The sequence below is a fragment of the Coregonus lavaretus genome, assembly GCF_964263955.1.
Source record: "Coregonus lavaretus genome assembly, contig: HAP1_SCAFFOLD_775, whole genome shotgun sequence".
Classification (NCBI taxonomy): Eukaryota; Metazoa; Chordata; class Actinopteri; order Salmoniformes; family Salmonidae; genus Coregonus; species Coregonus lavaretus.
In genome coordinates this window covers 149,377-221,465 of record NW_028159865.1, presented here as the reverse complement: position 1 = coordinate 221,465, position 72,089 = coordinate 149,377, and the positions used below count along the sequence as shown (strand labels likewise).

At 45.0% G+C, this 72,089-nt stretch overlaps 1 pseudogene across 1 annotated transcript; it reads right to left on the bottom strand.

The window, feature by feature from the left end:
* Window positions 1-14,239: 14,239 nt before the first annotated feature.
* On the bottom strand, window positions 14,240-41,232 carry LOC311122365 (protein NLRC3-like; annotated as a pseudogene). Its single transcript has 8 exons — window positions 41,090-41,232; window positions 33,565-33,800; window positions 31,599-33,399; window positions 31,091-31,264; window positions 24,724-24,897; window positions 21,536-21,709; window positions 18,357-18,541; window positions 14,240-14,889 (listed from the first exon to the last, which is right to left on the bottom strand). The product of its transcript is annotated as a protein NLRC3-like (transcript).
* Between the last annotated feature and the right edge of the window lie 30,857 nt (window positions 41,233-72,089).

Below are 72,089 nucleotides of genomic sequence, written 5' to 3'. Positions count from 1 at the left end.
ACTAAACAGACAGGCATTAAAATAGTCTTAAAATATTGTTGGCCAACCAAAACGTTAACCCGTAAGCGGATAGGGTGGAATTGTACTGTGAGCTGGCTCAGTCTAAACACATGGCTCTGGGTGGAACCACCTTTTGGCTTTCCACTGGAAAGGGGGTAGCTGCATCCAAATATGGCGAACGGAGTATGGCCGAGTGGGTGTGTGGAAAGGAAAGTAGTGGGATGGAAAAAGGAGTGGGTGTGTTGAAAGGAAAGTAGTGGGCGTGTGGAAAAGGAGTGGGCGTGTCGAAAGGAAAGTAGTGGGCGTGTGGAAAAGGAGTGGGTGTGTCGAAAGGAAAGTAGTGGGCGTGTGGAAAAGGAGTGGGTGTGTCGAAAGGAAAGTAGTGGGCGTGTGGAAAAGGAGTGGGTGTGTCGAAAGGAAAGTAGTGGGCGTGTGAAAAGGAGTGGGTGTGTCGAAAGGAAAGTAGTGGGCGTGTGGAAAAGGAGTGGGTGTGTCGAAAGGAAAGTAGTGGGCGTGTGGAAAATGAGTGGGTGTGTCGAAAGGAAAGTAGTGGGCGTGTGGAAAAGGAGTGGGTGTGTCAAAGTGCTCTGCTACAGGTTAGATGGTTTTGATTGAGCAGTGTTGTGTCTTCCCAGGAAACTACCGTACATTGAGCTACCGTACCACCAGAGTTTGGACTTCTGTTTTTAAGCCAGAGGATGAGTCTGAGTCGTATTTCACTGTTAGTTTTACACAAATAATGGTACATTGTCAGTTCTAAAACTGATGATTGTTTATTTGTGATTAAAAGTATTGATGATGGGTGTAGTTCATGCGTAGAATGCGTGTGCAGCTGTCACCCAGCTACTAGGTAGCTACTTCCCATTGAGTCTGAGTTAGTTTTAGTAGCTACTTCCCGTTGAGTCTGAGTTAGTTTTAGTAGCTACTTCCCATTGAGTCTGAGTTAGTTTTAGTAGCTACTTCCCATTGAGTCTGAGTTAGTTTTTAGTAGCTACTTCCCATTGAGTCTGAGTTAGTTTTAGTAGCTACTTCCCGTTGAGTCTGAGTTAGTTTTAGTAGCTACTTCCCATTGAGTCTGAGTTAGTTTTAGTAGCTACTTCCCATTGAGTCTGAGTTAGTTTTTAGTAGCTACTTCCCATTGAGTCTGAGTTAGTTTTAGTAGCTACTTCCCATTGAGTCTGAGTTAGTTTTAGTAGCTACTTCCCATTGAGTCTGAGTTAGTTTTAGTAGCTACTTCCCATTGAGTCTGAGTTAGTTTTAGTAGCTACTTCCCATTGAGTCTGAGTTAGTTTTAGTAGCTACTTCCCATTGAGTCTGAGTTAGTTTTAGTAGCTACTTCCCATTGAGTCTGAGTTAGTTTTAGTAGCTACTTCCCATTGAGTCTGAGTTAGTTTTAGAAACTACTTCCCATTGAGTCTGAGTTAGTTTTAGTAGCTACTTCCCATTGAGTCTGAGTTAGTTTTAGTAGCTACTTCCCATTGAGTCTGAGTTAGTTTTAGTAGCTACTTCCCATTGAGTCTGAGTTAGTTTTAGTAGCTACTTCCCATTGAGTCTGAGTTAGTTTTAGTAGCTACTTCCCATTGAGTCTGAGTTAGTTTAGTAGCTACTTCCCATTGAGTCTGAGTTAGTTTTAGTAGCTACCCCCGCATAACTAATATATCAACATTGTATCAACCACCCCCTCATAACTAATATATCAACGTTGTATCAACCACCCCCTCATATCTAATATATCAACATTGTATCAACCACCCTCTCATAACTAATATATCAACATTGTATGAACCACCCCCTCATAACTAATATATCAACATTGTATCAACCACCCCCTCATAACTAATATATCAACATTGAATCACCCACCCCCTCATAACTAATATATCAACATTGTATCAACCACCCTCTCATAACTAATATATCAACATTGTATCAACCACCCCTCATAACTAATATATCAACATTGTATCAACCAACCCCTCATAACTAATATATCAACATTGAATCACCCACCCCCTCATAACTAATATATCAACATTGTATCAACCACCCTCTCATAACTAATATATCAACATTGTATCAACCACCCCTCATAACTAATATATCAACATTGTATCAACCACCCCCTGATATCTAATATATCAACATTATATCAACCACCCCCTCATAACTAATATATCAACATTGTATCAACCACCCCCTCATATCTAATATATCAATATTGTATCAACCACCCCCTCATAACTAATATACCAACATTGTATCAACCACCCCGTCATAACTAATATATAAACATTGTATCAACCACCCCCTTATAACTAATATATCAACATTGTATCAACCACCCCCTCATAACTAATATATCAACATTGAATCACCCACCCCCTCATAACTAATATATCAACATTGTATCAACCACCCTCTCATAACTAATATATCAACATTGTATCAACCACCCCTCATAACTAATATATCAACATTGTATCAACCACCCCCTGATATCTAATATATCAACATTATATCAACCACCCCCTCATAACTAATATATCAACATTGTATCAACCACCCCCTCATATCTAATATATCAATATTGTATCAACCACCCCCTCATAACTAATATACCAACATTGTATCAACCACCCCGTCATAACTAATATATAAACATTGTATCAACCACCCCCTTATAACTAATATATCAACATTGTATCAACCACCCCCTCATAACTAATATATCAACATTGTATCAACCACCCCCTCATATCTAATATATCAACATTGTATCAACCACCCCCTCATAACTAATATATCAACATTGTATCAACCACCCCTCATATCTAATATATCAACATTGTATCAACCCCCCCCCCCCCTCATATCTAATATATCAACATTGTATCAACCACCCCCTCATATCTAATATATCAACATTGTATCAACCACCCCCTCATAACTAATATATCAACATTGTATCAACCACCCCCTCATATCTAATATATCAACATTGTATCAACCACCCCCTCATATCTAATATATCAACATTGTATCAACCCCCCCCCTCATATCTAATATATCAACATTGTATCAACCACCCCCTCATAACTAATATATCAACATTGTATCAACCCCCCCCTCATATCTAATATATCAACATTGTATCAACCACCCCCTCATATCTAATATATCAACATTGTATCAACCACCCCTCATATCTAATATATCAACATTGTATCAACCCCCCCTCATATCTAATATATCAACATTGTATCAACCACCCCCTCATATCTAATATATCAACATTGTATCAACCACCCCCTCATATCTAATATATCAACATTGTATCAACCACCCCCTCATATCTAATATATCAACATTGTATCAACCACCCCTCATATCTAATATATCAACATTGTATCAACCCCCCCCCTCATATCTAATATATCAACATTGTATCAACCACCCCTCATAACTAATATATCAACATTGTATCAACCACCTCTCATAACTAATATATCAACATTGTATCAACCACCTCTCATAACTAATATATCAACATTGTATCAACCACCCCCTCATAACTAATATATCAACATTGTATCAACCACCCCCTCATAACTAATATATCAACACTGTATCAACCACCCCCTCATATCTAATATATCAACATTGTATCAACCACCCCCTCATAACTAATATATCAACATTGTATCAACCACCCCTCATATCTAATATATCAACATTGTATCAACCACCCCCTCATATCTAATATATCAACATTGTATCAACCACCCCTCATATCTAATATATCAACATTGTATCAACCACCCCTCATATCAAATATATAAACATTGTATCAACCACCCCTCATATCTAATACAGTAATCCCTCGTTTATCGCGGGGGTTACGTTCCGAAAATGACCCGCGATAAGTGAAATCCGCGAAATAGAAAACTTTTTTTTTTTTACAATTAGCAACTATTACATGTATACAAATACAGTGACTCACGTGTAGGCCGTTTCGTCGACATTATGGGTTTAGAAGATGTTCGAAATTACAAGATAATTTGGCCAACTTAATGTAAATTTGCCAAGCTGTTTTATGTACGTACACATAACTGCACGAGACGACAAAATGATAGCACAATTCGTAGCATGTTTTGATACAAGAAGCGGGAGTGAGTTTTTAGCGAATCAGAATGCAGAGCACAATGCACCAAAAAAAAAAAATAAATGCATTATGAAAATCCGCGAAATAGCGAATCCGCGATAAGTGAACCGCGAAGTGGCGAGGGATCACTGTATATCAACATTGTATCAACCACCTCCTCATATCTAATATATCAACATTGTATCAAACCCCCCTCCCCTCATAACTAATACATCAACACTGTATCAACCACCCCTCATATCAAATATATAAACATTGTATCAACCACCCCTCATATCTAATATATCAACATTGTATCAACCCCCCCCCCCCCCATAACTAATATATCAACATTGTATCAACCACCCCCTCATATCTAATATATCAACATTGTATCAACCACCCCCTCATATCTAATATATCAACATTGTATCAACCACCCATCATAACTAATATATCAACATTGTATCAACCACCCCCTCATATCTAATATATCAACATTGTATCAACCACTCCCTCATATATATCTATCATATAAGATCAGCCGATCCAGGCAGTGGCAGTACAGGTAGAGGAGGAAAAGGAGGAGGCCGGCAGCAGCGCGTCGAGACGCACATTAGTTGAGATGAAGATGACAGCTAGCAGCAATCAACCAAACAGCAGACAGACAGACAGACAGACAGACAGACAGACAGACAGACAGACAGACAGACAGACAGACAGCCAGCCAACAGTGGCTTTTTTTCCACATGTCACAAAGAAACCAACGTGTACATGATTTGATTTGCCCTAAGTGTCTAAACACTGGACTGAAAATCACCATAGACCCCCACCAACCAGGGATTCTGTAATTCTGTCATGATAGAATGTGCACCCTGAGAAGGTGACCGTGATGCATTTAGGAGGAGTGTTGACACTTCCTCCAGGCTGCAGGAGGGCTCCAGGGGAGATGTGGCATTTTATATAAATGTGAGGATGGTTCTTCTAGCACACGAACTTGGACTTGGTTATGCAGCTCTAAAGAAAATAAACAAAGTCCTAGGGATTCCTTCCCTGAGTCTCAGCTCATATCAGAGACATGACAGGAGAGTGACAGGTCAATAAAAAGGGAGAGTAGCCCATTATTGTCAGGTGACTTGCTGTGTATAAATAATATTTAGTAGCCAACTGTGATTACTGAGAAATTAGCTTTACATAAAGTAAATGCATGCTGATATGCTAATATGTACATAGGGTAACATGCTGATATGCTAATATGTACATAGGGTAACATGCTGATATGCTAATATATACATAGGGTAACATGCTGATATGCTAATATGTACATAGGGTAACATGCTGATATGCTAATATGTACATAGGGTAACATGCTGATATGCTAATATGTACATAGGGTAACATGCTGATATTTAGACCTGCAGTTATGACTGTAATGTCGATAGACATCATAATAAGTACTTCCCCCCCCCACTTTAGTAGCAGAGATTCAGAGAGGGCAACAGCCAATGGGGAGTGCTGCAAAGCTAATTAGAATACGCAGATATAGACCCAGACACGGCAGAGTTGCTGAAGGAGGATGAGGATGCCATCATAGACATTCATGGATCCTTTGATGGCTCTTGGCACAAGAGAGGATTCACTTCCAACTACGGGATAGGTGTGTTCATTGGTGCTGGTACCAGCCAGCCCTAGAAAATGGTGAAGATCCACCCAGTCGCAAAAAAAATGGAGGCCATACATTCTTTAATTGAGAGGATGCACAGAAAATGGTACCTGTATATCACAGGATGTCAAATGATAACATCCTCAAAAGAATGTAGCACGGAGGAACCCAGAATGCAAATGAACGTCTGAACTCTAATATGGTCGCGACGCCCCAAAACTGTCTTCTTGGGCAAAAGCCTCATTGCCAGTATGGCAGTAGCCACGTCCAATGAGGGAGCCACTGCTATATCAGATGGGATGGACTAATTGTGTATTGGCAGCACTTTGGTGACACTGGAAGCAATCAGAGAGGAGTTGGGAGAGCTGATGCTGCTTCAATGGAGTGTGACAAGGGGAGGCGCAGGTCACATGACACAGTCAAGAAAGTAAAGCAGCACCAGCAACAACTCAAAGAGGGCCGTACATATGGGGCAGGCATAGCTGATTACTGTTCTGCACATTTCAACAGCCATACAAAAGCCTTGTATGTGACAAATTGAGCAAAGTGATATGAGAATTTGCCCAAAACTGCATATTTGCCCTACAGACCAGTATTCAAAGCATATGCTCTATTGCTTGAAACGTATTGAACATGCTGATGTATTTGTAAAAGGTATATTTGATGTTTATTTGTCAGTTTAGAAGTGATATATGAAAAATAGATTAATTTAATGTGACGTAAATGGTCATATTTATGGAAAGTACATTTTAATTGTAGTCTGTGGTGTTTGGCATTACAGTTTTTCTCAATTGCTAAAACACAATTTCTGAAACCTTGCTCCATTTCCTGAAAACATTAAAAACGCAAAACCTGATCTTCAAGCACTATTTACAAAACCTCTGACTCCTCTCGCAAAATGAAACATTCACCCTCAAAACAGTTTTTACCTGTGTTCAAAATCAAACACTGCTCTCAAATCATAAACAAAGTGATCAAAATGATAAACACTCTCAAGCAGTCAGTAAACAATACACCGAAAAATAGAAAACACATTGTTCAAAACATACAGTTCTCAGGGAGAAGTACATTTTAAATCTCAAAACAAATTTCATATTTTTCCGTCATTGTCTTTTGATGAACGAAAACATGTTCTATCATAGTAGCTCAAAATTGATCAGAAATTACTACTCTGCTTTGCTCTTTGCAATTTAGTTTTTTGTTCTTCCTCCTCCTTGTACCCCTATTTTTACAGTACTGTACCCTGCATCTCACAAACTTGTCCTTTGTCTCTGCGATACTGTAATTCTTGTTCTTTGTTGATATGAACCTGCAACCAGTCCAAATCTATTGAGCAGTCAGTACTGTTAACAAATGGAAAGCCCAATGTTCAGGGCCATACAATTTGTCCATTGTCCAGTATACAGCCTACAATACACTGTACTACAGTATACAATACTAAAAGGGACAAACATCAAAGGAGTAAACATGTGATCAATGTGCTTCTTCTTGTCTTTGGGCTGGGTCAGGCCAGAGCACTTCGTCCACATCACAAGCAATATTGTCCCTCCTGAGGCAACGGGGGAAGAAGCCTCTTGTGTGCCGTATCCAGCCCTGACATGATTCCTCACCTATATCACCACAGGCTAAATCCATGGCTTGCAGCAGATTTACTCTGGTGTAGGGTTGTCTATCATACACTTTCCATCTCCAAAAGGAGAAAAACTCCTCAATCGGATTCAGGAAAGGCGAGTATGGAGGGAGGTACAAGGTCATAAACTGCCCGTTGATGTTAAACCATTCCCTTACCTGAGCAGCTCGGTGGAAACTGACATTGTCCCACACTATCACATAGGTGGGAATGGGATTCTCATTTAGCTCTTGACCCTGCTGCTCTTGAACCTGCTGCTCAAATAAAATATCTCTTAGATTGGCAATAGATCTTAGAAGGTGCTGGGTGTTATATGGCCCGAGTGTAACATGGTGATGTGGAATGCCATGGTTGCCGATAGCAACACAGATTGTGACATCGCCACCTCGTTGACCAGGGACTTCAACAACGGCCCGCTGTCCAATCATGTTTCGGGCCTCTCCCTTCTCCTCTTTGTTAGATTGAAGCCTTGATTCATCGACAAGGATGAACTCATGGGGTCTGTCCAAGGATTCCAAGTCAAATATTGTCTGTGTAGAAATACAATATACTGTATGTAGGATTTTGTAAGTGGTACAGAGACAGTGCTATACTGTAGAGTACAATTAGGCCTACTGTATGCACTTCTGATTCACATACATTGTATGTACTGAAGAGTAATGTCATTCACATAGTATGTGTTAGTACTGTAGACAATCTGGATTACAGTAAATGTTTCTGAATGTACACTTACTGGCACATACTGAGCTCGCAGTTCTTTCACCCTTGGTGAGTTGCGCTCAAAAGGTACTCTGTATACTTGTTTCATTCGCATCCTGTTACGACGGAGGACACGGTCAATAGTGGAAATGCTCACACTGTTCGATTCCCTGGAAGTGTGTGTTGTCTTGTATCACTCGTTCCTGGATTTCTCTGAGTCGTATTGCATTATCTTGGAAGGACCATGCCAACTATAACGGCCTCTTTCTCCCGAGTGAATATAGCTGTCCTTCCACCTGCATGTGGCAGCCTTGCAATTCTACAAAAAGTAGTTGTGCAGTTACAAAACATATTCATGCAGTACAATACATTCAGTGATTCACTTTACAAATGTCTATTGAAACAGCTGCATATAGTGTAGTACAGTAAATTTGCAATTACAAAACTACAGTAGTACACTGTACCTGTTCTCTTCTCTGAATGTCCTTACTATGGTGGACACAGAACATCGGCTCAAATTGGGTTGCACTCTAAGTCCTGCTTCCCTCATTGTCAGTCCATGGACAAGAACATGGTCTATGACTGTTGCTCGAATTTCATCAGATATTTCCACTCTTTGTCTTCCTCTTCCTCTTCATCCTCCTCTTCCTCTTTCTTGCCCTCCTCCTCCTCCTCTTCCTCCTCGTCGCCCACCTCGCATACGCACTCGTCCTCGTCCTCTCACATTGTTTCTTCTATCCATTCTCAGACTTTCTCCTTCCCACCTTCAACAACCTGTTTGCTCTCTGAACTGCCTTATATTGGTTGTGTCGCATCATTTGAAACAGGTTAAATCCATTTTGAGTGGTTGTGTTCAATCAATGACATGTGTTCTCTATTTGTATTTGATTGTTGCCACTTGTGTTTACCGGTATGGATGACATGTGCATTAGAGTGCAGAATGTGTTTGGAGAATGAGAACGTGTTTAGAGTTTTGCTGAAAAGTCTAAGTGAGATCTGCATATTGTGTTTTACCATGTGAAATGGTTTAAGGTATTGACAACAGACTGCATAATTAGCTAAATGAGTCCAGGCAACTGAGAACTTTGTTCAGCCAATGGGTTTTAGTGTTTTAGCAATTGAGAAAAACTGTAATGCCACAGGGGGACAACAGTGTCCAACTGATCAGGGAAACCCAGTTGGCAGGACGTTAATGCCACAGGGGGGCAACAGTGTCCAACTGATCAGGGAAACCCAGTTGGCAGGACGTTAATGCCACAGGGGGACAACAGTGTCCAACTGATCAGGGAAACCCAGTTGGCAGGACGTTAATGCCACAGGGGGACAACAGTGTCCAACTGATCAGGGAAACCCAGTTGGCAGGACGTTAATGCCACAGGGGGACAACAGTGTCCAACTGATCAGGGAAACCCAGTTGGCAGGACGTTAATGCCACAGGGGGACAACAGTGTCCAACTGATCAGGGAAACCCAGTTGGCAGGACGTTAATGCCCTGGCATTTGCTGCCCAGTAATAATGCTTAAAGATGGGGAGGCCTAAGACGCCACTTTCCTTGGGCTTTTGCAAGTGGGCTTTACCAATACCATGGTTTTTGGAACCCCAGACAAATGACAAGATTGCAGAGTCCAAAGTCTTAAAGAATGACGAGGTAAGACAAATAGGAAGATTCTGGCAAAGATAAAGTGTAACAAAGTGAAAATGTAAAGTTTCCATCTACCTCGCGCGCAATGTAGACATCAAAGAACGATGCAGTTCGTGGTAGAGTAGTGGGTGAAACCATTCACTTCAGGAAAAGGGGTGATATAAATAAAGTTTCCTTTCATTTTGTGTTACTGAATTCATAAAAACATTTGCTGCCATTGTAAGAAGGTTGGTAATGCGAGAGGTCTTCAGACTTAGCATTTTTTGTACTATTTTCTTTTGAAAGAACAACTAGTGGATTTGGAGTGCCTCTCCCCTATTTGGGAAGTTGGTCTGCCTGCTCCTCAGTCTGAGAGAGATATTCTGAGAGCAGGTTCGTGTTCCTCTGGATATAAAAACGGTTTAAAGCTGTATAACATAAGTGTTTTTGGAAAACTGGTTCATACATCCTAAAGTCAATAGCAAATGTGGCTATGTATATGTTTATTTTGCCGTTAATGTATTGAAGAACTATTTCAGCAAGTGAACCAAGTTTTTGCTGGCTTAGCTAGCCATGTTAATGATGAGCTAACTAGCACTGTTGGTCACTGCACTACAACGTCACGTTAGCTATTGCCAGCAGGTGACTTATTGAAACTAAGTGAATGTTTATTTTCTTACTACCTTAAAAGGTTTATATAAAAGGGTTGTACTTGTGCTCTGTATTTATGGATTAATATTACTTCACATTGAGGGTATGTATCACTACTGTTGCTCCTATCTAAAATATATCTTGTGTCCTACCTAACCAGTGAACGTGAGGCTGTGACCGTCCTGTCAATGCCTATCATCACTGTTTGATATCTTTTACTGCAGGTATGCTTTTCTATATTTTTGTAATTTTCTAAACACAACGCATGTATACTATACGATCACTTTGTGGATTCAGTCTGAGAGAGATATTCTGAGAGCAGTGAACATGTGGATGTGACCGTCCTGTCAATGCCTGTCATCACTGTTTGATATCTTTTACTGCAGATAAAACCCGAGTCAACCTGAAGTGTGGGTGTCCGTGTGCCTTTCTTCTGGGGGGATATGTGAAGTTGGTTACAAAAGGAACCTGGGAAGAGAAACCATTTTATGGCATTAATGCGCCCCATCATAGAAAGAGCCAATATTCCCCAGCTCTCTATGTTTTGTTTTAGCTTTGCAACCAGATCACTGTAGTTAAGCTTGAAGATAAACTTTGGGTTTCTAGGTATGTTTAGTCCCAGGTAAGTTAAGTGATAATGCACCACTTTAAATGGTATCCTCTCTAGCTCACTTGTTGTAAAATTATCTGAGATACACATGGGGTCACTTTTTCCCCAATGTATTGAATTTCCAGATAGTTTGCCAAATGAATTGATTAAGTCTAGTAGGTTAGGGACAGAGGCTACTGGGTCTGAGAGGTATAAAAGCACATTGTCTGCATATAACGAAATGATGCTTTCTATGTTTCCTACTTTAAGACCTTGGATATTAGGATGATCCCTTGTATCGCCAGGGGTTCAAGGGAGACAGCGAAGAGCAGAGGACTGAGTGGGCATCCCTGCTGGACAGATCTAGGTAGTTCAAAGGGACTGGATTTGTCTCTGTTGGTCAGAATAGAGGATGTTGGGCAGGCGATCTCCTCCAGTCACATATCATTCCCTTTTGTTTATGGCAGACTCATATTAAATACTATGACCTCTCATAACGACTTGAAAAGGTTCCTATAGTTTAGAATCAGATACCACTCCTGTGTCATTAGTCTTTGGCTTGGATGCATATTTGATGTGGTTGAAATACTGTCATCTTTTATGATGCTGATAAAGACAGGGGCCGTCTGTTAAGGTGCTAACTGCACAGTGTAGCTACAGGTTATACACTGAGTGTACTAAATATTCACAACACTGTTATGACCAGTTTCTCTGGTATCTCCTACTTCAGGATGTAAGGGAGTAGTCGACCACTTAGATGGAGAGTTGATTCATTGTTATTTAATGGTTACAGTACTGGATTCAATGACAAGCGGTACGGGCTTAGCCTCTTGTCATCTGAATGACTTCCATAGAAAACCTCTCAGTTTATATAATGCTCTCCGAGCTACTTCCATCCCACAGTTGCCGACCATTATTGAGTGTCACTCATCTCCTACAATAGGATCCCCATCACTAGCTTGCATGTTCTGCAGCCTTGTAGAGATAGGGAGGGGATGACTGGGAGGCAGGTTGGCATTTATTGTCATGAATCTTGCCCTGGAGGCAGCTCTGCAAAGTGGTCACTAGCTGGCACAGGCATAAAGTAATAATATATGACTTTTATGCTAATCTTAACCTCACTGCTAATCCTTACCTTAAATTAAGACCATAAAACAAAATTATTTTCCACAAATGTTTCCGATATAGCCAATTTTGACTTTGCAGCTGGCATATCTAGAGGAAATCGTGCAGTTCTGCCTCCAGGGCAAGATTCATGACAAAACGTCAACCTGTGACTTGGAGAGGACAATGTAAAATCGATAACTAAATTGTTTTCACAATTAACATGCATTTTCTTGTTTAAAGTATGTTTTATTATGAAAAGTACAATATATCCATGTACAATAGTACAATTATGGAGCATATGTCCGTATACAATTAGTTTTTCAACATAAAATATATGCAACAAATTATCACATTGGTATTTTAACAGTGTTATTGTTAGAGTTTCAATGTTTAAACAGAGGATACATCTACAACTTATCCAGAATCAGTGTGTGTGTGTGTGTGTGTGTGTGTCCAGTGTGTTTGTGTCCGGTGTGTGTGTGTGTGTCTGGTGTGTGTGTGTGTCCGGTGTATGTGTGTCCAGTGTGTGTTTGTGTCCGGTGTGTGTGTGTGTGTGTCCAGTGTGTGTGTGTGTGTGTATCCAGTGTGTGTGTGTGTATCCAGTGTGTGTGTCCAGTGTGTGTGTGTGTCTGGTGTGTGTTTGTGTCAGGTGTGTGTGTGTGTGTGTGTGTCCAGTGTGTCCAGTGTGTGTGTGTCCTGTGTGTGTGTCCAGTGTGTGTATGTGTATTTGTGCAGTGTGTGTGTGTCCAGTGTGTGTTTGTGTGTGTGTGTTTGTGCAGTGTGTGTGTGTGTGTGTGTCCGGTGTGTGTGTGTGTCCGGTGTGTGTGTCTCCAGTGTGTGTGTGTGTGTGTGTGTGTCCAGTGTGAGTGTGTGTGTCCAGTGTGTGTGTGTCCAGTGTTTGTGTGTCCAGCATGTGTTTGTGTCCGGTGTGTGTGTCCTGTGTGTGTTGGTGTGTGTGTGTGTGTGTCCAGTGTTTGTGTGTCCAGCATGTGTGTGTGTCCAGTGTGTGTGTGTCCAGTGTGTGTGTGTCCAGTGTGTGTGTGTGTGTCCAGTGTGAGTGTGTGTGTCCAGTGTGTGTGTGTCCAGCATGTGTGTGTGTCCGGTGTGTGTGTCCTGTGTGTGTTGGTGTTTGTGTGTGTGTGTCCAGTGTGTGCGTGTGTGTGTGTCCAGTGTGTGTTTGTGTCCGGTGTGTGTGTGTGTGTCCAGTGTGTGTGTGTGTGTGTCCAGTGTGTGTGTGTGTGTGTCCAGTGTGAGTGAGTGTGTGTGTGTGTGTCCAGTGTGTGTGTGTGTGTGTGTTTGTGCAGTGTGTGTGTGTGTCCGTCCAGTGTGTGTGTGTCCTGTGTGTGTGTCCAGTGTGTGTGGCCAGTGTGTGTGTGTGTGTGTGTGTTTGTGCAGTGTGTGTGTGTTTGTGTGTGTCCAGTGTGTGTCCAGTGTGTGTGTGTGTGTGGGTGTGTCCAGTGTGTGTGTGTGATGTCTTTCCTTTGTGTGTATGTGTCCGATGTGTGTGTGTGTGTCTGGTGTGTGTGTGTGTCCGGTGTGTGTGTGTGTCCAGTGTGTGTTTGTGTCCGGTTTGTGTGTGTGTGTGTCCAGTGTGTGTGTGTGTGTGTGTCCAGTGTGTGTGTGTCCAGCGTGTGTCTGTGTGTGTGTCCAGTGTGTGTGTGTGTGCCCAGTGTGTGTGTGTGTGTGTGTACCCAGTGTGTGTGTCCAGTGTGTGTGTGTCCAGTGTTTGTGTCCAGTGTGTGTTTGTGTGTGTCCAGTGTGAGTGTTCAGTGTGTGTGTGTGTGTCCTGTGTGTGTGTCCAGTGTGTGTGTGTGTGCGTGTTTGTGCAGTGTGTGTGTGTGTGTCCAGTGTGTGTTTGTGTGTGTGTGTTTGTGCAGTGTGTGTTTGTGTGTGTGTGTCTGGTGTGTGTGTGTGTCCGGTGTGTGTGTGTCCAGTGCGTGTGTGTGTGTGTGTCCAGTGTGTGTGTGTGTCCAGTGTGTGTTTGTGTTCGGTGTGTGTGTGTGTGTCCAGTGTGTGTGTGTGTCCGGTGTGAGTGTGTGTGCTTGTGTGTCCAGTGTGTGTGTGTGTCCAGTGTGAGTGTGTGTGTGTGTCCAGTGTGTGTGTGTGTGTGTGTGTGTGTTTGCAGTGTGTGCGTGTGTGTGTGTGTGTCCAGTGTGTGTGTTTCCTGTGTGTGTCCAGTGTTTTTGGCCAGTGTGTGTGTGTGTATGTCCAGTGTGTATGTCCAGTGTGTGTGTGTGTGTCAGTGTTACCATGGTTATTATTTACAGGGACACTGAGTCCCCATCATACCAAACCCTAAACCCTGGATAGAGGGGCTCAGTGAATGTGGTGTGGAATGTGTTCAGGTGGGTCAGTGTGTCAGAGGAGACTCTGTAGAAGGACAGAGTGCCGGCTGGCCAGTCCAGATACACTCCTACTCTGTGGGAGCTGGAGGAGGGGACGTCTATGGTAGTGGACTTATTATTGTGCCAGGCAGAGTAACTGTTGTCAGAGCAGAACAGACTACAGGACTTGTCATTACATCCAATCCTACAGTCATAACCCCTTCCTCTCCTGCTGATTCCTTTATATGTCACTCCTATAACAGCCCCTACCCCACTCCACTCTACCTCCCAGTAACAGCGCCCAGTCAGACCCTCTCTACACAGCACCTGTCTACAGTCCTCAAATCTCTCTGGGTGATCAGGATACGGCTGCTCCTCTCTCCTCCATGTCACCTTTCTGTTCTCCTCAGACAGAGAGAGGAATCTGTTTACTGTGTTTGGGTCCAGTGTGAGATCACAGGCATCTGATGGATGAAACCAGACACAATATTAGAAATCATCATCATTCACATTAGAATGTTAACTCACTTTTCACTAATTCATTTAATGTAGATGTTTCTAGGTATCAAAAGGAGAAGTTAAGGTAACTTGAGACTTGTTGAATGATCATATGTTATACTGTATGGTAATATAAAACACACTTATTCCCATTAATTACACACACACACACACACACAAACACACACATACACACTGAACACACACACACAAACACACACACTGAACACACACACACACACACACACACACACACACACACATCCTGAACAAACACACACACACACACACACACACACACACAAACTGAACACACACACACACACACACTCACATCCTGAACACACACACACACACACCCTGAACACACATACATTTCTAAAGTAACACGAACACGACACACACACACACATTGTCAAAGCAACTCTTTGTAAACTTTGGTGTCCCTGATTTGTGCTTCTGTAGAACTACAGCTGATATTTAATATGACCAAGTAAGTAATGATGGTGGTCTTTGACTTTGACTTCACTTGAATTAAGACTTATTCTTAGTCATATTCTTCACAGCAGTCAACACTCACATTTTCTAAGTCCAGGTTTCATTGTGTTCTCTCCACCATGTTCCACACTGTAGCGGTAAGCAGAAGAACAGACAGTCATTGAGGGATACACCTGAACTCACACACACACACACACACACACACACACACACACACACACACACACACTCACACACACACACACACACACACACACACACAGACACAGACACAGACACACAGACACACACACACACACACACACACACACACACACACACACACACAGTCAGCATATAACTTTGTCCAAGTGTGTGTGTGTGTGTGTGTGTGTCCAGTGTTTGTGTCCTGTGTGTGTCCTTTTTGTGTATGTGTCCTTTTTGTGTGTGTATTTGTCCAGTGTGTGTGTGTGTGTACAGTGTGAGTGTGTGTGTGAGGCCAGTGTGTGTGTGTGTCCAGTGTGTGTGTGTCCAGTGTATGTGTGTGTGTGTCCAGTGTGTGTGTGTGTGTGTCCAGTGTGTGTGTGTGTCCAGTGTGTGTGTGTGTCCAGTGTGTGTGTGTGTCCAGTGTGTGTGTGTGTGTCCAGTGTGTGTGTGTGTGTGTGTGTGTGTGTGTGTGTGTGTGTGTGTGTGTGTGTGTGTGTGTGTCCAGCGTGTGTGTGTGTTTGTCCAGTATGTGTGTGTGTCTAGTGTGTGTATGTATGGATCCAGTGTGTGTGTGTGTGTGTGTGTGAGGCCAGTGTGTGTTTGTGTGTCCAGTGTTTTTGTGTCCAGTGTGTGTGTGATCGTGTGTCCAGAGTGCGTGTGTGTCAAGTGTGTGTATGTGTGCAGTGTGTGTGTGAGTGTGTCCAGTGTGTGTGTGTGTGTGTGTGTCCAGTGTGTGTGTGTCCAGTGTATGTGTGTGTGTGTCCAGTGTGTGTGTGTGTGTGTGTCCAGTGTGTGTGTGTGTCCAGTGTGTGTGTGTGTGTGTCCAGTGTATGTGTGTGTGTGTGTGTGTGTGTGTGTGTCCAGCGTGTGTGTGTGTTTGTCCAGTATGTGTGTGTGTCTAGTGTGTGTATGTATGGATCGAGTGTGTGTGTGTGTGTGTGTGTGTGTGTGTGTCCTATGTGATTGTGTGTGTTTCCTTTTTGTGTGTGTGTGTGTCCAGTCTGTGTCTGTGTGTGTGTGTTTGTCCAGTGTGTTTGTTTGTGTGTGAATGTGTGTGTCCAGTGTGTGTGTGTGTGTCTAGTGTGTTTTTTTCCAGTTTGTGTGTGTGTGGGTGGGTGAGTGTGTGTGAGTGTGTCCAGTGTGTGTGTGTGTGTGTGTGTGTGTCCAGGGTGTGTGTGTGTGTGTGTCCAGTATGTTTGTGTGTGTCCAGTGTGTGTGTGTGTGTGTGTGTGTGTGTGTGTGTCCAGTGTGAGTGTGTTTGTGTGTCTCCAGTGTGTGTGTGTCCAGTGTGTGTGTGTGTGTGTGTCCAATGTTTGTGTTTGTGTGTGTGTGCGTGTGTGTGTGTGTGTCCAGCGTGTGTGTGTGTGTCTAGTGTGTTTTATCCAATGTGTGTGTGTGTGTGTGTCCAGTGTGTTTTTTTCCCCAATTTTGTGTGAATGAGTGAGTGTGTGTTTGGGTGGATCCAGTGTGTTAGTGTGTGTTGGTTCAGTTTGTGTGAGTTTGTGTGTGTCCAGTGTGTGTGTGTCCATTTGTGAGTGTGTGTGTGTCCAGTGTGTGTGTGTGTGTGTGTCCAGTGTGTGTGTGTGTCTCCAGTGTGAGTGTGTGTGTGTGTGTGATCCAGTGTGTGTGTGTTTTTGTCCAGAGTGTGTGTTTCCAGTGTGTGTGTGTCCAGTGTGTGTGTGTGTGTGTCCAGTGTGTGTGTGTGCGTGTGTGTGTGTGTGTGCGTGTGTGTGTGCCCAGTGTGTGTGTGTGTCAAGGATGTGTGTGTGTGTGTCCAGCATGTGTGTGTGTCCATTGTGTGTGTGTGTCCAGTTTGAGTGTGTGTGTGTCCAGTGTGAGTGTGTGTGTGTGTCCAGTGTGAATGTGTGTGTGTGTGTCCAGTGTGTGTGTGTCTGTGTTTTTTGTTTGTATGTGTCCAGTGTGTGTCCAGTGTGTGTGTGTGTCCAGTGTGTGTGTGTGTGTGTGTGCCCAGTGTGTGTGTCCAGTGTTTGTGTGTTTCCAGTATGTGTGTGTGTGTGTGTGTGTGTGTGTGTATGTGTGTGTGTGTGTGTCCAGTGTGTGTGTGTGTGTGTGTGTGTGTGTGTGTGTGTGTGTGTGTGTGTGTGTGTGTGTGTGTGTCCAGTGTGAATGTGTGTGTGTGTGTCCAGTGTGTGTGTGTCTGTGTCCTTTGTTTGTATGTGTCCAGTTTGTGTCCAGTGTGTGTGTGTGTCCAGTGTGTGTGTTCAGTGTGTGTGTCCAGTGTGTGTGTGTGTGTGTGCCCAGTGTGTGTGTCCAGTGTGTGTGTGTGTGTGTGTGTGTTTGTGTGTGTGTGTGTGTGTGTGTGTGTTTGTAAGTGTGTGTGTGTGTGTGTGTCCAGTGTGTGTGTGTGAGTGTGTGTGTGTTTGTGTGTCCAGTTTTTGTGTGTGTGTGCCCAGTGTGTCTGTCCAGTGTGTATGTGTTTCCTTTTTGTGTGTGTGTGTGTGAGACCAGTGTGTGTGTGTCTGTGTCCTTTGTGTGTATGTGTCCAGTGTGTGTGTCCAGTGTGTTTGTGTTCATTGTGTGCACTTGCATGTGTGTCCAGTGTGTATGTGTGTCCAGTGTATGTGTGTGTGTGATACACTGATACACGTGCACATACACACACACACACACACACACACACACACACACACACACAGTCTTTATATAACTTAGTCCAAGTGGTGGTCAGAATGTTTGTCTTAACTAGCCTGATAACTCCAACATGTCTGATATGAACATTGACATAAACCCTCTACATACTTGAGTTTCTCCAGTCTGCAGTGTGGATCCTCCAGTCCAGCAGAGAGCAGTCTGACTCCTGAGTCTCCTGGGTGATTGTAGCTCAGGTCCAGCTCTCTCAGGTGTGTGGGGTTTGACTTCAGAGCTGAGACCAGAGAAGCACAGCCTTCCTCTGTGACTAGACAGCGTGACAGCCTGCAAAGAGTCAAATCATATTAAAACCACACTGCTATTGTTTGGTGGTGAAAATAGTGGCAGTATATTTTTACAACCTATTCAGATACATCAGTGTCCTGAAACCCACCATATCCATTCATAAATTAATGTATCATTATTAGAAATTATCAGATTATTGCTTCTAGATAGAACATGTACAGTGAGGGAAAAAAGTATTTGATCCCCTGCTGATTTTGTACGTTTGCCCAATGACAAAGAAATGATAAGTCTATAATTTTAATGTTAGGTTTATTTGAACAGTGAGAGACAGAATAACAACAACAAAATCCAGAAAAACGCATGTCAAAAATGTTATAAATTGATTTGCATTTTAATGAGGGAAATAATTATTTGACCCCCTCTCAATCAGAAAGGTTTCTGGCTCCCAGGTGTCTTTTATACAGGTAACGAGCTGAGATTAGGAGCACACTCTTAAAGGGAGTGCTCCTAATATCGGTTTGTTACCTGTATAAAAGACACCTGTCCACAGAAGCAATCAATCAATCAGATTCCAAACTCTCCACCATGGCCAAGACCAAAGAGCTCTCCAAGGATGTCAGGGACAAGATTGTAGACCTACAGAAGGATGGAATGGGCTACAAGACCATCGCCAAACAATTGGTGAGAAGGTGACAACAGTTGGTGCGATTATTCGCAAATGGAAGAAACACAAAATAACTGTCAATCTCGCTCGGCCTGGGGCTCCATGCAAGATATCACCTCGTGGAGTTGCAATGATTATTTACATTTTAGCAGACGCTCTTATCCAGAGCGACTTACATTTAGTGCATACATTATTTTTTATTTTTTTTTCATACTGGCCCCCTGTGGGAATCGAACCCACAACCCTGGCATTGCAAATGCCATACCAACCAAACTACATCCCTGCCGGCCATTCCCTCCCCTACCCTGGGCCAATTGAGCGCCGCCCCATGGGTCTCCCGGTCGGCTACGACAGAGCCTGGATTTGAACCAGGATCTCTAGTGGCACAGCTAGCACTGCGATGCAGTGCCTTAGACCACTGCGCCACTCAGGAGAATTACAGGAATTACAGGAACTACAGGAATTATGAGAACAGTGAGGAATCAGCCTAGAACTACACGGGAGGATCTTGTCAATGATCCCAAGGCAGCTGGGACCATAGTCACCAAGAAAACAATTGGTAACACACTATGCAAGGGTTCTTCAATCCGGTCCTGGAGGGCCGAAACACCTCTGTTTTCATCCTCTCCTTCTAATCAGGGGCTAATTCAGACCTGGGACACCAGGTGAGTGCAATTAACTACCAGGTAGAAATTAAAAAAACACAAGTGTTTCGGCCCTCCAGGACCGGAATTGAAGAACCCTGCACTATGCCGTGAAAGGACTGAAATCCTGCAGCGCCCGCAAGGTCCCCCTGCTCAAGAAAGCACTTATACAGGCCCGTCTGAAGTTTGCCAATGAACATCTGAATGATTCAGAGGAGAACTGGGTGAAAGTATTGTGGTCAGATGAGACCAAAAACTAGGTCTTTGGCATCAACTCAACTCGCCGTGTTTGGAGGAGGAGGAATGCTGCCTATGACCCCAAGAACACCATCCCCACCGTCAAACATGGAGGTGGAAACATTATGCTTTGGGGGTGTTTTTCTGCTAAGGGGACAGGACAACTTCACCGCATCAAAGGGACGATGGACGGGGCCATGTACCGTCAAATCTTGGATGAGAACCTCCTTCCCTCAGTCAGGGCATTGAAAATGGGTCGTGGATGGGTATTCCAGCATGACAATGACCCAAAACACACGGCCAAGGCAACAAAGGAGTGGCTCAAGAAGAAGCACATTAAGGTTCTGGAGTGGCCTAGCCAGTCTCCAGACCTTAATCCCATAGAAAATCTGTGGAGGGAGCTGAAGGTTCGAGTTGCCAAACGTCAGCCTCAAAACCTTAATGACTTGGAGAAGATCTGCAAAGAGGAGTGGGACAAAATCCCTCCTGAGATGTGTGCAAACCTGGTGGCCAACTACAAGAAACGTCTGACCTCTGATTGCCAACAAGGGTTTTGCCACCAAGTACTAAGTCATGTTTTGCAGAGGGGTCAAATACTTATTTCCCTCATTAAAATGCAAATCAATTTATAACATTTTTGACATGCGTTTTTCTGGATTTCTTTATTGTTATTCTGTCTCTCACTGTTCAAATAAACCTATCATTAAAATTATGGACTGATCATGTCTTTGTCAGTGGGCAAACGTACAAAATCAGCAGGGGATCAAATACTTTTTTTCCCTCACTGTATAGTACAAATATTTGAGTAGACTGACCAGAGCAGTTTAAAAAGCAGTATCAGTCAAAAGACAGACGGTGAGGTATCAGATTTAGATTGTATGAGTATACAGTCCACACCATTTCTAGTTTGACAGAGAAGCTAACATTTCAAATGAAAGCACTTTATGTATCTAGTCCCCCCATTTGAAGAAGTCAAAAGTATTCTGACCAATTCACTTCAAGTGTATTAAAGTAGTCAAAGGTTTAGTATTTGGTCCCAAACTCGTTGGTTGCATTTGCAGTTTGTTTTGGTTGTGTTTTGGGTTATGTTTTGCCCGATAGTAACTGAATGGTGGATGATGACTGGATTAATTTTCTGTCTAAGTGAGTAGATAACATGTTTCTAAACATTACTAAATGAATCCTGATGATGCCATGATTAAGAAAAATTATGAATTAATCATTAATAATAATGAGTGAGAGAGTTACAGAGGCTACAACAAAACATACTAACCTCTCACCATTAACATAAAATAAAAGGTGACATTCTGTAATTCCACCTAAAATGAAACATTTGATCTCAAATCCAAAATGCTGGAGCATAGCGCCAAATTAAAAACTCTCAGCTTCACTGTCCAAACACATATGGTAAGGACTATGTGTGCCTGGTAAACACATGTGGATCTGGTGAACAGTTATCACTTGTTGACCAACTACAGGAATACTGACCTCAGAGTCTCCAGTTTACAGTGGGGATTCCCCAGTCCAGCAGAGAGCAGCTTCACTCCTGAATCCTTCAGGTCATTGTAGCTCAGGTCCAGCTCTCTCAGGTGTGAGGGGTTTGACCTCAGAGCTGAGACCAGAGAATCACAGCCTTCCTCTGTGACTAGACAGTGTGACAGCCTGCAAAGGGTCAAATCATATTAAAACCACACTGCTATTCTTTGGCGGTGAAAATAGTGGCAGTATATTTTTTCAACATATTCAGATACATCAGTGTCCTGAAACCTGCCATATCTATTCATAAATTAATGTATCATTATTAGAAATGATCAGATTATTGCTTCTAGATAGAACATGTACAGTGAGGGAAAAAAGTATTTGATCCCCTGCTGATTTTGTACGTTTGCCCACTGACAAAGAAATGATCAGTCTATCATTTTAATGGTAGGTTTATTTGAACAGTGAGAGACAGAATAACAACAACAAAATCCAGAAAAACGCATGTCAAAAATGTTATAAATTGATTTGCATTTTAATGAGGGAAATAATTATTTGACCCCCTCTCAATCAGAAAGGTTTCTGGCTCCCAGGTGTCTTTTATACAGGTAACGAGCTGAGATTAGGAGCACACTCTTAAAGGGAGTGCTCCTAATCTCAGTTTGTTACCTGTATAAAAGACACCTGTCCACAGAAGCAATCAATCAATCAGATTCCAAACTCTCCACCATGGCCAAGACCAAAGAGCTCTCCAAGGATGTCAGGGACAAGATTGTAGACCTACACAAGGCTGGAATGGGCTACAAGACCATCGCCAAACAATTGGTGAGAAGGTGACAACAGTTGGTGCGATTATTCGCAAATGGAAGAAACACAAAATAACTGTCAATCTCCCTCGGCCTGGGTCTCCATGCAAGATATCACCTCGTGGAGTTGCAATGATTATTTACATTTTAGCAGACGCTCTTATCCAGAGCGACTTACATTTAGTGCATGCAATATATATTTTTTTTTTTTCATACTGGCCCCCTGTGGGAATCGAACCCACAACCCTGGCATTGCAAATGCCATGCTCTACCAACTGAGCTACATTCCTGCCAGCCATTCCCTCCCCTACCTGGACCAATTGTGCGCCGCCCAATGGGTCTCCCGGTCGCGGCCGGCTACGACAGAGCCTGGATTTGAACCAGGATCTCTAGTGGCACAGCTAGCACTGCGATGCAGTGCCTTAGACCACTGCGCCACTCAGGAGAATTACAGGAATTACAGGAACTACAGGAACTACAGGAATTATGAGAACAGTGAGGAATCAGCCCAGAACTACACGGGAGGATCTTGTCAATGATCCCAAGGCAGCTGGGACCATAGTCACCAAGAAAACAATTGGTAACACACTATGCCAGGGTTCTTCAATTCCGGTCCTGGAGGGCCGAAACACCTCTGTTTTTCATCCTCTCCTTCTAATCAGGGGCTAATTCAGACCTGGGACACCAGGTGAGTGCAATTAACTACCAGGTAGAAATTAAAAAAACACAAGTGTTTCGGCCCTCCAGGACCGGAATTGAAGAACCCTGCATTATGCCGTGAAAGGACTGAAATCCTGCAGCGCCCGCAAGGTCCCCCTGCTCAAGAAAGCACTTATACAGGCCCGTCTGAAGTTTGCCAATGAACATCTGAATGATTCAGAGGAGAACTGGGTGAAAGTATTGTGGTCAGATGAGACCAAAAACTAGGTCTTTGGCATCAACTCAACTCGCCGTGTTTGGAGGAGGAGGAATGCTGCCTATGACCCCAAGAACACCATCCCCACCATCAAACATGGAGGTGGAAACATTATGCTTTGGGGGTGTTTTTCTGCTAAGGGGACAGGACAACTTCACCGCATCAAAGGGACGATGGACGGGGCCATGTACCGTCAAATCTTGGATGAGAACCTCCTTCCCTCAGTCAGGGCATTGAAAATGGGTCGTGGATGGGTATTCCAGCATGACAATGACCCAAAACACACGGCCAAGGCAACAAAGGAGTGGCTCAAGAAGAAGCACATTAAGGTCCTGGAGTGGCCTAGCCAGTCTCCAGACCTTAATCCCATAGAAAATCTGTGGAGGGAGCTGAAGGTTCGAGTTGCCAAACGTCAGCCTCAAAACCTTAATGACTTGGAGAAGATCTGCAAAGAGGAGTGGGACAAAATCCCTCCTGAGATGTGTGCAAACCTGGTGGCCAACTACAAGAAACGTCTGACCTCTGATTGCCAACAAGGGTTTTGCCACCAAGTACTAAGTCATGTTTTGCAGAGGGGTCAAATACTTATTTCCCTCATTAAAATGCAAATCAATTTATAACATTTTTGACATGCGTTTTTCTGGATTTCTTTATTGTTATTCTGTCTCTCACTGTTCAAATAAACCTATCATTAAAATTATGGACTGATCATGTCTTTGTCAGTGGGCAAACGTACAAAATCAGCAGGGGATCAAATACTTTTTTCCCTCACTGTATAGTACAAATATTTGAGTAGACTGACCAGAGCAGTTTAAAAAGCAGTATCAGTCAAAAGACAGACGGTGAGGTATCAGATTTAGATTGTATGAGTATACAGTCCACACCATTTCTAGTTTGACAGAGAAGCTAACATTTCAAATGAAAGCACTTTATGTATCTAGTCCCCCCATTTGAAGAAGTCAAAAGTATTCTGACCAATTCACTTCAAGTGTATTAAAGTAGTCAAAGGTTTAGTATTTGGTCCCAAACTCGTTGGTTGCATTTGCAGTTTGTTTTGGTTGTGTTTTGGGTTATGTTTTGCCCGATAGTAACTGAATGGTGGATGATGACTGGATTAATTTTCTGTCTAAGTGAGTAGATAACATGTTTCTAAACATTACTAAATGAATCCTGATGATGCCATGATTAAGAAAAATTATGAATTAATCATTAATAATAATGAGTGAGAGAGTTACAGAGGCTACAACAAAACATACTAACCTCTCACCATTAACATAAAATAAAAGGTGACATTCTGTAATTCCACCTAAAATGAAACATTTGATCTCAAATCCAAAATGCTGGAGCATAGCGCCAAATTAAAAACTCTCAGCTTCACTGTCCAAACACATATGGTATGGACTATGTGTGCCTGGTAAACACATGTGGATCTGGTGAACAGTTATCACTTGTTGACCAACTACAGGAATACTGACCTCAGAGTCTCCAGTTTACAGTGGGGATTCCCCAGTCCAGCAGAGAGCAGCTTCACTCCTGAATCCTTCAGGTCATTGTAGCTCAGGTCCAGCTCTCTCAGGTGTGAGGGGTTTGACCTCAGAGCTGAGACCAGAGAATCACAGCCTTCCTCTGTGACTAGACAGTGTGACAGCCTGCAAAGGGTCAAATCATATTAAAACCACACTGCTATTCTTTGGCGGTGAAAATAGTGGCAGTATATTTTTTCAACATATTCAGATACATCAGTGTCCTGAAACCTGCCATATCTATTCATAAATTAATGTATCATTATTAGAAATGATCAGATTATTGCTTCTAGATAGAACATGTACAGTGAGGGAAAAAAGTATTTGATCCCCTGCTGATTTTGTACGTTTGCCCACTGACAAAGAAATGATCAGTCTATCATTTTAATGGTAGGTTTATTTGAACAGTGAGAGACAGAATAACAACAACAAAATCCAGAAAAACGCATGTCAAAAATGTTATAAATTGATTTGCATTTTAATGAGGGAAATAATTATTTGACCCCCTCTCAATCAGAAAGGTTTCTGGCTCCCAGGTGTCTTTTATACAGGTAACGAGCTGAGATTAGGAGCACACTCTTAAAGGGAGTGCTCCTAATCTCAGTTTGTTACCTGTATAAAAGACACCTGTCCACAGAAGCAATCAATCAATCAGATTCCAAACTCTCCACCATGGCCAAGACCAAAGAGCTCTCCAAGGATGTCAGGGACAAGATTGTAGACCTACACAAGGCTGGAATGGGCTACAAGACCATCGCCAAACAATTGGTGAGAAGGTGACAACAGTTGGTGCGATTATTCGCAAATGGAAGAAACACAAAATAACTGTCAATCTCCCTCGGCCTGGGTCTCCATGCAAGATATCACCTCGTGGAGTTGCAATGATTATTTACATTTTAGCAGACGCTCTTATCCAGAGCGACTTACATTTAGTGCATGCAATATATTTTTTATTTTTTTCATACTGGCCCCCTGTGGGAATCGAACCCACAACCCTGGCATTGCAAATGCCATGCTCTACCAACTGAGCTACATTCCTGCCAGCCATTCCCTCCCCTACCTGGACCAATTGTGCGCCGCCCAATGGGTCTCCCGGTCGCGGCCGGCTACGACAGAGCCTGGATTTGAACCAGGATCTCTAGTGGCACAGCTAGCACTGCGATGCAGTGCCTTAGACCACTGCGCCACTCAGGAGAATTACAGGAATTACAGGAACTACAGGAACTACAGGAATTATGAGAACAGTGAGGAATCAGCCCAGAACTACACGGGAGGATCTTGTCAATGATCCCAAGGCAGCTGGGACCATAGTCACCAAGAAAACAATTGGTAACACACTATGCCAGGGTTCTTCAATTCCGGTCCTGGAGGGCCGAAACACCTCTGTTTTTCATCCTCTCCTTCTAATCAGGGGCTAATTCAGACCTGGGACACCAGGTGAGTGCAATTAACTACCAGGTAGAAATTAAAAAAACACAAGTGTTTCGGCCCTCCAGGACCGGAATTGAAGAACCCTGCACTATGCCGTGAAAGGACTGAAATCCTGCAGCGCCCGCAAGGTCCCCCTGCTCAAGAAAGCACTTATACAGGCCCGTCTGAAGTTTGCCAATGAACATCTGAATGATTCAGAGGAGAACTGGGTGAAAGTGTTGTGGTCAGATGAGACCAAAAACTAGGTCTTTGGCATCAACTCAACTCGCCGTGTTTGGAGGAGGAGGAATGCTGCCTATGACCCCAAGAACACCATCCCCACCATCAAACATGGAGGTGGAAACATTATGCTTTGGGGGTGTTTTTCTGCTAAGGGGACAGGACAACTTCACCGCATCAAAGGGACGATGGACGGGGCCATGTACCGTCAAATCTTGGATGAGAACCTCCTTCCCTCAGTCAGGGCATTGAAAATGGGTCGTGGATGGGTATTCCAGCATGACAATGACCCAAAACACACGGCCAAGGCAACAAAGGAGTGGCTCAAGAAGAAGCACATTAAGGTCCTGGAGTGGCCTAGCCAGTCTCCAGACCTTAATCCCATAGAAAATCTGTGGAGTGAGCTGAAGGTTCGAGTTGCCAAACGTCAGCCTCAAAACCTTAATGACTTGGAGAAGATCTGCAAAGAGGAGTGGGACAAAATCCCTCCTGAGATGTGTGCAAACCTGGTGGCCAACTACAAGAAACGTCTGACCTCTGATTGCCAACAAGGGTTTTGCCACCAAGTACTAAGTCATGTTTTGCAGAGGGGTCAAATACTTATTTCCCTCATTAAAATGCAAATCAATTTATAACATTTTTGACATGCATTTTTCTGGATTTCTTTATTGTTATTCTGTCTCTCACTGTTCAAATAAACCTATCATTAAAATTATGGACTGATCATGTCTTTGTCAGTGGGCAAACGTACAAAATCAGCAGGGGATCAAATACTTTTTTCCCTCACTGTATAGTACAAATATTTGAGTAGACTGACCAGAGCAGTTTAAAAAGCAGTATCAGTCAAAAGACAGACGGTGAGGTATCAGATTTAGATTGTATGAGTATACAGTCCACACCATTTCTAGTTTGACAGAGAAGCTAACATTTCAAATGAAAGCACTTTATGTATCTAGTCCCCCCATTTGAAGAAGTCAAAAGTATTCTGACCAATTCACTTCAAGTGTATTAAAGTAGTCAAAGGTTTAGTATTTGGTCCCAAACTCGTTGGTTGCATTTGCAGTTTGTTTTGGTTGTGTTTTGGGTTATGTTTTGCCCGATAGTAACTGAATGGTGGATGATGACTGGATTAATTTTCTGTCTAAGTGAGTAGATAACATGTTTCTAAACATTACTAAATGAATCCTGATGATGCCATGATTAAGAAAAATTATGAATTAATCATTAATAATAATGAGTGAGAGAGTTACAGAGGCTACAACAAAACATACTAACCTCTCACCATTAACATAAAATAAAAGGTGACATTCTGTAATTCCACCTAAAATGAAACATTTTATCTCAAATCCAAAATGCTGGAGCATAGCGCCAAATTAAAAACTGTAAGCTTCACTGTCCAAACACATATGGTATGGACTATGTGTGCCTGGTAAACACATGTGGATCTGGTGAACAGTTATCACTTGTTGACCAACTACAGGAATACTGACCTCAGAGTCTCCAGTTTACAGTGGGGATTCCCCAGTCCATCAGAGAGCAGCTTCACTCCTGAATCCTTCAGGTCATTTTAGCTCAGGTCCAGCTCTCTCAGGTGTGAGGGGTTTGACCTCAGAGCTGAGACCAGAGAATCACAGCCTTCCTCTGTGACTAGACAGTGTGACAGCCTGCAAAGAGTCAAATCATATTAAAACCACACTGCTATTCTTTGGCGGTGAAAATAGTGGCAGTATATTTTTTCAACATATTCAGATACATCAGTGTCCTGAAACCTGCCATATCTATTCATAAATTAATGTATCATTATTAGAAATGATCAGATTATTGCTTCTAGATAGAACATGTACAGTGAGGGAAAAAAGTATTTGATCCCCTGCTGATTTTGTACGTTTGCCCACTGACAAAGAAATGATCAGTCTATCATTTTAATGGTAGGTTTATTTGAACAGTGAGAGACAGAATAACAACAACAAAATCCAGAAAAACGCATGTATAAAATGTTATATATTGATTTGCATTTTAATGAGGGAAATAATTATTTGACCCCTCTCAATCAGAAAGGTTTCTGGCTCCCAGGTGTCTTTTATACAGGTAACGAGCTGAGATTAGGAGCACACTCTTAAAGGGAGTGCTCCTAATCTCAGCTTGTTACCTGTATAAAAGACACCTGTCCACAGAAGCAATCAATCAATCAGATTCCAAACTCTCCACCATGGCCAAGACCAAAGAGCTCTCCAAGGATGTCAGGGACAAGATTGTAGACCTACACAAGGCTGGAATGGGCTACAAGACCATCGCCAAACAATTGGTGAGAAGGTGACAACAGTTGGTGCGATTATTCGCAAATGGAAGAAACACAAAATAACTGTCAATCTCCCTCGGCCTGGGTCTCCATGCAAGATATCACCTCGTGGAGTTGCAATGATTATTTACATTTTAGCAGACGCTCTTATCCAGAGCGACTTACATTTAGTGCATGCAATATTTTTTTTATTTTTTTCATACTGGCCCCCTGTGGGAATCGAACCCACAACCCTGGCATTGCAAATGCCATGCTCTACCAACTGAGCTACATCCCTGCCAGCCATTCCCTCCCCTACCTGGACCAATTGTGCGCCGCCCCATGGGTCTCCCGGTCACGGCCGGCTACGACAGAGCCTGGATTTGAACCAGGATCTCTAGTGGCACAGCTAGCACTGCGATGCAGTGCCTTAGACCACTGCGCCACTGAGGAGAATTACAGGAACTACAGGAACTACAGGAATTATGAGAACAGTGAGGAATCAGCCCAGAACTACACGGGATGATCTTGTCAATGATCCCAAGGCAGCTGGGACCATAGTCACCAAGAAAACAATTGGTAACACACTATGCCAGGGTTCTTCAATTCCGGTCCTGGAGGGCCGAAACACCTCTGTTTTTCATCCTCTCCTTCTAATCAGGGGCTAATTCAGACGTGGGACACCAGGTGAGTGCAATTAACTACCAGGTAGAAATTAAAAAAACACAAGTGTTTCAGCCCTCCAGGACCGGAATTGAAGAACCCTGCATTATGCCGTGAAAGGACTGAAATCCTGCAGCGCCCGCAAGGTCCCCCTGCTCAAGAAAGCACTTATACAGGCCCGTCTGAAGTTTGCCAATGAACATCTGAATGATTCAGAGGAGAACTGGGTGAAAGTATTGTGGTCAGATGAGACCAAAAACTAGGTCTTTGGCATCAACTCAACTCGCCGTGTTTGGAGGAGGAGGAATGCTGCCTATGACCCCAAGAACACCATCCCCACCGTCAAACATGGAGGTGGAAACATTATGCTTTGGGGGTGTTTTTCTGCTAAGGGGACAGGACAACTTCACCGCATCAAAGGGACGATGGACGGGGCCATGTACCGTCAAATCTTGGATGAGAACCTCCTTCCCTCAGTCAGGGCATTGAAAATGGGTCGTGGATGGGTATTCCAGCATGACAATGACCCAAAACACACGGCCAAGGCAACAAAGGAGTGGCTCAAGAAGAAGCACATTAAGGTCCTGGAGTGGCCTAGCCAGTCTCCAGACCTTAATCCCATAGAAAATCTGTGGAGGGAGCTGAAGGTTCGAGTTGCCAAATGTCAGCCTCAAAACCTTAATGACTTGGAGAAGATCTGCAAAGAGGAGTGGGACAAAATCCCTCCTGAGATGTGTGCAAACCTGGTGGCCAACTACAAGAAACGTCTGACCTCTGATTGCCAACAAGGGTTTTGCCACCAAGTACTAAGTCATGTTTTGCAGAGGGGTCAAATACTTATTTCCCTCATTAAAATGCAAATCAATTTATAACATTTTTGACATGCGTTTTTCTGGATTTCTTTATTGTTATTCTGTCTCTCACTGTTCAAATAAACCTATCATTAAAATTATGGACTGATCATGTCTTTGTCAGTGGGCAAACGTACAAAATCAGCAGGGGATCAAATACTTTTTTCCCTCACTGTATAGTACAAATATTTGAGTAGACTGACCAGAGCAGTTTAAAAAGCAGTATCAATCAAAAGACAGACAGTGAGGTATCAGATTTAGATTGTATTGAGTATACAGTCCACACCATATCTATTTTGACAGAGAAGCTAACATTTCAAATGAAAGCACTTTATGTATCTAGTCCCCCCATTTGAAGAAGTCAAAAGTATTCTGACCAATTCACTTCAAGTGTATTAAAGTAGTCAAAGGTTTAGTATTTGGTCCCAAACTCGTTGGTTTCATTTGCAGTTTGTTTTGGTTGTGTTTTGGGTTATGTTTTGCCCAATAGTAACTGAATGGTGGATGATGACTGGATTAATTTTCTGTCTAAGTGAGTAGATAACATGTTTCTAAACATTACTAAATGAATCCTGATGATGCCATAATTAAGAAAAATTATGAATTAATCATTAATAATAATGAGTGAGAGAGTTCCAGAGGCTACAACAAAATATGCTAACCTCTCACCATTAACATAAAATAAAAGGTGACATTCTGTAATTCCACCTAATATGAAACATTTTATCTGAAATCCAAAATGCTGGAGCATAGCGCCAAATTAAAAACTGTAAGCTTCACTGTCCAAACACATATGGTATGGACTATGTGTGCCTGGTAAACACACGTGGATCTGGTGAACAGTTATCACTTGTTGACCAACTACAGGAATACTGACCTCAGAGTCTCCAGTTTACAGTGGGGATTCCCCAGTCCAGCAGAGAGCAGCTTCACTCCTGAATCCTTCATGGCAGTGTAACTCAGGTCCAGCTCTCTCAGGTGTGAGGGGTTTGAACTGAGAGCTGAGGCCAACACTTCACAGGATGTGTCTGTGAGTTTACAGCCAGTGAGTCTGTCAACAGAGTAAATACCATGAGGGACAGGTTGTATTAAAATGTTACATTTAGCTTTTCCTGCTTACACTGTTACCCCTGCACTAATAATGTGAACACTGTGTATAGATGTCTCAATGCTACAACTTTTCTGATCCGTTTGTATTACAGTTTGTTTAAGACTTTTCAGCTGATAGAAAGTTTAGTCAGCCAATGAAAATATTGTTGTTCTTACATACAGTAAAGTTTGGTCTGAGGGATAGTCACATGAGTACTTACAGAGCCAGTCAGCCAATAGAAATGCTGCTGTAACTACAATGTATTTTGGTGTGGGATATTTCCATCAATACTTACAGAGCTTTCCTGCAGCCTCTCACAGCTGGGAGCAGTCTCCTACGACCCTCCTCTGATGTCTTGTATACCTTCGGGTCAAACACATCCAGAACCTCCTCTGATATCTGTAGCATGTAGGCCAGTGCTGAACACTGAGAATGTGTGAGTTTTTTGGATCTCTTCTCTGACCTCAAGTACGCTTGGATTTCCTCCTGTACTGAATGGTCTTTCATCTCTATCAGACAGTGGAAGAGATTGATGCACCTCTCAGGGGAGATGTTCTTCCTCTGCATCACCTTAAGGGATCGGATTGTTTTCTGGACGCTGTCTGGACTGCTTTCTGTCTGTGTCACCAGACCTCGTAGGAGTTTCTGATTGGACTCCAGTGACATGCCATGAAGGAAGCGGACAAAGAGGTCCAGGTGTCCGTTCTTGCTCTCCAAGGCTTTATCCACGGTACTATTCAGCAGCTCATGCAAGGTTAGCTCTTCAGATGCAGCTCTAGACTTTCTCTCGAGGAAGGGCTTCAGTGCATCCATGTTCTTGGTTGTGTAACAATGGTACATGTAGACAGCTGAGAGAAACTCCTGAATGCTCAGATGAACAAAGCAGTACACCACTCTCTGAAATAACACAGACTCTTCTTTAAAGATTTGTGTGCACACTCCTGAGTACACTGAGGCTTCTTTGACATCAATGCCACACTCTTTCAGGTCTTCTTCATAGAACATGAGATTACCCTTCTCCAGATTTTCAAACGCCAGCATCCCCAGCTTCAGAAGAATTTCCTTATCTGACTCCATAAGCTCCTGTTGATCCATCTCAACTCTTCCATGATATTTCTGGTTCTTCAGGCTGGTCTGAATGAGCAGGAAGTGTATTGACATCTCAGTCAGAGTCGTGGGCATCTCTCTCCTCTTGTCTGTACTCAACATGTGTTCAAGGACTACTGCAGAAATCCAACAGAAGACTGGAATGTGGCACATGATGTGGAGGCTCCTTGATGTCTTTATGTGTGAGATGATTCTGCTGGCCAGGTCCTCATCACTGAATCTCTTCCTAAAGTACTCCTCCTTCTGTGGGTCATTGAACCCTCGTACCTCTGTCACCTGGTCAACACACTTAGGGGGGATCTGATTGGTTGCTGCTGGTCAGGAGGTTATCCATAGGAGAGCAGAGGGAAGCAGATTCCCCTTGATGAGGTTTGTCAGCAGAACATCGACAGACGATGTCTGGGTGACATCAGACACCTTTTCATTGTGCTGGAAATCCAATGGAAGTCTGCTTTCATCCAAACCATCAAAGATGAACATAGCTTTACAGGCAGTGAGTTTCTTTGCATTGCCTATGTCTAGTTCTGTGTGGAAGCCATTTAAAAGTCTGAGAAGACTGTACTGGAGATATTTAATCAAGTTCAGCTCCCGGAAAGGAAGCACAAATATGATATCCACATCTTGGTTCGCCTTCTCTTCAGCCCAGTCTAGGATGAACTTCTGCACAGAGACTGTTTTTCCGATGCCAGCGATGCCCTTCGTCAGCACAGTTCTGATGCTTCTCTCTTGGCCTGGTAAGGGTTTAAATATGTCATTGCAGTGGATTGCTGTGTCATGTGAGGTTGGTGTCCTGGATGCTGTCTCTAGCTGCCACACCTCATGTTCATTGTTAACCCCTTCACTCTCTCCCTCGGTGATGTAGAGCTCTGTGTAAATCCTGTTGAGGGGAGTTTGGTTCCCTGCTTTTTCCATACCTTCTATCACACATTCATACCTCCTTTTCAGACTGTCTTTATGGTTTACTATAGCTCTCTGCAGGCTGTCATCCACTACAAGGGAAGAGGGAAAATGATGTGTATCAGAAACATTCATTGACAGGATGAAAAGTGGGCCTTCCACAACTACAGTAACATCTATTATCTCATAATATTGTAGTTAACTACTGTAAATCATATTAAGGTATTGACTTGGCCCACGTGTGCAAGTGGTCTTACTGTTTTCAGAGCCTCTTGTTTTATTGGGTTGACTCAGCTGCTGTAGTACAGGCCGTGTTCTGGATCTCTTTCTACGCTGAGGACAGTCATAGTCTCCTGAAGGAGCAGGTTTCTCCCAGTATCTGGTGATGCACTGTCTGCAGAACCTGTGTCCACAGGTGATAGAGACTGGATCCCTCAGCACCTGCTGACACACTGCACACCTGGACTGATCCTCTGGCAGAGTAGACCATCCACTACAGAGATAAAGGAGAGAGAGAGAGATTGTAGATGTTAATACTGATCCTCTAACAGAGTAGACCTTCCACTACAGAGATAAAGGAGAGAGAGATTGTAGATGTTAATACTGATCCTTTAACAGAGTAGACCTTCCACTACAGAGATAAAGGAGAGAGAGAGATTGTAGATGTTAATACTGTTCATAGACAGACAGCTGGGAACAGAATACTCTGCACTCTGAGTGGTAGTAGCCTCTGGAATGGATAACATGTCCACAGTGGTATTACTAAACTATATGAACTCAGAAGGTTGTAGAAACATGTCCACAGTGGTATTACTAAACTATATGAACTCAGAAGGTTGTAGAAACATGTCCACAGTGGTATTACTAAACTATATGAACTCAGGTTGTAGAAACATGTCCACAGTGGTATTACTAAACTATATGAACTCAGGTTGTAGAAACATGTCCACAGTGGTATTACTAAACTATATGAACTCAGAAGGTTGTAGAAACATGTCCACAGTGACATTACTAAACTATATTAACTCAGAAGTTGATGATACGCCTGTTGCGTAGCAGCCACTGAACTGCTCTCGGACTTACTTATTGCTGTTCACTGGACCTTATGATCACTCAGCTACTGCTTTATGCCTCTCTCCCATGTCAATATGCCTTGCCTATTGCTGTTTCGGTTATTTCTTATTGTACTATTTCACTGTAGAGCCCGCAGCCCAGCTCAACCTGCCTTAGACAGCTCCTTTGTCCCACCCCCCCCATACATATAGACCGGCTCAATCGGTGCCTCCAGTGATGCTATCTCTTTCATTGTTACCCAACGCTTAGGTTTACCTCCACTGTACTCATATCCTTCCATATCCTTGTCTGTACATAATGCCCTGAATCTTTTCTACAACGCCCGGAAATCTGCCCCTTTTCTCTGTACCCAACGTACTAGAAGACCAGTTCTTAAAGCCTTTAGCCGTATCCTTATTCTATTCCTCCTCTGTTCCTCTGTTGATGTAGAGGTTAACCCAGGCCCTGTAGCCCTCAGTATCACTCCTGCTCCCCAGGCGCTATCATTTGTTGACTTCTGTAACCGTAAAAGCCTTGGTTTCTTGCATGTTAACATCAGAAGCCTCCTCCCTAAGTTTGAGTTATTCACTGCGTTAGCACACTCCGCCAACCCTGATGTTCTAGCAGTGTCTGAATCCTGGCTTAGGAAGGCCACCAAAGATTCAGAAATGTCCATTCCCAACTACAACATTTTCCGTCTAGATAGAACTGCCAAAGGGGGCTGAGTTGCAATTCTCTGTAGCTCAGCTGGTAGAGCACGGCGCTTGTAACGCCAAGGTAGTGGGTTCGATCCCCGGGACCACCCATACACAAAAGAAAAATGTATGCACGCATGACTGTAAGTCGCTTTGGATAAAAGCGTCTGCTAAATGGCATATTATATTATTATAGCCTGCAGAGCTCAATCATACTATCCAGGTCTGTGCCCAAACAGTTTGAGCTCCTACTTCTAAAAATCCACCTTTCCAGAAATAAGTCTCTCACTGTTGCCGCTTGCTACAGACCCCCCTCAGCCCCCAGCTGTGCCCTGGACACCATATGTGAATTGATTGAACCCCATCTATCCTCAGAGTTCGTATTGCTTGGCAGCGATCACTGCCTCATTGCCTGCGTCCGTAATGGGTCCGCGGTCAAACGACCACCCCACATCACTGTCAAACGCTCCCTAAAACACTTCAGCAAGCAGGCCTTTCTAATTGACCTGGCCCGGGTATCCTGGATGGATATTGACCTCATTCTGTTAGTAGAGGATGCCTGGTTGTTCTTTAAAAGTGCCTTCCTCTCCATCTTAAATAAGCATGCTCCATTCAAAAAATTCAGAACTAAGAACAGATATAGCCCCTGGTTCACCCCAGACTTGACTGCCCTTGACCAGCACAAAAACATCCTGTGGCGTACTGCATTAGCATCGAACAGCCCCCGCGATATGCAACTTTTCAGGGAAGTCAGGAACCAATATACACAATCAGTTAGGAAAGCAATGGCTAGCTTTTTCAAACAGAAATTTGCATCCTGTAGCACTAACTCCAAAAAGTTTTGGGACACTGTAAAGTCCATGGAGAATAAGAGCACCTCCTCCCAGCTGCCCACTGCACTGAGGCTAGGAAACACTTTCACTACCGCTAAATCTACGATAATCGAAAATTTCAACAAGCATTTTGCTACGGCTGGCCATGCTTTCCACCTGGCTACCCCTACCCCGGCCACCAGCTCTGCACCCTCCACTGCAACTTGCCCACTCCACTGCAACTTTCTTTCTAAAATTAGCCGCCGAAATAGTCGCAACCCCTATTACTAGCCTGTTCAACCTCTCTTTCGTATCGTCTGAGATCCCCAGAGATTGGAAAGCTGCCGCGGTCATCCCCCTCTTCAAAGGGGGTGACACTCTAGATCCAAACTGTTACAGACCTATATCCATCCTGCCCTGCCTTTCGAAAGTATTTGAAAGCCAAGTTAACAAACAGATCACCGAACATTTTGAATCCCACCGTACCTTCTCCGCTATGCAATCTGGTTTCCGAGCTGGTCATGGGTGCACCTCAGCCACGCTCAAGGTCCTAAACGATATTATAACCGCGATCGATAAAAGACAGTACTGTGCAGCCGTCTTCATCGACCTGGCCAAGGCTTTCGACTCCGTCAATCACCGCATTCTAATTGGCAGACTAAATAGCCTTGGTTTCTATACCTGCCTCGCCTGGTTCACCAACTACTTCTCAGATAGAGTTCAATGTGTCAAATCGGAGGGCCTGTTGTCTGGACCTCTGGCAGTCTCTATGGGGGTGCCACAGGGTTCAATTCTCGGGCCGACTCTATTCTCTGTGTATATCAATGATGTCGCTCTTGCTGCTGGTGACTCTCAGATCCACCTCTACGCAGACGACACCATACATCTGTATACATCTGGCCCTTCATTGGACACTGTGTTAACAAACCTCCAAACGAGCTTCAATGCCATACAACACTCCTTCCGTAGCCTCCAACTGCTCTTAAACGCTAGTAAAACTAAATGCATGCTCTTCAATCGAACGCTGCTTGCACCCGCCCACCCGACTAGAATCACTACTCTCGGCGGGTCTGACTTAGAATATGTGGACAACTACAAACACCTAGGTGTCTGGTTAGACCGTAAAACTCTCCTTCCAGACTCACATTAAGCATCTCCAATCCAAAGTTAAATCTAGAATCGGCTTCCCATTTCGCAACAAAGCCACCTTCACTCATGCTGCCAAACATGCGCTCGTAAAACTGACTATCGTACCGATCCTTGACTTTGGCGATGTCATTTACAAAATAGCCTCCAACACTCTACTCAGCAAATTGGATGTAGTCTATCACAGTGTCATCCGTTTTGTCACCAAACCCCCATATACTACCCACCATTGTGACCTGTACACTCTTGTTGGCTGGCCCTCACTACATATTCGTCGCCAATCCCACTGGCTCCAGGTCATCTATAAATCTCTGCTAGGTAAATCCCCACCTTATCTTAGCTCATTGGTCACCATAGCAACACCCACCCGTAGTATGCGCTCCAGCAGGTATATCTCACTGGTCATCCCCAAAAGCCAACACCTCCTTTGGCCGCCATTCCTTCCAGTTCTCTGCTGCTAATGACTGGAACGAACTGCAAAAATCTCTGAAGCTGGAGACTCTTATCTCCCTCACTAACTTTAAGCATCAGTTGTCAGAGCAGCTTACCGATCACTGCACCTGTACACAGCCCATCTGAAATTAGCCCACCCAACTACCTCATCCCCATATTGTTATTTATTTTGCTCATTTGCACCCCAGTATCTCTATTTGCACATCATCTTCTGCACATCTATCACTCCAGTGTTAATACTAAATTGTAACTATTTTGCACTATGGTCTATTCATTGCCTTACCTCCATAACTTACTACATTGGACACACTGTATATATATTTTCTGTTGTATTTTTGACTTTATGTTTTTCTCTGTGTTGTTGTTTTTATCGCACTGCTTTGCTTTATCTTGGCCAGGTCGCTGTTGTAAATGAGAACTTGTTCTCAACTGGCTTACCTGGTTAAATAAAGGTGAAATCAAATCAAATAAAAATTGTGCAGGGGTACCAGGTAGTTGAGGTAATATGTAGGTAGGGGTGAAAGTGACTAGGCAATCAGGATAGAGATTACATCTCCTTATCCAGGGAGTGCACACACACTCACACACAACAAAAATAAATGGGAAAATGGGAGAGGAGAAATGACTAGAGACAGTGTTGTTTAACTCACTGACCATGACCCATGAGTTCTTCTTACCTTTGTTCAGTAGAAAAGTCTCCCTCTCTAAAGGATATAGGAGGACCCATAGACTGGTCACTCTTCATGGACACACAGCTGGGTACAGGGGAGGCTGGTCTCTCCTGCTTGATTGGACTTCAACACAACAGAGACAAACATTACATCTCTCATCTACTCTGAGTTCAGATGGGGAAACAAGAGTTTCATTCCAAAACACTATATATCCATTTTCAGAAAAATGTTGGTCAATTAGCTTTTATTGTTTAAAGAAAATATTAAACCACTACAAGGCTTTATAAAGGTGTCTAAAGTGTAATTTCCCCTTACAAATGTCAGACTTGATTTGCCCTGATGAAAAATGAATGAACCCCTACAGAAAATATCCCTTAATTATAATCCACATAAAAATGCACATTTGCTGTTGCCGCAGGATTATTTTCCTGCTGTGAGAAACTGGGTCAAATGAAGATATGGCATCTGTAAATGCATTCATCTTAAGGTAGCTAGGTGAGATATACAGGATACGAACATTACATTCCAGCTAAACAATGGTTTTAAATCACATCTCAAATATACAATAGTTACATTGAAGGTACCCATTAGTAATCATTTCTGATGAAAAATCACAAATGTGATTTTCTTTTCTCCTATATAGCATTTTCGAAAATAAATTCTTAAACAATATTTTCAGCTCACCTCTTAGTTTTGGTGTCATGTTCCCCAGAGAGACTCATTTTAGAGGCAGGGCCCCCCTCCTCTCTCTCCCCAGAGAGACTCATTTTAGACCACTGACCCCTAAACAGAGATGCAGCATGTTGGTTATGGTGAACACAGTGACAACTAATTATTGAATGTACATTATTCTCTTTTACTCATGATCTCTTAGAAATAAAACAGTTTACTAACAGACACATCCAAACACATCTCTCTCTCTATCTCTCTCTCTCCGCCACACCTGCTGTCTCGACATCTGAATGCTCGACTATGAAAAGGCAACTGACATTTACTCCTGAGGTGCTGACCTGTTGCAACCTCTATAACCACTGTGATTATTATTTGACCCTGCAGGTCATCTATGAACATTTGAACATCTTGAAGAATGATCAGGCCTTAATGGCCATGTACTGTTATAATCTCCACCTGGCACAGCCAGAAGAGGGCTGGTCACCCCTCAGAGCCTGGTTCCTCTCTAGGTTTCTTCCTAGGTTCCTGCCTTTCTAGGGAGTTTTTCCTAGCCACAGTGCTTCAACATCCGAACATGCGCTGTTCGGCACGAGACGACCGTTAGAGCCAATGACGTGTTTCTGCCAATGACCTTCAAATCAAATTGTATTTCTCACATGCGCTGAATACAACAGTGGTACACTTTACCGTGAAATGCTTACTAACGAGCCCTTTCCCAACAATGCAGAGTTAAAAAGTCACAAAAATTAGCTAAATAAAAAAAAGGAAATCGTAACATAATGATATAACAATAATGAGGCTATTAGGAGTACCAGTACTGAGTCAATGTGCAGGGGTACCAGGTAGTTGGGGTAATAACTAGACTATATACAAGGAGTACCAGTACTGAGTCAATGTGCAGGGGTACCAGGTAGTTGAGGTAATAACTAGACTATATACAAGGAGTACCAGTACTGAGTCAATGTGCAGGGGTACCAGGTAGTTGAGGTAATAACTAGACTATATACAAGGAGTACCAGTACTGAGTCAATGTGCATGGGGTACCAGGTAGTTGAGGTAATAACTAGACTATATACAAGGAGTACCAGTACTGAGTCAATGTGCAGGGGTACCAGGTAGTTGAGGTAATAACTAGACTATATACAAGGAGTACCAGTACTAAGTCAATGTGCAGGGGTACCAGGTAGTTGAGGTAATAACTAGACAATATACAAGGAGTACCAGTACTGAGTCAATGTGCAGGGGTACCAGGTAGTTGAGGTAATATGTACATGTAGGTAGGGGTAACAGTGACTAGGCAATCAGGATAGAGATTACATCTCCTCATCCAGGGAGTGCACACAAACACACACACACACACACACACACACACACACACACACACACACACACACACACACACACACACACAGGGAATGTTGTGTTTGTTTGATAATGTTTCAGGACTATGAAAATGGAAAAAAGGATTAGCCTATGGATTATGAAAACAACAAAAATAAATGGGAAAATGGGAGAGGAGAAATGACTAGAGACAGTGTTGTTTAACTCACTGACCATGACCCATGAGTTCTTCTTACCTTTGTTCAGTAGAAAAGTCTCCCTCTCTAAACTTTATAGGAGGATGCATAGACCAGTCACTCTTCATGGACACACAGCTGGGTACAGGGGAGGCTGGTCTCTCCTGCTTGATTGGGCTTCAACACAACAGAGACAAACATTACATCTCTCATCTACTCTGAGCTCAGATGGGGAAACATAAGAAGAGTTTCATTCCAAAATGCTATATATCCATTTTCAGAAATGTTGGTCAATTAGCTTTTATTGTTTAAAGAAATTATTAAACCACTACAAGGCTTTATAAAGGTGTCTAAAGTGTGTAATTTCCACTTTAAAATGTCAGACTTGATTTTCCCTGATGAAAAATGTATGAACCCCTACAGAAAATATGCCTTAATTATAATCCACCTAAAAATACACATTTGCTATTGCTGCAGGATTATGTTCCTGCTGTGAGAAACTGTGCCAAATTAAGATATGGCATCTGTAAATGCATTCATCTTAAGGTAGCTAGGTGAGACGACCACGTATCACAGTCAAATATACAGGATACGAACATTACATTCCAGCAAAACAATGGTTTTAAATCACATCTCAAATCTACAATAGTTACATTGAAGGTACCCATTAGTAATAATTTCTGATGAAAAAACAGAAATGTGATTTTCTTTCTCCTATATAGCACTTTGGAATATAAATTCTTAAACAATATTTTCAGCTCACCTCTTAGCTTTGGTGTCATGTCCCCCAAAGAGACTAATTTTAGAGGCAGGGCCCCCCTCCTCTCTCTCCCCAGAGAGACTCCTTTTAGAGGCAGGGCCCCCCTCCTCTCTCTCCCCAGAGAGACTCATTTTAGAGGCAGGGCCCCCCTCCTCTCTCTCTCCAGAGAGACTCATTTTAGAGGCAGGGCCCCCCTCCTCTCTCTCCCCAGAGAGACTCATTTTAGAGGCAGGGACCCCTTCCTCTCTCTCCCCAGAGAGACTCATTTTAGACCACTGACCCCTAAACAGAGATGCAGCATGTTGGTTGTGGTGAACACAGTGACAACTAATTATTGAATGTCAATTGTTCTCTTTTATTCAAGATCTCTCAGAAATAAAACAGTTTACTAATAGATACATAGAAACAGTCAGGTGATTTAATGCAATGCCTTTTTCTAGCCCAATGACTACTCAAAACCCACCCACAAGCCCTGAAAACTAGGCCAAAACATAGACCCTGATATGCCTACATCTTATTTCAGACAGCCTCCAGTAGCCTGGGCAACATGTAGGCAAGATGTAAGCTGAATGATTTAGCAGCTTGCTTAGTTCAAATTGACAGATTAATTTATTTAACATGAACAGCAAGACAATTTTGAGGTAGGAAGTGCTTCTGTTGCCCAGTAGCCTGCTGGAATAGGCTACTGAGGATGGGGTCGTAATTTCAATCTGTATTAAATATTTAATAATATGGATATGAACTGAATAGGTCCATGCTTGTCAACAACAGCCAGGTTATTTTTATACCTGTAGCCTAATCTGGCTGACTGTTACCTTCAATCTAATGCATTCTAACATCTGATCAGCAATTGCGATAGAACTGTGACCATGGTGACACTTGATAACTTCCAATTGAATCAACACGGCCATTAATAATTGCATAATAACACAAGGCTACAACAACAATAAACTGAAGTTAAAGGCTATTTATTACATCTGTTTGCCAGCTCCAGGTTGGCTACACAAGTGGCACAAAATAATTTGCATCGACTCCAGTCATTTCAACATATTTATAGTATAAAATGGCAGGCTACAGTAGCCTAGACAGGCATAACAATGAATAGGCTACTTGATGGCCAACAGATCTATCATTCTCCACATTTAATGTCAGTTTCATTGTGGATTTTTTCTCATAACAGAAGCACATGATGGAGTTCCATAACTTCCATTTTCAAAATGTACACTCGAGAGACCCAACAACTGAGCATGTGTAAAAACCTTCGCATGATATGGTTTTCCATAAGCAAAGTCGACATTAGATTTCAGTTTAAACCACCTCCGACAGAATGTATCTAACGTGCTCTAGAGCGCCTAAAGTAGTTTTCCTGTGATTTGTCGCCTTATTTCTTGATGTGCATCAGTTCTACAGCGTTAATATGTTTCATGGAATAAGGGTTGTAAAATAGGTGTCTCCTTAATGACAATGATAATGACCTACCTTATAACACTAAGGCCTACTGATTAGTTTCCACTTTGAAAACTGCTGTCTGTCAGCAACTCAGCTCAAGTGGCAGTTCTACTAACTAGTAATATCGCATTCCAGGTATTCACTCACATACTCTGTCCTTTAAAACAGATTATTGTTCAGAAATACTTAGAAATACTCACTTTATTTTTTTGTTCTCTCCATATAGTGTTTTCTGCTCTGTCGTCTCAAAATGGATCCTGTACAAAAGAACACATGTACTTTCTGTTTCACTCAGCAGTCTCCCCACCCTGATAATAAAGTGTTGTATTGGTATCTTCCACTAGATGGCAGTAAACACCTGCTGTAACTAGACTTTACAACAGTAAGTGTTCGGTTTCTTGGTCCTGGTGACTCCTGGGAAGTGTCCCAGAGGAGGAGTGCTGACCCAGGATCAGGTCCCCCTGTCCATGTAATCTTATTCATTATGATTGTTTTGTCTCATGTCTCTTTATATTCATATACCCTGGGGACCATGTAGCTGTATTGAAATCACCTTGTTTTATAACCTTCTTTGTTGCTCAGTTGTACTTCAATTGGCCGGACCATGCCCAATTCTTTCACACGGTAATGCTCCAGCATCCACTCAGAGCTTATGCATCTAATGCATTCCTCAAATACTGCAGAGTTGTTAAGCAAGTCCCTGAGATCGTCATGTTCAACCACGTTTATTTGCTTATTTGTAAATGCATCAAAAATGGTTCTGAGGTCCTCAACAATGCTATTCTGTACCGTAACTGGGATGCAGTGTTCTTCACTGATGTTCTAAATAAAAAGACAGATATTGATTTTGAGACCTTCAATTAGCTGCTCAGTGTTGATCTCTGTGGCTTGAACATATTCAGCCTCTGGCAGACTCTCTACATCGCTCATGTCATCTTCAATGGGATCAGTCCTAATCTCAAATACATCATGAGGGCAATTCTCATCTAAGTTGGGGCATAAAAGCTCTGGTCAACATCTTTGACTGGGAAGCACATTTATTTAGCCAGAAGCTGACAGGTTTGTTGACATAACATAAAATGTATTACCTTCAGTAACTCCAACTGGTGGACAATGTTGGGAGTGCTGTGTGTTCTCACGGCACAAGTGGCACAGAAATATTTATCTGAGCCACAATCCCCACCGCGACATAGCTCAGCCTCCTCCAAAACTCTACACACACTGCAGATGGCGTTGGGTGGAGGACATTCCAGCTCCACTGCAGATGGCGTTGGGTGGAGGACATTCCAGCTCCACTGCAGATGGCGTTGGGTGGAGGACATTCCAGCTCCACTGCAGGCATGTGGAGTAGCTCCCTCAACCCCTTCCAGGCCTCAACATCCGCTGCCTGCAACATCGTATTGTTTTGAACAGAACCATTACCAGGCAACATTGGAATTAGTTTCTGAGTGACAGGGAGGAGAACCATTACCAGGCCACATTGGAATTAGTTTCTGAGTGACAGGGAGGAGAACCATTACCAGGCAACATTGGAATTAGTTTCTGAGTGACAGTGAGGAGAACCATTACCAGGCAACATTGGAATTAGTTTCTGAGTGACAGTGAGGAGAACCATTACCAGGCAACATTGGAATTAGTTTCTGAGTGACAGTGAGGAGAACCATTACCAGGCAACATTGGAATTAGTTTCTGAGTGACAGTGAGGAGAACCATTACCAGGCAACATTGGAATTAGTTTCTGAGTGACAGTGAGGAGAACCATTACCAGGCAACATTGGAATTAATTTCTGAGTGACAGTGAGGAGAACCATTACCAGGCAACATTGGAATTAGTTTCTAATTGACAGTGAGGAGAACCATTACCAGGCAACATTGGAATTAGTTTCTGAGTGACAGTGAGGAGAACCATTACCAGGCAACATTGGAATTAGTTTCTAAGTGACAGTGAGGACAAAGCAGGGTTCCCCCAACTCGCGGGGCATTTTGTGAGGCATTTTTATTTATTTAATGAAATTATTTTTCTTGTTGGACATAAAAGACTGTAAAAAGACCAGGAAATCAGCTCCAAGTGATTTGTATGTAAGAAATCTGTTCAAGTATCCCCATGCATAATAGAGGTACCTGATTGTAAGCAAGGTTTGAGTGATTATATTTTAGTCAAACATTATATCTGTTCGGCTTCTTGCAGTCAATTTGCAGTCTACAAATTATTTGTAATTATATTCCGGCCCCCCAACTATCCGCTCAAGAGAAAAACTTCACGCGGCTGAATCTAGTTGATGATCCCTGGGATAAAGGGCTGAATCTAGTGGATGATCCATGGGATAAAGGGCTGAATCTAGTTGATCCCTGGGATAAAGGGCTGAATCTAGTTGATCCCTGGGATAAAGGGCTGAATCTATTGATGATCCCTGGGATAAAGGGCTGAATCTAGTTGATGATCCCTAGGATAAAGGGATGAATATAGTTGATGATCCCTGGGATAAAGGGCTGAATCTAGTGGATGATCCCTGGGATAAAGGGCTGAATCTAGATGATGATCCCTGGGATAAAGGGCTGAATCTAGTGGATGATCCCTGGGATAAAGGGCTGAATCTAGATGATGATCCCTGGGATAAAGGGCTGAATCTAGATGATGATCCCTGGGATAAAGGGCTGAATCTAGTGGATGATCCCTGGGATAAAGGGCTGAATCTAGTGGATGATCCCTGGGATAAAGGGCTGAATCTAGTTGATGATCCCTGGGATAAAGGGCTGAATCTACTGGATGATCCCTGGGATAAAGGGCTGAATCTAGTGGATGATCCCTGGGATAAAGGGCTGAATCTAGTTGATGATCCCTGGGATAAAGTAATGGTCAGATAACACCACACCACTGCTGGACATGGCCTTCCAGGATGCAGCCTCCACTGGTCAGATAGTGTCTAGTTGTCAGAATGGAAGTCCATATAGTGTCTAGTGGTCAGAATGGGAGTCCAGATAGTGTCTAGTGGTCAGAATAGGAGTCCAGATAGTGTCTAGTGGTCAGAACGGGAGTCCAGATAGTGTCTAGTGGTCAGAATGGGAGTCCAGATAGTGTCTAGTGGTCAGAATGGGAGTCCAGATAGTGTCTAGTGGTCAGAATGGGAGTCCAGATAGAGTCTAGTGGTCAGAATGGGAGTCCAGATAGTGTCTAGTGGTCAGAATGGGAGTCCAGATAGTGTCTAGTGGTCAGAATGGGTCCAGATAGTGTCTAGTTGTCAGAATGGGAGTCCAGATAGTGTCTAGTGGTCAGAATGGGAGTCCAGATAGTGTCTAGTGGTCAGAATGGGTCCAGATAGTGTCTAGTTTGTCAGGTTTTGGCCATGACTGTTCGGGTTTTGGTCACTAGATGTCCCCATTGCACCTTTTTTGTACCTTTTGTTTTTTCTTGATCTAATTATTGTTTGCACCTGTAGGTCATTCCCTTGTTAGTATTTAAACCCTGTGTGTTCCTCAGTTCCTTGCTCAGTGTTTGTAAGTTAGCACCCAGCCCCAGCCCAAGCCTTGTGTTATATGGATATTTCTCTGGTGGGATTTTTACCACTTTGTGGAGTTTCCTTGTTTTTTTGGAGGTTTTCCTCTTTGTGCCTCTTGGCTTTATTTTTGGACATTGTGGATTTAGTTTCTTTGCCTGAGGATTTTGTTCTTTATTAAACCACCATCTCTAGTACTGCTGTGTCTGCCTCATCTTCTGGGTTCTGACAATTATTAGTGACTGTTTCTCGCACCGGGTCGTGACAGAAACACTGAGCCATTATTATGAACCCAGAGGCAGCCAGTACCCAGGATTTTTGTTCCATGCTGTCCCACCATGAGGGGACTGTCCAACGCCACGAAGCTGCTCTGGTTCAGCAAGAGGCCTTAATGGCTAGACATTCTCAACTTCTGTCAGAGATGCTGACGTCCATAAAGCAGATTTCGGATCGACTTTCCCCGGCAACCGCTTCTGCTCCAGTTCATCCGATTCAAGGGCCCCTGGCAGTTAATCCCCTGGCGGAACCTCGTCTGCCGCCTCCCCAACGGTTCTCAGGGGATCCAAGTGTTTGTAAGGGGTTTTTCACCCAATGTTCTCTCTCCTTTGAGCTGCAACCATCGTCGTTTCCCACCGACCGGTCCAAGATAGCATATATCATCACCCTGCTGTCGGAAAAGGCTCTAGCCTGGGCTACTGCTGTGTGGGATGCCCAAAGTCCCTGCTGTGCCAGCTACTCTGCCTTTGCTGAAGAATTCAAGCGAGTGTTTCAAGGTCCTACCAACGGCCCTGACTCAGCCAAACAGCTCCTGACTCTCCGCCAAGGTCGGCGCAGCGTGACGGACTATGCCATCCAGTTCCGCACTGTGGCAGCAGCAAGTGGCTGGAACGACGAGGCGCTCACAGTGTGTTTTTTGAAGGGTCTTTCTGACACCATCCAAGATGAACTGGCCACTCGGGAACCACCGGACAACCTCGAGTCCCTTATCAAGTTGGCTTCACGCATAGACCAGCGTCTGAGAGAGAGAGAACAAAACCATAGACCGCTCACCCTAGTTCCTATCGGTTCCAACTCCGAGTCTCCACCTTTATCCTCGCTGGCTCCACCAGAACCCATGCAGGTTGGACGCATCTCCCAGGCTGAGAGAGACCGCCGGATGAGGGAGCGATGCTGTCTATATTGCGGCAAACCGGGCCATTTCCGCTCCACGTGTCCCGGGCTCCAGGGAAACGCACTCTCCCGTGCAGGCCTGGGAGGACTGTAACGGGAAACATAACCTCCTCCCATCCATCCAACTCCCGCCTGCTCATTCCTGTTACCCTTTCCTGGGACGACCACGAGGTTTCTCTTCAAGCCTTGGTAGACTCTGGAGCCGCAGGTAACTTCATGGATGGGATCTTGGCGAAGGAGAATGGCGTTCCTTCTGAACCTCTAAGTGACCCCATAAGGGTTACTACGTTGGATAGAAGTCCTTTGGGATCTGGACTTGTCACTCGTGCCACTACCCCCTTACGACTTTCAGTTTCCCAACACAAGGAAGTGATGAACTTTCATCTGATCGCCTGTTCCGAGTTTCCTCTCGTCCTTGGCTATCCCTGGCTTCACAGCCATAACCCTCACATCGACTGGTCTGTGGGCACTATCAAGCAGTGGGGTCCCACGTGCCAAGCCACTTGTATCTTCCCGAGTTCCCAGAGTTCTCCTTCCGAGTCTCTAGAATCCATCGACTTGTCCCGAGTTCCCGAGTGTTACCATGACCTCTAACTGGTATTTAGCAAACAGAGGGCCACCAAACTACCACCCCATAGACCTTACGATTGCACCATCGACCTGTTGCCGGGGACCTGCCCTCCCAGGGGTCGGATCTTTTCCCTTTCTCCACCCGAACGAGCTGCTATGGATACCTACATCAAGGACGCTCTGACAGCAGGCCTCATGCGTCCATCTACCTCGCCGGCGGGAGCAGGGTTTTTCTTTGTGGCCAAGAAAGACGGCGGATTACGACCTTGCATCGACTACCGGGGACTCAATGCCATAACTGTCCGTAACCGCTACCCGCTACCTCTTATGGCCACAGCCTTTGAGCTGCTCCAGGAAGCAGTTGTCTTCACTAAGCTTGACCTTCGGAACGCATACCATCTTGTGCGGATCAAACCCGGGGACGAGTGGAAGACCGCTTTCAACACGCCTACTGGTCACTACGAATACTCGGTGATGCCCTTCGGCCTGACCAACGCTCCGGCTGTGTTCCAAGCGCTCATAAACGATGTGCTTAGGGATATGCTTAACATCTTCGTGTTTGTGTACTTGGATGACATCCTCATCTTTTCGAGCTCCCTTCAAGAACACACTAAGCATGTCAGACAAGTGCTCAAACGCCTCCTAGACAGCCATTTGTACGTTAAGCCGGAGAAGTGTGAATTCCATTCCTCTCGAGTACAATTCCTGGGATTTATTGTGGAACCCGGACGAGTCCAGATGGACCCCAAGAAGGTAGAGGCGGTAGCGGATTGGCCCACCCCCAAGTCCGTTAAGGAAGTTCAACGTTTCCTGGGCTTCACCAACTTTTACCGCAAGTTCATCAAGAACTTCAGCTCGGTGGCAGCCCCTCTCTCGGCGGTAACCAAGGGTGGCAACACAAGGTTTCTGTGGGGGAGAGAAGCTGAGACGGCCTTCCAAGGACTCAAGCAGCGCATCCTCTCTGCTCCCATCCTGACACTACCAACGGCGGAGGAACCTTTTGTGGTGGAGGTAGACGCATCAGAGGTTGGGGTTGGAGCTGTCCTGTCTCAGAGGGGTGAAGACAAGAAGCTTCATCCTTGCGCCTTCTTCTCTCACCGGCTTACCCCGGCCGAGAGGAATTACGATGTGGGGGATCGTGAACTCCTAGCGGTTAAGATGGCATTGAAGGAATGGAGACACTGGCTCGAGGGGGCTTCTCAACCGTTTCAAGTGCTTACGGACCACAAGAATCTGGAGTATATCCAGCAGGCGAAGCGGTTGAACGCCAGACAAGCTCGATGGTCTCTTTTCTTCAGCCGATTTCAGTTTATCCTCACCTATAGACCCGGGTCGAAGAATCTCAAACCGGACGCCTTGTCACGAATCTACTCTCCTGCCATTCGAGAAGATACTGACATGACTGTCCTTCCGGCCGCTAAGATCGTGGCTCCGATCTCGTGGCAAGTGGAGGATACCGTGAAACAGGCTCAAGCCATCGAACCGGGCCCTGGTGGAGGTCCTGCTAATCGGTTGTTTGTTCCCAAGGCAGCAAGGTCCCAAGTCCTTCGGTGGGGGCACTCCTCTCGCCTCACCTGTCACCCGGGCATAGGCCGCACCTTGGAGTTCATCCAGCGTAAGTTCTGGTGGCCCACCATGAAGGAGGACGTTGCCACTTTCATCAAGGCCTGTTCCGTGTGCTGCCAGGGAAAATCTTCTCACCTTCGCCCTCAAGGACTCCTTCACCCTCTATCTATTCCCCACCGACCCTGGTCCCATATCTCATTGGACTTTATTACTGGCCTTCCTCCGTCCCATGGTAATACTACGATCCTAGTCATCATCGACAGGTTTTCTAAGGCGGCCAGGTTTGTTCCTTTGACCAAATTACCTTCTGCCAAGGAAACAGCTGAGTTGGTGATTAACCATGTGTTCCGAGTCTTTGGGATCCCGCAAGATATGGTTTCCGACAGAGGTCCCCAGTTCGCCTCAAGGTTTTGGAAGGCCTTCTGCCAACTCATAGGGGCCACGGCCAGTTTATCTTCCGGGTACCATCCGGAGTCCAATGGCCAAACTGAGAGGATGAATCAGGAGCTGGAAACCACCCTCAGATGCATGGTTTCCAACAACCCGTCCACTTGGTCATCCTTCATTGTTTGGGTCGAGTACGCGCACAACACCTTGTGCTCCTCCTCCACTGGTATGTCCCCGCATGAGTGTCAGTTTGGCTATGCACCTCTATTGTTCCCGGACCAGGAGGCAGAAGTCAGAGTGCCTTCAGCCTCGAGGTTCATCAGACGCTGTCGGCTTACGTGGAAGAAGGCACGTCTTAATCTTCTGCGTTCCTCTCAGCAGTACCAACGACAAGCAAACAGAGGTCGCCGTCCCGGTCCTACCCTGTACCCCGGCCAGAGAGTATGGCTCTCAACTAAGAACCTACCGCTACGGGTGGAGTCTCGCAAGCTGTCCCAGAGGTTCATCGGTCCCTTTAAGATTGCCAGGAGAGTCAATCCCGTTACTTTTCGCCTGCACTTACCCAGATCCCTTAAGATCAATCCAACATTTCACATTTCTTTATTAAAACCTGTTGTTTTTTCTCCCCTTATTCCGGCAGGCAGACCTCCCCCTCCGCCCCGTGTCATCGGTGGCCAGTCGGCTTATACCGTCCACCGGATACTGGATTCCCGCCGGGTGCAGCGGTCCTGGCAGTATCTGGTGGACTGGGAAGGCTACGGTCCCGAGGAGCGCTCCTGGGTTCCTGCCAAGGACATACTGGACCCTGACCTCATTCGTCAGTTCAGGGCCCTCCACCCTGAGAAGGCTGGTAGGAACGTCAGGAGCCGTTCCTAGGAGGGGGATTCTGTCAGGTTTTGGCCATGACTGTTCGGGTTTTGGTCACTAGATGTCCCCATTGCACCTTTTTTGTACCTTTTGTTTTTTCTTGATCTAATTATTGTTTGCACCTGTAGGTCATTCCCTTGTTAGTATTTAAACCCTGTGTGTTCCTCAGTTCCTTGCTCAGTGTTTGTAAGTTAGCACCCAGCCCCAGCCCAAGCCTTGTGTTATATGGATATTTCTCTGGTGGGATTTTTACCACTTTGTGGAGTTTCCTTGTTTTTTTGGAGGTTTTCCTCTTTGTGCCTCTTGGCTTTATTTTTGGACATTGTGGATTTAGTTTCTTTGCCTGAGGATTTTGTTCTTTATTAAACCACCATCTCTAGTACTGCTGTGTCTGCCTCATCTTCTGGGTTCTGACAATTATTAGTGACTGTTTCTCGCACCGGGTCGTGACATAGTTGTCAGTATGGGAGTCCAGATAGTGTCTAGTGGTCAGAATGGGAGTCCAGATAGTGTCTAGTGGTCAGAATGGGAGTCCAGATAGTGTCTAGTGGTCAGAATGGGAGTCCAGATAGTGTCTAGTGGTCAGAATGGGAGTCCAGATAGTGTCTAGTGGTCAGAATGGGAGTCCAGATAGTGTCTAGTGGTCAGAATGGGAGTCCAGATAGTGTCTAGTGGTCAGAATGGGAGTCCAGATAGTGTCTAGTGGTCAGAATGGGAGTCCAGATAGTGTCTAGTGGTCAGAATGGGAGTCCAGATAGTGTCTAGTGGTCAGAATGGGAGTCCAGATAGTGTCTAGTGGTCAGAATGGGAGTCTAGTGGTCAGAATGGGAGTCCAGATAGTGTCTAGTGGTCAGAATGGGAGTACAGATAGTGTCTAGTGGTCAGAATGGGAGTCCAGATAGTGTCTAGTGGTCAGAATGTATTGTCTGATAGTTTCCATTTCGATGTGACACTCCTAACCATAACAACCATTGCCTGATTGGCAACAGATATCTCCCTTGATGGTTAAGCCCTTTCGTGATTGTAATCTAGATAAAAAAAAATTATTGCCATTTCATCAAACATTAGAGACACATTTCTTTCTGTTGTGCTCATATGTCAGACCAGGAGTTCCATCTTCTCCATGACACAGTTGAGGAATCCGGGCTTCAAAATAAAATAATAATTAATACCATCTTTTATATAATTTATGAAAACATGCAGTCCAACAAATTAATCCTCCTGTAAGAGCAAAATGCAGTATTTATTCCTACAGAAAAGAAACCGATGGTGCGGGGAAGGTAGCGATGGAGGGTACTCAGGGATGACAGGAGAATATTTTTACACAGAAATCTGTAAGTGGAAGGACTGTGTTGGTACAGCTGTATTCCAAGTTGTTTTATCTCCACAGAGAAACTCCGCCCTCTCTTATTTCTCTACACACTGCACTGGAGTTTGAAGAAGTCCTTTAGATGTGGAGGTAATGACTCCATGGCCTCCAACACTGTAGTTTAAAGAAGTCATTTAGATGTGGAGGTAGTGACTCCATGGCCTCCAACACTGTAGTTTGAAGAAGTCCTTTAGATGTGGAGGTAGTGACTCCATGACCTCCAACACTGTAGTGTAAAGAAGTCCTTTAGATGTGGAGGTAATGACTCTATGGCCTCCAACACTGTAGTTTGAAGAATTCCTTTAGATGTGGAGGTAGTGACTCCATGGCCTCCAACACTGTAGTTTGAAGAAGTCCTTTAGACGTGGAGGTAGTGACTCCATGGCCTCCAACACTGTAGTTTAAAGAAGTCCTTTAGATGTGGAGGTAGTGACTCCATGGCCTCCAACACTGTAGTTTAAAGAAGTCCTTTAGATGTGGAGGTAATGACTCCATGGCCTCCAACACTGTAGTTTAAAGAAGTCCTTTAGATGTGGAGGTAATGACTCCATGGCCTCCAACACTGTAGTTTAAAGAAGTCCTTTAGATGTGGAGGTAATGACTCCATGGCCTCCAACACTGTAGTTTGAAGAAGTCCTTTAGATGTGGAGGTAATGACTCTATGGCCTCCAACACTGTAGTTTGAAGAAATCCTTTAGATGTGGAGGTAGTGACTCCATGGCCTCCAACACTGTAGTTTGAAGAAGTCCTTTAGATGTGGAGGTAGTGACTCCATGGCCTCCAACACTGTAGTTTGAAGAAGTCCTTTAGATGTGGAGGTAGTGACTCCATGGCCTCCAACACTGTAGTTTGAAGAAGTCCTTTAGATGTGGAGGTAGTGACTCCATGGCCTCCAACACTGTAGTTTAAAGAAGTCCTTTAGATGTGGAGGCAGTGACTCCATGTACTCCAACACTGTAGTTTGAAGAAGTCCTTTAGATGTGGAGGTAATGACTCTATGGCCTCCAACACTGTAGTTTGAAGAATTCCTTTAGATGTGGAGGTAGTGACTCCATGGCCTCCAACACTGTAGTTTGAAGAAGTCCTTTAGATGTGGAGGTAGTGACTCCATGGCCTCCAACACTGTAGTTTAAAGAAGTCCTTTAGATGTGGAGGCAGTGACTCCATGGCCTCCAACACTGTAGTTTGAAGAAGTCCTTTAGATGTGGAGGTAATGACTCTATGGCCTCCAACACTGTAGTTTGAAGAAATCCTTTAGATGTGGAGGTAGTGACTCCATGGCCTCCAACACTGTAGTTTGAAGAAGTCCTTTAGACGTGGAGGTAGTGACTCCATGGCCTCCAACACTGTAGTTTAAAGAAGTCCTTTAGATGTGGAGGTAGTGACTCCATGGCCTCCAACACTGTAGTTTAAAGAAGTCCTTTAGATGTGGAGGTATTGACTCCATGGCCTCCAACACTGTAGTTTGAAGAATTCCTTTACATGTGGAGGTAGTGACTCCATGGCCTCCAACACTGTAGTTTGAAGAAGTCCTTTAGATGTGGAGGTAGTGACTCCATGACCTCCAACACTGAAGTTGGAAGAAGACCTTTAGACGTGGAGGTAGTGACTCCATGGCCTCCAACACTGTAGTTTGAAGAAGTCATTTAGATGTGGAGGTAGTGACTCCATGGCCTCCAACACTGTAGTTTAAAGAAGTCCTTTAGATGTGGAGGTAGTGACTCCATGGCCTCCAACACTGTAGTTTGAAGAAGTCCTTTAGATGTGGAGGTAGTGACTCCATGGCCTCCAACACTGTAGTTTGAAGAAGTCCTTTAGATGTGGAGGTAGTGACTCCATGGCCTCCAACACTGTAGTTTAAAGAAGTCCTTTAGATGTGGATGTAATGACTCCATGGCCTCCAACACTGTAGTTTGAAGAAGTCCTTTAGATGTGGAGGTAATGACTCTATGGCCTCCAACACTGTAGTTTGAAGAAATCCTTTAGATGTGGAGGTAGTGACTCCATGGCCTCCAACACTGTAGTTTGAAGAAGTCCTTTAGATGTGGAGGTAGTGACTCCATGGCCTCCAACACTGTAGTTTGAAGAAGTCCTTTAGATGTGGAGGTAGTGACTCCATGGCCTCCAACACTGTAGTTTGAAGAAGTCCTTTAGATGTGGAGGTAGTGACTCCATGGCCTCCAACACTGTAGTTTAAAGAAGTCCTTTAGATGTGGAGGCAGTGACTCCATGGCCTCCAACACTGTAGTTTGAAGAAGTCCTTTAGATGTGGAGGTAATGACTCTATGGCCTCCAACACTGTAGTTTGAAGAATTCCTTTAGATGTGGAGGTAGTGACTCCATGGCCTCCAACACTGTAGTTTGAAGAAGTCCTTTAGATGTGGAGGTAATGACTCTATGGCCTCCAACACTGTAGTTTGAAGAAATCCTTTAGATGTGGAGGTAGTGACTCCATGGCCTCCAACACTGTAGTTTGAAGAAGTCCTTTAGACGTGGAGGTAGTGACTCCATGGCCTCCAACACTGTAGTTTAAAGAAGTCCTTTAGATGTGGAGGTAGTGACTCCATGGCCTCCAACACTGTAGTTTAAAGAAGTCCTTTAGATGTGGAGGTAGTGACTCCATGGCCTCCAACACTGTAGTTTGAAGAAGTCCTTTACATGTGGAGGTAGTGACTCCATGGCCTCCAACACTGTAGTTTGAAGAAGTCCTTTAGATGTGGAGGTAGTGACTCCATGACCTCCAACACTGTAGTTTGAAGAAGTCATTTAGATGTGGAGGTAGTGACTCTATGGCCTCCAACACTGTAGTTTGAAGAAGTCCTTTAGATGTGGAGGTAGTGACTCCATGACCTCCAACACTGTAGTTTGAAGAAGTCCTTTAGATGTGGAGGTAGTGACTCCATGGCCTCCAACACTGTAGTTTGAAGAAGTCCTTTAGATGTGGAGGTAGTGACTCCATGGCCTCCAACACTGTAGTTTAAAGAAGTCCTTTAGATGTGGAGGTAGTGACTCCATGGCCTCCAACACTGAAGTTGGAAGAAGACCTTTAGACGTGGAGGTAGTGACTCCATGGCCTCCAACACTGTAGTTTGAAGAAGTCATTTAGATGTGGAGGTAGTGACTCCATGGCCTCCAACACTGTAGTTTAAAGAAGTCCTTTAGATGTGGAGGTAGTGACTCCATGGCCTCCAACACTGTAGTTTGAAGAAGTCCTTTAGATGTGGAGGTAGTGACTCCATGGCCTCCAACACTGTAGTTTAAAGAAGTCCTTTAGATGTGGAGGTAGTGACTCCATGGCCTCCAACACTGTAGTTTGAAGAAGTCCTTTAGATGTGGAGGTAGTGACTCCATGGCCTCCAACACTGTAGTTTGAAGAAGTCCTTTAGATGTGGAGGTAGTGACTCCATGGCCTCCAACATTGGATCTTGTTGTGTTCTACACATTATAAAGAGGATAGATGCATGATCAAATCACCATATCATTGTATAATCAATCCTAATGTTGTCTATCAGAAGTCAACATATGTGTTATTCCAATCTCTAAGATGACGACGTACTTGGTTTTGATGGCTTTTAGTCTTGGCATGTCTGCTTTGCATCTGCCTGTTGTTGTTTTGTGATTTTGACAGCTTCTTTTCCAGGAGCTGTATATTCTTAAAAAACCAAACATCTGTATGAGATTAACTTTGTGATATTTTTGTTTCAGTGTGTTTGCAATTCATCACTGTGGGTGTATTATTATTACACTATTGACCTCCTTCAATTGGATGATGGCCTCCTCCTGCATGACACCTGTGCTAGATGCTGCTTCCTTTGACACCTGAGCTTCCTGTAAGTTCGTGAGGACGCCTCCTTCTGTCACCTGAGCCTCCTCCTGTATGCTTGTGAGGACGCCTCCTTCTGTCATCTGAGCCTCCTCCTGTATGCTTGTGAGGACGCCTCCTTCTGCCATCTGAGCCTCCTCCTGTATGCTTGTGAGGACGCCTCCTTCTGTCATCTGAGCCTCCTCCTGTATGCTTGTGAGGATGCCTCCTGCCACCTCTGTCACCTGACAGACCCCCTTCCTGCAGACCGTTGAACTAAATTCAGCATCTGCTGCTTCCTCTGCTGGAACTGGGTCTCTGCTGGAGCTGGGTCTCTGCTGGAGCTGGGTCTCTGCTGGAGCTTGGTCTCTGCTGGAGCTGGGTCTCTGCTGGAGCTGGGTCTCTGCTGGAGATGGGTCTCTGCTGGAGCTGGGTCTCTGCTGGAGCTGGGTCTCTGCTGGAGCTGGGTCTCTGCTGGAGCTGGGTCTACGCTCTCCTTCACTCTCTTGTTCTCTCTGTCTTTCTCACCTAAAACTCCTCCATCTGCTTCCCTGTCCTCTCCTTCAATAGACAATTCAAGACTTTAAACCTGTTGTGTTGATATAAAACAATAACGATGCATCTTTAATTGCTACAAACTTTGTAGTTGGCTTACTGCTTTTTCCACAACGCCGTGCATCTGTTGCAGATTGAGGGGGTGGATTCATGCTATTTATTCTGGTAGGTGCTGCCTCGGAGGACAGGGTCTTCTGTGAACACTGTTGAAAGAGACATTCTTACCAGAAAAGTATCATGTGACTTACATGTATTTTTATTGCCAAAGATAGTAGCTGGACCTTAATCAGAATAAAACACTCTTCCAAGTGATCCTCGCACACAGCATAACCCACTTTCTCAAGGTCCTCGAAGGACTTCTGCAGACTGATGTCCCTACGCCTGATGTTTCTCAGCTATATCTTCCTCCTGAGTAATTGCAAAAGTGTGTATGGTTTAATCTCACATTTTATTGAATTCACTTGTTTTATTTTTTTATTACAGGCTTGGTTTTCCTTTTTATGGAAATATGACTGACTCTTCTCTCGAGGCCTGCAAGAGCAGATTCTACCCTTTCCAAGATCAGAAGAGGCCTCAGCAATTTCTGAGAATCTACAACATCAGTTGTTTTCTAACCTCTTCTCTGGGACTATCCAGCCATTGTGTGTGTGTATATAGGCCAGTGTTTAGTTTAAAGTTTATGGTTGTGTTCTCAATCGTTGTTCTCTTTTACCTCTACACGCTACACTGAAGTGTTAAATCATCCTTTAGATGCTTGTGAGTCTGAGGACACCTCCTGTCACCTGAACCTCCTGCAGACCACCTGAACTACATTTGGCATCATCTGCTGGAGTTGGGTCTATGCTCACGGTCTCCTGTTTTATACTTCATTTAGTGGTGTACTGGTTGTTATAACATCAGTGGTAGTATATTGTAGTTTGTAGATAATAGTTTCTGGTTATGTCCTCTATCCTTGGTATTCACCCTGATTGTTTTTAATAGTACTCTACAGTTCATTTAAACAGCAGCCATGTTATTTTTTTCTCTCTGTATGTGTAAGAGGAGTGGGACTCCAGAAGTCATTAGAAAGGCAGCCTTTCTTGTTCCTCCTGTGACCAGTACCCAAAGGAGGACCTTCCATTCTTACTGATGGTGTCCTGCTATAGTTAGTAGTGTAGATGGACTCCATCCCTTCCATTCTTACTGATGGTGTCCTGCTATAGTTAGTACTGTATCCTGTCCTATGAAACATTAGGATAAAGACCTACACTGTATCCTGTCCTATGAAACATTAGGATAAAGACCCACACTGTATCCTGTCCTATGAAACATTAGGATAAAGACCCACACTGTATCCTGTCCTATGAAACATTAGGATAAAGACCCACACTGTATCCTGTCCTATGAAACATTAGGATAAAGACCCACACTGTATCCTGTCCTATGAAACATTAAGATAAAGACCCACACAGTATCCTGTCCTATGAAACATTAGGATAAAGACCCACACTGTATCCTGTCCTATGAAACATTAGGATAAAGACCCACACTGTATCCTGTCCTATGAAACATTAGGATAAAGACCCACACTGTATCCTGTCCTATGAAACATTAGGATAAAGACCCACACTGTATCCTGTCCTATGAAACAGTAGAATAAAGACCCACACTGTATCCTGTCCTGTGAAACAGTAGAATAAAGACCCACACTGTATCCTGTCCTATGAAACATTAAAATAAAGACCCACACTTTATCCTGTCCTATGAAACATTAGGATAAAGACCCACACTTTATCCTGTTGTTAGGCCTACTGCTGCTAGGTAGCTCTCTCTCTGCTCTCCCCCTCCCCTCTGTCTGTCCTTGATTGCAGGAGTGAAGTGCAAACGTTTTCTGCAAACACAGAGCTACTTCTCTTCCTCCTCACCGGCCTTACGACTGCGCCATTGACCTCCAGCAAGGAGCCCCTCTCCCCAGCAGTCGCCTGTACAATCTCTCCCGCCCGGAGACGGAGGCTATGGAGAACTACATTCGGGACTCCTTGGCGGCAGGTATTATTCGTCCTTCCTCGTCACCTGTAGGAGTGGGATTATTTTTTGTTGGAAAGAAGGATAAGACCCTCAGACCCTGTATTGATTTCCGTGGACTTAACAACATCACCATTAAGAACAAATATTCTCTGCCTTTAATTAATTCTGCTTTTCCCCTCCTTCATTATGGTGCAACCATCTTTACCAAACTGGATCTACGAAATGCGTATCACCTGGTGCGCATTCGTAAAGGTGATGAATGGAAGACTGCCTTCAACACACCCTTGGGACATTTTGAGTACCTAGTTATGCCTTTTGGGTTGTCCAATGCCCCTGCTGTTTTTCAGGCACTAGTCAATGATGTCCTTCGGGACATGTTGAATCGGTTTGTTTTTGTCTATCTGGATGATATCCTGATTTTCTCAGAGTCCTCCCAGGAACATGAACTGCATGTGCGCCAGGTGTTGCAAAGGTTGTTGGAGAACAAACTGTTTGTGAAGATGGAGAAATGTGAATTTCATGTGTCTGAGACCTCTTTTTTGGGTTACATAATAGCTCAGGGGGAGTTGCGGATGGACCCAGCTAAGATCTCTGCTGTCACGGACTGGCCAGCCCCCTCCACCCGCAAACAACTTCAACGATTCCTGGGGTTTGCGAACTTCTACAGGAGGTTCATCAAGGACTACAGCCGCATTGCGGCGCCACTCACCGCTCTCACCTCCATCTCACTACCGTTCGCTTTGAATGAAGGGGCCGAATCAGCGTTCGAAGAACTGAAACATCGCTTCGCCTCGGCTCCCATTCTGATGCAGCCGGACCCCGACCGCCAGTTTGTCATGGAGGTGGATGCATCCGACACTGGGGTAGGTGCGGTGTTGTCACAACGTTCTCCTGAAGATAACAAACTGCATCCCTGTGCTTTTCTTTCACGGAAACTTTCTCAGGCAGAGAGGAATTATGATGTTGGCAATCGTGAACTGCTTGTCGTTAAACTGGCTCTCGAGGAGTGGCGGCATTGGTTGGAGGGGGCGGAACAACCCTTCATCGTTTGGACGGATCATAAAAATCTGGCATACATCCAGTCAGCGAAGCAGCTCAACCCCCGTCAAGCCAGGTGGGCACAATTTTTTGGGAGATTCAATTTTTCTCTGTCTTACCGTCCTTGGTCACGCAACGTCAAGCCTGACGCCCTGTCTCGTGTTCATTCGGCTGTTGATACTGGTAGTAACCCTGAACCCATCTTGCCTCCTACCTGCAGTATTGCGGCCATCACATGTGACATCGAAGGGATTGTTAGACAGGCTCAACATCATCAAGCTGACCCTGGGAGGGGTCCTCCTAACCGGTTGTTTGTCCCTGAGTCTGCTCGCTCCCAGGTACTTCAGTGGGCTCACTCGTCTCCCCTTACCTGTCACCCTGGAGTTACGCGGACCCTTGACTTTGTGCGACGGAAGTTCTGGTGGCCCAGGATGGAGGCGGACACTCGAGCCTTCATTGCTGCTTGTACGGTATGTGCACGAAGTAAGAACTCCACCCAGGCCAGCGCTGGTCATCTACGACAACTGCCAATACCCAGCCGGCCCTGGTCGCACATTGCCATGGATTTTGTCACTGGACTTCCCCCCTCGTCCGGAAAGACTGTCATTTTTACTGTGATTGATCGTTTTTCTAAGTTCGCTCATTTTTTGGCTCTACCTAAACTGCCCACGGCCAGAGAGACGGCTGATATTTTGGTTGAACATGTGTTCCGCTCTCATGGTTTACCCTCTGATATTGTCTCTGACAGGGGTCCCCAGTTTGTCTCCCAGGTATGGAAGGCGTTCTGTAAAGCTTTGGGCATCACATCCAGCCTGTCCTCGGGATATCATCCCCAGACCAACGGGCAAGCCGAGAGAGCGAACCAGGAGATGGAGACCGCTCTCCGCTGTGTCACAGGGTCTAACCCTGGGTCATGGAGCTCCATGCTCCCCTGGGTGGAATATGCTCATAACACCTTGACTAACGCTTCCTCTGGTTTGTCTCCCTTTCTGTGTGCTCTGGGTTATCAACCTCCCCTGTTCCCTTCTCAAGAGAGGGAACTGGCGGTACCCTCGGTGCAGTCCCACATGCGCCGCTGCTTCAAGGTCTGGAGGAAGGCCAGGGTAGCTCTGTCCCGAGCTTCGTCATACATGCAGAGGCAAGCCAACCGTCACCGGTCCCAGGCTCCCGGTTACTCTCCTGGTCAAGAGGTATGGCTTAAGTCACGTGATCTTCCATTGAAAGTGGAGTCTAAGAAGATGGCGCCGCGTTTTATAGGACCGTTCAAGATACTGTCTATTGTTAACCCCTGCGCAGTTAAGCTACAGCTTCCTGCCTCCCTACGGGTTCATTCCACTTTTCATGTTTCACAGATTAAGCCTGTGTCTGTTAGCCCTCTGTACCCGCCCTCTCATCCCCCTCCTCCGCCCAGGATCGTGGGTGGGGGTCCTGTCTACACTGTCCGGCGACTTCTGGATGTTCGCCGCCGGGGTCGTGGTTTCCAGTACCTGGTGGATTGGGAGGGTTATGGTCCTGAGGAACGTTCCTGGGTGCTCAGGAGCTTCATTGTGGATCCTGCTCTGGTCCATGAATTTCATAGGGTTTATCGGGATGTAACCTGTCGGCCGCCAGGTGGCGTCCGTAGAGGGGGGGTACTGTTAGGCCTACTGCTGCTAGGTAGCTCTCTCTCTGCTCTCTCCCTCCCCTCTGTCTGTCCTTGATTGCAGGAGTGAAGTCTGGTGTGCGGGAGTCAGGGTTCCAGCTGCAGCTCATTCACCATAATCACCTCAGCCTTTAAGACCCGGTCAAACTTGCCACTCATCGTCAGATCATAGTCAAGACTACCATGTTAGTTTCGCTGTTGACTCAACCTGCTTGTTTTCGCCCTTTGTGTTTTTGGCCTGTTCTAGTTACTTTTCTCCTGTGCCACAGATTATTGGAACCTGACTCCTGCCTCCGCTTCACTCCTGCCACCACCATCCTGCTTACCACTACCGGACCTTCCTTTTGGACTCACCACGGACACTAGGACGTTACGGTACCACTCCTGCTCTGAACCTGGATCTGTTACCCTCCCTGTTAACCTGGACTTGCTGTCACGGTTTCGGCCGAGGCGGCCCCTCCTCCTTGTTCGGGCAGGCTTCGTCGGTCGTCGTCTCCGGAATACTAGCTGCCACCGTTCGATGTTTCATGTTTGATTGGTTTTGTCTGTTTGTCACACCTGTTTAGTGTTTAGTCTCATTAGGCACCCTATTTAGTTCCTTGTGTTAGGTCAGGTGTTGCGTGTAATTGTTCTACTGTCGTGTGGTTGTTTGGTCCTCTGGATTTTTGTTCTCTCTTATTTCGTGTTGTAATAGAGAGTCCTGCACGTTGTGCACACTTACTTTGTTCAGTTTAGTGTGCGTTTGATTTTGCCTGTGGCCTGTTGCCGTGTTTGGCGTGTACTACGGACTTCACTAAAAGACCTTTGGATTTATATCTCTGTGTCCTGCGTGTGATTCCACATCCCACTACACTCCACTCCTGACAGAATTACACACCATCTCATGGAATCAGCAGGAGCACCCGCACCCACCGAGATCATGGAGGAGCGCCTTCGTGGTCAAGAAGATCGGATCAACCAAATCGGGCACGCCCTGGACCGGGTGATGAACACCCTCCATCGATGGGAGACCAGCGGGGTACCCACACCCCCACCTACCGCACCATCACCATCGGTCAGCCCGCCCGTCCAACTACCGGAACCCAGTGGGATTCGGCTCTCGCTCCCGAGGGCGTACGACGGCACCGCTGCCGGGTGTCAGGGGTTCCTGTTACAAGTGGAACTCTACCTTGCCACCGTACACCCGGCGCCCTCGGGACACGAGAGCGTTTCCGCCCTCATCTCCTGTCTCACCGGCAAGGCGTTGGAGTCGGCCAACGCCTAATGGAGGAGAATAGACGCCGCCACTATCACCTATGCGGAGTTCTCCCGCCGCTTCCGTGTGGTCTTCGACCATCCACCAGAGGGGAAGGCGGCGGGGGAGGGTCTATTCTACCTCCGGCAGGGGATGAGGAGCGCTCAAGAGTTTGCGCTGGAGTTCCGGACTCTAGCGGCAGATGCAGGGTGGAATGAGCGGGCCCTCATAGACCACTTTCGTTGCAGCCTCCGGGAGGACGTCCGCAGAGAGTTGGCGTGCAGGGATACTACACTCTCATTTGACCAGTTGGTGGACATGGCCATTCGGCTGGACACCCTGCTTGCTACCCGCGGACGTCCCAGGTGGGGGTCGCCCATTCCACCCTCCAGCGCCTCCGAGCCGAGCCCGATGGAGCTCGGAGGTGCTGGCGCTAGAGGAAGGAGAAGAAGGAGCCCGAGGGGGGCCGTCCCCTGCACCAACTGTGGCCGTGGAGGGCACACCGCTAGGTGCTGGGGAGGGTCCCCTGGTGGAGGAGACGGCAGGCCACACATTGGGGAGTCCTCCCAGGTGAGTAGGCGCCCCACTTACCCAGAGCTTTCTGTCGTACACATAACTATACCTGTTTGTTTTCCACAGGTTGCACCTCGTTCCCAGCATAAGGCGCTAGTAGATTCAGGCGCAGCTGGGAATTTTGTAGATCGTAAATTCTGTGTTGAGTTAGGGATTCCCCTCCTTCCGGTTGATAATCCTTTCCCTGTACATGCCCTAGATAGTCGTCCGTTAGGATCTGGGTTGATTAGGGAGGTCACAGCGCCACTTAGGATGAAGACGCAGGGGGGTCATGAGGAGACGATTCAACTCTATCTGATCGACTCTCCTGCGTATCCGGTGGTACTGGGGCTTCCCTGGTTGATTACCCATGATCCTACGATTTCGTGGCGAGAGAAGGCTCTTAAAGGGTGGTCTGCTCAGTGTGAGGGGCTATGTCTGGGTGTTTCCGTAGGGGCGACCTCGGTGGAGAGTCCGAACCAGATGCCAGCACTGCACATTCCACCTGAGTATGAGGATTTGGCACTCGTGTTTAGCAAGACAAGAGCGGCACGGTTGCCGCCTCATAGACAGGGGGATTGTGCGATAGACCTCCAGGCAGGAGCTGCGCTCCCGCGGAGCCATGTGTATCCTTTGTCACAGGAGGAGAAGAGGGCAATGGAGACATACATTGCCGAGTCTCTGAGACAGGGATACATACGGCCCTCCACTTCTCCCGCGTCCTCGAGCTTCTTTTTTGTGAAGAAAAAGGATGGAGGTTTGCATCCGTGTATTGATTACCGCGGTCTCAATCAGGTGACTGTGAAATATAGTTATCCACTCCCGCTGATTGCGACCATGACGGAGTCCTTACACGGGGCACGGTTCTTCACAAAATTGGACCTCAGGAGCGCATATAACTTGGTGCGCATTAGAGAGGGCGATGAGTGGAAGACAGCATTTAGTACTACCTCCGGTCATTACGAGTATCTCGTCATGCCATACGGGTTAATGAATGCTCCATCAGTCTTCCAATCTTTTGTAGATGAGATTTTCCGGGACATGCAGGCGCAGGGAGTAGTGGTGTACATAGACGATATTCTGGTGTACAGTTCTACTCGGGCCGAGCATGTAGCCCTGGTGCGCAGGGTATTGAGGAGATTGTTGGAGCATGACCTGTATGTCAAAGCCGAGAAATGTCTGTTCTTTCAGGAGTCGGTCTCCTTTTTGGGTTATCAGTTGTCTGCGTCAGGGGTGAGGATGGAGGTTGACCGTGTGTCTGCCATGCGTAATTGGCAAACCCCTACTACGGTTAAAGAGGTGCAGCAGTTCTTGGGGTTTGCGAATTACTACCGGAGGTTTATCCCGGGTTTTGGACAGGTGGCAGCTCCCATAACGTCCCTTCTGAAGGGGGGTCCTGTGCGCTTGCGGTGGTCAGCTGAGGCGGACAGGGCTTTTGGGAGACTGAAGGACCTGTTTACCTCGGCTCCAGTGCTGGCGCACCCGGATCCCACCTTACCATTCCAAGTGGAGGTGGACGCGTCTGAAGCTGGTATCGGGGCTGTTCTTTCACAACGGTCCGGCACACCACCTAAACTCCGCCCCTGTGCCTTTTATTCTAAGAAGCTCAGTCCGGCGGAGCGGAATTATGACGTAGGGGACAGGGAGCTGTTAGCCGTAGTACAGGCCCTAAAGGTGTGGAGGCATTGGCTTGAGGGGGCTCAACACCCTTTTCTCATTCTGACTGACCACCGTAACCTGGAATACATTCGGGCAGCTAGGAGACTGAATCCTCGCCAGGCTCGATGGACTATGTTTCTCGCCCGGTTTGTGTTTAAGATCACTTACATCCCTGGGTCCCAGAACGGGAAGGCAGATGCCCTGTCTCGGCTGTATGACACAGAGGAGAGGTGCGTGGAGCCCACTCCCATACTACCTGAGTCTTGTCTGGTTGCACCGGTGGTATCGGAGGTCGATGCGGAGATCGAGCGGGCATTACGCACCGACCCTAGCCCTCCACAGTGTCCGGTGGGTCGGACGTACGTCCCGCTCGAGGTCCGGGATCGGCTTATTTATTGGGCTCACACGTCACCCTCCTCTGGACATCCAGGTATTGGCCGGACAGTGCACTGCCTTAGTACAAAGTACTGGTGGCCAACGTTAGCCAGGGATGTGAGGATTTATGTCTCCTCCTGCTCAGTGTGTGCCCAGTGTAAGGCGCCCAGACACTTGCCCAGGGGTAAATTACAACCCCTGCCCGTTCCACAACGACCCTGGTCTCACCTCTCGGTGGATTTTGTTACCGACCTTCCCTCCTCACAGGGGAATACCACCATCCTGGTCATTGTGGATCGGTTCTCGAAGGCCTGTCGTCTCCTTCCCATGCCGGGTCTTCCTACTGCCCTACAGACCACTGAGGCTCTATTTACTCACGTCTTCCGGCATTACGGGGTACCCGAGGATATAGTGTCTGATCGAGGCCCCCAGTTTACCTCCAGAGTCTGGAGAGCGTTTATGAAACGGTTGGGGGTTTCGGTGAGCCTTACCTCGGGTTACCACCCGGAGAGTAATGGGCAGGTCGAACGTGTCAACCAGGATGTGGGTAGGTTTCTGAGGTCATATTGTCAGGGCCGGCCGGAGGAGTGGGCGAGATATGTGCCCTGGGCCGAGATGGCACAGAACTCTCTCCGCCACTCCTCCACTAAACTAACCCCTTTCCAGTGTGTGTTAGGGTACCAGCCGGTTCTGGCACCTTGGCATGAGAGCCAGATCGAGGCCCCTGCTGTGGATGAGTGGGTGCGGCGCTCGGAGGAGACGTGGAACGCTGCACACGTCCATCTGCAGCGAGCCATCCGTCGACAGAAGACGAGCGCCGACCTCCACCGCAGTGAGGGGCCAGTGTACGCACCTGGAGATCGAGTCTGGCTCTCAACCAGAAACCTGCCCCTCCGCCTGCCCTGCCGGAAGCTGGGTCGGCGGTTTGTGGGGCCTTTTAAAGTCCAGAGGAGATTGAACGAGGTGTGTTACAGGTTACAACTGCCCATTGATTACAAAAATATTAACCCCTCGTTCCATGTGTCTCTCCTCAGGCCGGTGGTAGCTGGTCCACTCCAGGACTTTGAGATAGAAGAGACTCCTCCGCCCCCATTGGACATCGAGGGGGCTCCGGCGTACACTGTTCGGGCCATCCTAGATTCGAGACGCCGGATGGGGGGTCTCCAATATCTCGTGGAGTGGGAGGGGTACGGCCCGGAGGAGCGGTGCTGGGTGCCGAGGAGGGACATCCTGGACCCGTCCCTTCTGACCGAATTCCATCGTGGTCATCCTACGCGCCCTGCTCCGCGTCCTCCTGGTCGTCCCCGAGGCCGGGGGCGGCGCACGGCTGGAGCCGCGCGTCGGGGGGGGGGGTACTGTCACAGTTTCGGCCGAGGCGGCCCCTCCTCCTTGTTTGGGCAGGCTTCGGCGGTCATCGTCTCTGGAGTACTAGCTGCCACCGTTCGATGTTTCATGTTTGATTGGTTTTGTCTGTTTGTCACACCTGTTTAGTGTTTAGTCTCATTAGGCACCCTATTTAGTTCCTTGTGTTAGGTCAGGTGTTGTGTGTAATTGTTCTACTGTCGTGTGGTTGTTTGGTCCTCTGGATTTTTGTTCTCTCTTATTTCGTGTTGTAATAGAGAGTCCTGCACGTTGTGCACACTTACTTTGTTCAGTTTAGTGTGCGTTTGATTTCGCCTGTGGCCTGTTGCCGTGTTTGGCGTGTACTACGGACTTCACTAAAAGACCTTTGGATTTATATCTCTGTGTCCTGCGTGTGATTCCACATCCCACTACACTCCACTCCTGACACTTGCTCTTCCCCCTATTATTGGAAACCTGGACAAATTGAACTTTTGTAAATAAACCTGTTAAACCTTCTCTGGCTCGGTGTAGTTGTCTGCATTTGGGTTCATATCTAGTTAAATCGTGACACTTATCCATTCCACCAAGAGATCAGCAGGTGGTAATTGGTAGGTGTTGGGTTCAGCTTGCTACAGTATATACTTATATAGGGCAATGTGTGATCTGGGAGCGGCAGCACTTCCACTAGTGCTCCTGACACAGCCTAACACAATCTTTACCTTCTGAACCTTAAAAACGGACCTAAAGTCAGATACATTGAGGCAAACCACCATGTGAGCAGCAAGTGTAGGGTTAATGGAGTGAAGTGGGGGATGGGTAGGACCACCAGTATCAACTATATGTCTATGAATGCATTACTATTAATGCAGTACTAAAACGGATGGATGCTCTTCATCAACACATTACATTCCATGCAGTTTGGCTTCAGAGCGAAACACTCCACAGAAATGGCCAACTGCTTTTTTCTGGAAAATGTGAAGTCCAAGATGGACAAAGGGGGCGTTGTTGGGGCTGTGTTTCTGGACCTAAGGAAGGCTTTTGATACTGTTAACCATGAGATTCTCATCACAAAATTGTCCAAGTTCAACTTTTCCCCCGATGCCTTGAGATGGATGAAATCATACCTTGAAGGCAGAACTCAGTGTGTCAGAGTGAGCAATGAGCTGTCGCCCACTCTTAGCTATGATGTGGGTGTGCCCCAAGGGTCAATACTGGGGCCCCTCCTGTTCAGCCTGTACATTAATGATCTGCCTTCTGTCTGTACTGGGTCTGAAGTTCAAATGTATGCAGATGATACAGTGATATATGTGCATGCAAAGAGCAAACAACAAGCTGCACAAGAACTCACTACTGTAATGGTCCAGGTTACAAAGTGGCTCAGTGACTCGTGTTTGCATCTCAATATGAAAAAAACTGTTTGCATGTTCTTCACAAAGAGGGCAACAGATGCTACTGAGCCAGAAGTCTATGTGTCAGGGGAGAAGCTCCAGGGGGTATCTGATTTTAAGTACCTTGGCATCATACTTGATTCCAACCTCTCTTTTAAAAAGCATGTGAAAAAGGTAATTCAAATAACCAAATTCAACCTAGCTAATTTCCGATTTATACGAAATTGTTTGACTACAGAGGTAGCAAAACTGTACTTCAAATCTATGATACTCCCCCACTTAACATACTGCTTGACTAGTTGGGCCCAAGCTTGCTGTACAACAGTAAGACCTATTCAGTCTGTCTACAAACAGGCTCTCAAAGTGCTTGATAGGAAGCCCAATAGCCATCATCACTGTCACATCCTTAGAAAGCATGAGCTCCTGAGTTGGGAAAATCTTGTGCAATACACCGATGCATGTCTTGTATTCAAGATCCTAAATGGCTTGGCTCCCCCTCCACTCAGTATTTTTGTTAAACAGAAAACCCAAACATATGGCAGCAGATCCACAAGGTCTGCCATGAGAGGTGACTGTGTAGTTCCCCTAAGGAAAAGCACCTTTAGTAAATCTGCTTTTTCTGTGAGAGCTTCCCATGTCTGGAATACACTGCCATCAGACACACACAACTGCACCACATATCACACTTTCACAAAATGCTTGAAGACATGGCTAAAGGTCAATCAGATTTGTGAACATGGTCCCTAGCTGTGTGTTGCCGCTTTCCATGTCTGTTGTCTGTAACTTGTGAGGTGTGGAAACACTTTGTTGCTTTTATGAATTTTGTCTTGCTGCTTTTTGTTCTATGTTGCTCTGTCTGTATGCTACGTCTTGCTTGTCCTATGTTGCTATGTCTGTATGCTATGTCTTGTTCTATGTTGTTATTGTCTATATTGTAATTGTTTTTAATAACCTGCCCAGGGACTGCGGTTGAAAATTAGCCGGCTGGCTAAAACCGGCACTTTTACTGAAACGTTGATTAATGTGCACTGTCCCTGTAAAAATAAACTCAAACTCAAACTCAAACACCATCTCACCTGTGAAACTAGATGTCAGCAATCAATCAACAAGACTAATGAAATGGAGCAAATGAAGACATTAGAACTGCTAAAGGTCAGATATTATATTCGGACACCAATTTCCTACTGGTAGATGTTGTACATGATCTGTCAATCCTGAGAGCAACGCTCTCTCTCCTCCTCTTCCCCCATCTCTCTTTGCTGGGGTGAAGTTTCCCCTAGATACAGATCTAGGATCAGCTTCCCCTCCCACAAACCTAACAAGGATCATTAGTGGGAGGAATTTAAACCTGATCTAAAGCCAGTGTCTATTTGGGAAACTTGTCCCCTCCCCCACAACTCTACATGTGGATGCGGCTTCCTCCATCTCACCATGTTCACAAAGAAAACGGCAGTGTATTTCAGGTGTAAGTTTTTTGAAGTTACTAGCTATACTATTTGAATTGAATTGACCTAGCTTCATTATTATTCAACAATAACTGGGCCAATGTAGCCGTAGCAGCAGTGGTGGTTCTAGAACATTCCCAGTGGGAGGGGCCAGGCTGGGGCCAGTTGTACTGTTAGAGGGGCCAGTTACATCACACATTATTGTTGTCATGTCGTTTTCTTCACTGCATTGCAGACATTAATAGACAAATGACCATGTTTATAATCAACTATTTATTATTTGCATTTGCATTTACATTTTTACATTTGCATTACATATTCACTATCAGTTACATCAACTGTATTCTAGGGTTTTTGTGGTTTCTTGCAAAAAGATCCGCAAATTCATCTGGATTCAAGGCCTTTGCCCTCATTGACTCAATACTTAATACACCTAAATTGCCTAATCTCTCATCTGACATTGTGGACCTAAGATACATTTTCACCAGCTTTAGTGCAGAAAAACTCTGTTCACAAGAAGCGGTACTAACAGGGATTTAAACAGCTATTCTGCACAGTTTAAAGAGCTGAAAGAAAACGTCTTTATAAGGCTGAATGAATAATGCTATCTCTACTACACTGGAGGGTCTCTGCATGCCACTCTGAACTGATGTAGTTCATGCCCCAAGTCCTCAATATTTGATTCATACATTCTAGCAAATGGAAACAGGGACTTCTCTTTGAGAAATGCATCACTTTTGGGGTTTAGAGTTTGGACGCCATTCATTATGTCACAGTTTCTACTAGAGAATCGTCTGTTGAGCTCATTGAGCGTCTGATCTAAGACAGGGTAGAAAAAGGTTGTAGGACAACTGTCTTTAATCTATTTCTGAATCTGACCTCTGACCTACTGTACTGAGTACACAGTCTCCATTAAATTGAGAGCTTAGCTTTTTTGGTGGTTTTGCAGGGGGCTGTATTGCAGTATCACATTGCTCAGCTATGTCCAACACTTCATTCCATAGGTCATCAGAAAATGACTCATCCCTGTAGTCATTCAAAGTTTGAACTAAGGCTTCAACTAAATCAACAGCCTTTGACAGGTCAAGTGATGAAGACTGTAGCATCTCTGATAGAAATGTTGCTTCTCCAAAAACGTTATGCAGTGGAACATGGAACACAATGAATTGTAAATCTATCTGTGCAAGCAGACCTCGCGCCTCAACAGATCTGTCACCATTGTGTTCTTGGACTATGTCTTGCAGGACTCGCTTAGCGGCAGGCAACCTATCCATAATAGTATGTAGAGCCATATATCGACATGCCCAGCGAGTGTCACTTAGTCTCTGAAGCTCTCTAGGTGCACCTGGGTACATCTCTCTCTGTACGCTAAGCCATTTTGGATGCACATATGACCCAGATGTGAAGACATACAGTCTTTCTAGTAAGGAGAAGAACTGTCCTACCTCAGGGACAGCTTTGACTGTATCCACTAAAACTAAGTTTAGACAGTGTGCACTGCAGTGGAGGTAAAAGGCTTTGCTTGTTCTTTAATGCGTTGCCTGGACGCCTGAATGCTGCCGCTCATAACTGAAGCACCGTCATATGCTTGGCCTACCAGGTTGTTTTTATATTCAAGACCATGACTTTCTAATATGTGTATGATGTTGTCAGTAAGCCCTGCCGCATCTAGTGGATCAGCCGATTCAAAGTGGAGACAGCTCTCATGGACAGCTCCACTGAAATAGTACCTGAGTACTGGAGATATCTGATCCTTTTGTTTTAACATCTTTTGTTTTCCGTCTGCCATTATGCTGAAGACCTCACTGTCTTTCACTTCTTCTATCATCTCTGTTGGAACCATGTCTGCCAAAGAACTCAGAACCTCATTCTGAATCCCTTTGCTTGTGTATTTTGCATTATGAATGGAAGTCAACCTTTTTTCAACAGTTGTGTCATGCTTAGCTATTGTTTCTAGGATTGCCATGAAGTTCCCTTTATTATCAGACTCTGCAGACTCATCGTGTCCTCTTTGTGCAATGTTTTGTGTGGCTGTAAGTAGTAGTACTTCTCCTATTGTTTTAATATAGTCCCCATTTTCTTGAACCTGTTTGTTGTGTTCCTTGTTTAGGGCATTTACCAGTGTTGCATTACTTTTTACAGCTTTCTGATTGACTCTCCATGTAATCATTGCTTGTTTGTGCAGCTCAGCCCTTGCATGAATTGCAAATCCCCCGTCTTTGTAAGTTGCCTTCTTCCAGTTGCTAGATGTTCACTGTTCTGAGCAGGCTAGTCTTCTTTCCAATCAACTTGTCTGACAGGGAAATTGATGTGAAGAAGCTGTTTATGGTCCCATTTCTGCCTTTGCCCATGTAAGGCTCCACATGTCTCAAAACCACAGTCAAACAGTCACTCACCTGCTGGCCTGGTTTCATCTTTCCCTAGATATGGAAAGACATTGAGCAAGTTGGTTTCGGCATCCGCTGCTAACCAAAACTGAAGTCACATGCATCATTATCAGTTTCTATCTGGTTTCTATTGGCCATTCATCCATTGACGACAGAACAGCATATTTTAACTGGATGATGTTACTAGTTTCTGCTTAGTTGCCAGAGCAATGCTGCTGCTGGAGTGATCATGTGATAAATACATTGACAGCACAGATATTGTTGAGAAAAGTGATATTTGGAAATAGAGCTTCACCTCTTGAATTTGGGGAGTTATTTGATAAAGGTAAGTGTCATAGAAACTGCAGAATATGCTCTTTCAGATACAGCACTATATAGAAATCACAATGTTTTACCTGCATGTGACTCTGAAGGAGGATTTGGTAAAGAGATGCTCCTTTCCCTGCGTCTTTACGTTCAGCTCAGCAGTCTCCACACCCTGATAATAAAGTGTTTTATTAGTATCTTCCACTAGATGGCAGTAAACACCTGCTGTAACTAAACTTTACAACAGTATGTGTTCGGTTTCTTGGTCCTGGTGACTCCTGGGCCCTTATTCATAAAGGCAGTGTCTCAGAGGAGGAGTGCTGATCTAGGATCAGGTCCCCCCTGTCCATCTAATCTGTTTCATTATGATCTAAAAGGAAAAACTGATCCCAGATCA